Genomic DNA, 72,089 nt, shown 5'->3' on the forward strand with positions numbered 1-72,089 from the left:
CAATAATACCACATCTCCTTACTTATATATTGATTGTCTTTTTGGTCGACATGCAATTATTAATGTATTAAAGTATGGTGTAATTGTGAAGTAATTAAGAAAAAAAATCAAACTTAAAAGACAAAACAACTAATGAGTGGCAATAGTTTCTGCAATTTTGAATGTAAGCCATATCAGTTCCAATTTATGATGAATATTGCAGTTAGCATTCCAAATCGGACGGTACGGTTTGTGTATTTATACATTTGGTAACGTCAAAAGAGCCTGAAAGTCCCCTTCACATGTAGATTTCATGGTCTTAATTATTACACCAGCCCTCATTTGAAGCAAAACCACTAATTCATGAACCCGTTGCATTTAATGTTTAATTTTTCAATGTCAAGAAGTCATAAGTGTCAAAACAGGTACACCAAGTATCAGAAACAGGTAAAATATTTAAATTTCATACATCTATTTTATTATTCAAAATAATTAGTCAAAACATATCCTATAATGGTCCTTAATCTCCCAGCTTTCGTTTGGTACCAAAATAATCAATACATCATACATATTTCGAAATTTACATATATGCGTAGGCACCATTTTATATAAAAAAAACTGCTACTTTCTGGTATAGTCTTTCTCACCGGGATCGAATTGGTTGTATCGAAATAAACTCATTTTGCCTTCAAACTTTCATTTCTTAGCGTCCTCGGTATAAATTAATCAGGTAATACCCATGAACCTCCCTCTTAAAAACTGTCGTTTCATGTAGTAGAATTAGTTCTACTGGCTAGTCCAGTCCTAGTCCAGACTAGTACGTCCTGTGAGTTTTGTTCATTTGCACTTATTTTCATATACTTTTTATAAGCCCTTAATTCTATACGAATTAAAACGAAGGTTATACCTCCCTCAGTCAAAGTTGACCTTAGATGGATTTGATTATTATTTTAGGTCTCTTTTGGAAATATAGCTTTTCTGGTGTTTCGGTATTTAAACATTCCTGGCTTTGAACGTTCCTGGTGAAGGTAAATCCAGAAAATCGCTTCAGACGCATTATCATAAAGTGTAATTTTCATTTTATTTGCATCCCACTCAACAAAAATTTACCCTTGAATTCAGGCTCCAAATTTTCATATAAATAAATGATGTGGGATATATACGTCAATGAGACAATAACCCAACACAATAACCAACACGTCTTGTACATCTTTCCAAATTCTGGTACTGAACGTTCCTGATAAAGGTAATATTCAGAATTCAAATCGAACACAGTAAAACTATCATATTTTCTTTGAGAAACTACAGATATGAAAACATAAATATTTAATTTTAATTTACATGGTATGTACAATATGCAAATAAAAATATGTTTTGTAGTGTGATTTGTTTGGCAAGATAAGAAAATATCAAATGAATTGGATATGTTCATCCACTACATATAAAAGAAAACAAGGTGCAATCTTTTGTCTTGTAAAAAGACTAATAATATTTCAAACTAAGCTATTAAGATCCTGTGACTTATTTGTTTTTGAAATAACAAGAACAATTAAATTGAGAACGCGATGAATTGCCAGTCTCATGGTCATACAATAAATTTTACTTGAATCATTTCGACTTTCACGGTTCAAGCACCTTCTTTTATGTACATGTACCTCGACAAATGATGAGTAATGAATGCTTAGTAATGAAATAACGTAATATACGTATAAATGTACATATGATGAAACACATACACGGAATAATCTAATATATATACATGTATCACAGACAATAACAACAGTGATATGGATTATATCACATTTCACCACCAAATATCATAATTATGGTTCATAACTGTTATCAACAAACTTAAGTCACGAGGCTGAATGTCAGTTTCATACGTTCATGTATGTCGTTTTCTGTATCCAGTTGTACGTGAAGTGCGTACGCCGTCGATTTGTCATTTTCAGAAACATCTCATTCTTGTCATCAGAAACTTTCAAAATTGGACACAATGCAAAAATGATATGCTAGATCTCTATAAGCAATTACGCAAAGTAAGTAATCATATATTTTCAGTGCCACGTGTGAAATAACAAAATATCGTGCCATATTTGGCGTACTTCGAAACCTCAGATAGAAGTCATTTAATGATGTTGATTATTTGCAAGTGTACTCCTCCGTTCGTTCGCTGCACTTATTACAATTGACATAACAACACCAATGAAATTTACAATTACACGTCCACGTTTTTGTGTATTGGTGTGTATTGTAGCCACGCCCACAACACATTAAGTCACAACCGTCAGTTTCGGTAGAAGTCCGATTGCATGTTCTCCCGACAGTTCCCAATGATCCTTTCAGTGGATCATGATCACAATAGTTAGGAGATTTCTCTAAATAAACAACGTCTGATCTCCTAGGCTTCGTATGTTTATTTTTTAATCTTTTTATTATTAGATGTGATGGAACTTTATTACGTTTTGCTTTTAGTGTAGTCACTAGTTTAGCTCTTCCATATTTTTTCATTATATAGTTTCCTATTTTTCTAAACGTTGGTAGTGTTGTCCAGCATGTTTTCGTTGTACAAGATCCAGACACACCATGGCACTTGCACCCTGTTTCCATATTTTCTTTTACTGCCTAAAACGAAAGAAAAGGTTATCAAAAACTTTATTAATCTGGGTTACGATATGCAGTGTACATAATGATTACAATAATTGATTTTACGAAAAAATTTTATTGAATGTTCTTATCTGTCTTTGAGCAATCATGCATTTGACTGTCCTTTTCTGGTTACTGCTTGTGAATCATATTACATTCGATGGATTGTAGATATATGATTTTTATCGTTTCTTTATTCGGAAATGGTACAAAATATTATATACATAATTTTTCGTATTTTTGATGTTCTTAAACCCTGCTGACTGCCATTGACGATTGCCAAATAAATTGATCACGAGATGTAACATGGATCTGAATTATCAATTTAATATCAAACAGAAAACAATAAACTTGAGGAGAAGATGGTATACCGCAAACATGAGGTGAAAAAATTTGTACACCATATCCGGATTTCAACAATTAATGTCTCTTCAGTGATGTAAGGGATATTCATATTTATATATATGCCCCGATATATACCGGGTATTGTTAAGTATTGTAAGGGAATAAGCAGACGACTATGGATTAAAACAGTGCATAGAAGATTTTCTGTCTGAGTTCGCTTGTCTTTTGAAAATAGTTGTTTTCATTATGTTAAAATAACCATAATTAATTACTTAATTGATAAGATACTACTTTAACAAAAAATTAAATAAATTCAACTTTGAACTTATGATAAACCAGTACACAATACCTTGATTAAGATATTCGGATGAGATGAATATCTTGGTAGAGATTACCTCGTATCATTTGACATCAAACGAGACAGCCTGCTATTGGATAGCATGCTGTCGTCGTTAACTATACAAGCCCTATGATTAAAGGGACCATCTTATTCATGTTGTCTATTACTATCTAAAAAAATATATATATCCACTTTGAGATGCTTTATGATGCAAGGACAGTTAAACCTTCAGGGTTATTAAACTTTTAAAGATAATGCTAAACGGAACTGTATACCTATCATTGTTATGTATTTTATTAAGCCATTGTTCATACTTCAATCGATGGATATTTATGACTCAAAAGTCGCCACAAAAACGGAAAATTAACCAAACACAATCATCCAACTTTATTATTAAAATATTTCCTTTCCTTGGATCATCATTGTAAACTTCAGTTTGGACCAACAAATGAACAAGGATGTAGATTTTACTAAGTTTCTGTTAACTCGGATTGAATATATGTAACTATCAATATGTCTATGCACGTATCTAAGAAGCAAAAAAGTGTGCATATGTAGGTTTCCTGGTGAATAATGGTCTCTTCAAAATTCATCTACCCCATATACAGCACTTTGACACATATATTTCGATACACACATTTTGATTGAATTCTCCGTTGACAAAATTTTGATATATCTAGCTTTAAAATTCCTTCAGGCAAGGTTGGCGTCAGAGAGGTAAATTTACAATATAGTTTCCGAATGTTATATTAATACATGTTTCACTTTTCACATGCCCTGTGTCTTTTTTATTTCTTGTACCATATGCCTTCTTTAACTACAGTATTAACTAATTATTCTTTGATAAAAGAGATTGGTATGTGTCAAGAGGGAAAAAATACCAAAACTTTGATACTTTGCATAATTCAGTGACAGATTTTTATACTCAGAGCAATTGGGAGGTTGACATATGTTGACCCCTATATGTCTCTTGGTTATGTGTATCGTTGGATTGCTATCTGATTGACGTATACCCCACATGTCCTGTTATTGATATACAAGACAATACAAGATCCCTTGTTATGATGAAAATTCAATAACATTTTAACACGATTGTCTGTTCATTGTGTTAAAAGGTAGTACAATTAACATACCCAATGGATGTGTATGTCTTGATGGTGGTTGTTCTAATGTTGGAATAATTCAAATAAACAAACTACACCCACTATTCTAAGGTCAGAACATTTGAATCATTGTGGTTTTTTTTTTGTAAATCAAGTTTAAATCAGTTGTAAACTGAAGATAATTGTTTTATGAGATAGTATCTTTACTTGGTTAGACAAGATATTACGTATGCTAATTTATGTTCAGCAGATTTTCAGAGATTATTTTCAAAAGTATAATTGTATCTTGTCAAAGGACAGGTGTCATAAATTTGATTAAAGAATTCCATGACAATTTTGTCATAATTTAGGTCTCTTCAATAATTATATCTATGGCAATAGGACTTGCTTGGGTAAGAAAAAGAAAACTAATATATTTTTTCCAAAAGCAAATGGAATATAATACGTTTTACAAGACAAAAAAGAGTTTCTTAGTTCTATGTCGAGTATTACCATATTATTTAACGTTTTTACACCTCGGTAAATATACTTAATATCATAAGTCTTTTAAGAACCTTGATGGACACTCTTACTAAAACTATCTATTCTGGTTCACGCCGTCAAGATAAAAAGATTTAAAACTTTTTTGAAAGCTTAGAAACAATCACGAGTTAACGCTTTGTTTAATTACTAAAACGACCAGGAATTAAATATGTGCTAATTAAACACTGATTTGTAAGGTCAAAGATCACGTGTCAGAGATTAACAAAAGATCTGCAATTGTTTTTGAAGGTATCAAAAGGTTCTCCAAGTGAACGATATTAATATAAAACAATTTAAATATTCGTCTGAAGAATCATTTAATATTGCAAAACAACAAAGTTTTAACTTTGTGTTATGTTGGAAATGATTGAAATAATAGTTTTAGGTTTCTATTCGTATCTCGTATGTTTCTATTGTTCAAAATATTATCATTAAATATACACAACGTTTTTGTTCTTTATGTCACATATTTCATAAATCAGACATGTGTATATTGATTTTAACAACATATTGATTGACAATTGCCAGATATATCTCCTCTGACTTATAAGATAGACACAACGCGTGAAGGGAAGGTTCACTTTAAGCTCTCAAGTTTTAACTTCTGACAGTTATTAGCAGCAAGTGTCAAACTTGACAAGGGTTGAACACATATCTATCTACGACATGCAAAATTCTTTGCATATTGATATCTGCAGTTCATTAGTTTTAAATATCTATAAAACGTTAAAGAGAAATGAATGACGTAGGTGATTTGTTAGAGCTTCGTAACAGTTTATCAAAAGCCATCAACATTTATATGTAAATGAAGTTAACTCCCAATGCAAGGGATTCCACACAAATTAAGGTATACAGCATACTTAAAAATGTATCAGCTCTAAAGTATATATGACAAATTGCATTCCCACATTATTTCCCACTACTAGTATGCAAATGAGGATAAATACGGCCTTAACATTTTCTGTTATTGACAATTAGTTGCCGGCTACCTTTAAATTTGTTAACATATAAGGCATTATGTATATTTGTCACAACCGTCTTGGTTTTGAAGATTTCAGAACTCTTTTAATATAGGCAACAGTAGTATATCGTTGTTCAAATCTCATATATATCGATTAAGATGACAAATCAAGGTAACAAACAAAACCTGAGGGAATCCAATGAACTACAAAATGGTCTTAACTGGGTGAGTCGATAGGGTAAATAAAGGCAACAGTAGTATACCGATATTCAAAAGTCATAAATCGATTGAGAGAAAACAAATCCAGGTTACAAACCAAAACGGAGGGAAACACAACAACTATAAAGGAAAACAAAGGAACAACAGAAACACCGAAGTGCAACAAAAACAAACGCCAACACACCTAGAAACGAACTATTTGATAACAACTGCCATATTCCTGACTTGGTACAGGACATTTTAAGAAAAAATGGTGGGTAAGCGTCTCCTGTTGTGCATGCATCATCCGCAATGTGATTTAAAGTTTAGAGTCGTAATTGATTTTGTGTTTAAGATAATTTATTTGAACGCCAATGATGAGCCTTATGTAGACCAAACGCGCGTTTGGTGTACTTAATTCTAAGCATATGATCTTTGATGAATATTTACAACTATTGCATAAATAAAACTACTGGTGGGGGCAATGTCCGAGCTGAATTTACCAGCCCAGTAGTCAACACTCAAGTGCTGACAAGAAATACATATATGTGGCCATTTTTTGTAAATTTACTGTCCATTATACCCAAACACACATGGCGCATATGCAATATTTGACACTTTCTCGATATGAGCACCTATTAGTCTTATATTGACAAACGCGCGTCTCGCGTACTAAATTATAATCAGTGTAGCTTTGATGAAATTTCACAACGTTATGTATGTTTATTTAATCAAACAATAATTGAGCAGCTAAATACGTAACTGGTATTGACGATATTTACTGTTTATGTTTCGGAATCGAAATCGTTTTCTTGTTTTCGGTCGAATGGTTGGAAACGTTCTGAGTCCTTATAGATTGACAGACAAATAAAAGTCCTCAAAACATTACGCATAACATTAAAAGTGGGGCTTTTTGAACCCCATTAAAACAGGTTGTGGACTCAGATGTATATTACATGTATGTGGATATGCGCTAAAACCATCAGAAAATGTAAAATGAAACGCTTTTACCTTTCTACCTCGTATTTTATTGCATTAGAAAAAAACGTAGTAAATCTATGAACAAACTTCAAATGCAATTCTACTTGAACTGATAGTTTATTGAGTGTAATATTACTCGTTTTCTTGCCTTTGATTGTTGCATCCTTTTAATGAAATTGCGTCGTCATTTTCATATAATTAGTCTATTCGAAGATGTAAATCACATTTACAAATTTGAAAAAATGTGCAAATACATTGCGTGAAGTCAATTCAAATATACTTAGTCTACGTTCCAATTTTCTAAGCAAAGATATTTACCATTTAATAAATCAGCCGAAATACTAATGGAAAGTTTTAATAGTTAAAAACACATCATTTAAACAAGATTTGATTTATCGAGATTAAAATGTCTGAAAATAGATTCAAATCTAAATCAGACAGAATATGTTTGTTTTCGTTCACATAAGATCGTTTTAGACAAATAAAATCCTTGTACCGTCGTACAAAAAATTGAAGAAGCATCCATGTGTTCTCAAAAGATTTAACAGGGTATGGTTAAAAATATTTCCCATACTCAGTTTTGAAAAGTATGTAACATTTATAAAACAATCGCAAGTATTCGCTAAGCAAAGCAACAGTCAGTCTGTCGAAAAGGTAATTACACACGAATCAAGATAAAACAGGAATGCATATGTGAAAAAATGTAAAATTGAATTATTGAAATTTCAATAAAAGTACATCTTTTAAAAGATTTCAAATGATACATTATGTAATTGTATTAGAACTAACATTGCAGCAGCTTCCTCTGTCAAAGTTGGCTTTAGTTTTAGATTTTCTATAAACATCTAGTTTTGTGCTCTTTAAAAATTTAAATGTACGGTTTATGAAACTTGGTCTCGAGTGTAGCTGATTTTATTTTTTCTATAAAATCTTTTCGAGACCAAGAAAATCAGTATCCTATTTTTAACTACCTGCCTTGGTACATAAATCGGTCCCAAACGATTCCACCAGTCAGTGCTAGCATGCTGTTTTGTGTGCTTATTTTGTTTTATTTTACTAAACTTGTACTAAAAAGTTGCTCAAGGGTAAAACTGATCTTAGTTTCCTGTTCGTAAACAGTTGCCAATTTCTATACTCTTAAACGTTTTATATTTTCAGCTTTCCAAGCTTCTGGTGTCGAGAGTATCTTCTTATGTTTTTTCCCTATACAATAACGTGTACTGTCCATTGAAATAGCTAATATGCATTTCACAATGAAGTGACGTACTCAGGGCGCCAAAATGCAATTTTTTATTGTCATAACCTCAACATTACGAGAGCATGCTTGATGTCACGGCATTACTGGGTATTTCTAAGAGATTATCACAGTCTAAATATCAATGGTGTAAACTTGCTTAAGAACGTACTTGGACACTTTCACCTTTTAGACAGTGTTTCTTTTTTATTACAAACCAACACCGTCTGTGTGTATAATTGTGTTTAAAGCTACTAAAAACGATTCTGGCTTTAAATGATAAAATATCTTTAAATTCAATTTAAAATCGTATTAGAATCTATCATTGTTACATATTTTGGATGAAATGACCTTTAAATAACATTAATAAGAAATATCCATCCATTATGTTTTCCCTTTTTCCAAAGAAAGGATAGCGTTTCCAAAGTGTGCGGTATTAAGTTGAAGAGAGTCAACTACTCTTTGTAAACACTACAGGCAGAAATTGTAAAAGAACACCAAGAATTAAAATTCTTACAATACGATATCTTAATCAAATCATTATGCAACTTAAACTCTTATGACAGTACATTAATAAAAACTGATAATTCACTTATACATCAATTCTGACAGGAATTGAAATAAAATAATATGTAGTATGCAACAATATTAATGTACAAGGTAGAGATATTACTAATCTGAACTTAGTTGAGGTCGGTTCAAGACAAAAATACTTCTAATAGAACGTTCTTTTCAACTCGCATAAAGTCATCTGTTATAAACAGGTCATATTGTCATGCGATAGTACAATTTATTCTTCTTTTTTTTTCTATTGAATAGTTCTGACACCTCGGAAGATATGTTTTAAACAATTCAAATACATCGTAAATTGGTGTCGTTCCGTCAAAAATTAGTGTGCAACAAATACTTTACGTGTTATTTAATTTTTAATTCCTAACATCTATAGTTATTTGATACTTATTTTATCTATGTTGTATGTTATCTTGTATGTTTTGTATAATTCTTTAACTGCCATATTATCTGCACCAAAATTTCATAAAAAATTATATAGTGCCATGTTTTAATAAGTTCTGCCATGTATACTATCTCTAAAAAATCAGAGTAATTTATAAATGACATTTTGCAGTTATCTCGCACTACATAAAGTCTTGAATTTAAAGTGAATAAACTACTTTTTCATGTTTGGCAGAAGAAATAGGACAATTTGACATATCTACAAATACCCATAATATTCGAAAAATACAATAACAAGGTCAAAAACGACACGTTAGAAACTGAATTATGCTAAATATAAAATAACACACAAATAGGACGACAGGAGTTACAGAAAACTATTGATCACCACAGACCAACATAAACCCAACTCCACCAAAAAGGCAAAAACGTACACATTAAAAACTAACAACGAACAACACATTGTCCAGACATTCAGAAAATTACCAGTCTGGTGGGTTTAAACAGTATACTTGCGCATACACCAACCTTGACCGATCTAGACTATATGTACGAACTTAAACACATGTATAGTTTACTTAAAAAGGATGACCGCTTACTTGAACAATAATATTGAAATAGCACTAACGGTGCCATTTTTGTCCTGCACCAGATGCGATTTTAATTTAATAACACATAGAAACACTTTCTTATTAATGAATAAAACATATAGAAGACACTTAACGAATTGAAAATACTGGTCTTAATGTCACACTAAACAATGAACAGCTTACAAAACACGAAACTCGATGATTGCTTTAGTCCATATTAATAACTTACAAGAATTATTTCCCTTTAACGTGGATTGATGTTTCAAATGTCTACCCCTCTTTCATTGTAAGAAATATGTAGTAAAATCACATATGAAGGTCGCTTTAAAATTATTTTTTATTATGATAAAATGTATCATGGAAACATCTTTCTTTTTACATCATAGAAACAGTTATTAAAAAGAGAATTGTGTCTATAACATTAGATTAATATTTTATACTAAATTTTGTACAAGATAATAAGCTATGTATCTTTGACGGGTGTTTTGTATACTACCACTGTATATTCGAAAACTTTCTGATTGAAATGTTAGGATCGTTAACAAAATAGACAATGTTCTGTCGAATAGGTTCATATAATTAATCTCCCGCAGGACATTCAACATCTACCTGTCATAATTTTGTTTGAGATCTTCTGTGACTATTCTGTTTGGATTTCACCCCTACATGTTTAGTTGAACAATCATTGAATGAAAGACATATAAAGATATTTCTATGATTCAATAAACTATTTATCAATATTTCTCATATTTTAAACTATCGATAACATTTATTTGTAAATGATAACCTTTTCAAAATTGCTTCTTAAAATGCCTTGCATTCGCATTTTATTAATCGAAGGTGAATTAACTATACGTTATAACTTAAGAAGTAAATGGTCTCAACACTTATTAAAAAATTTGAAAACCTTCATATAACTAAAAATATAATCATTCATGTTCAAATATAAATTAATTTACAATTAAACGAAATTATTGGATTGTATACCACGCAGTACTATTAACAATATGATAAATTCTAAATACTGTATCAAAGTAATGATTCAATATCGTTCATAATACATTTAATTACATCATATGGTAACACAGACAACGATTAACAAAAATGGAATTGTAATAATTCCTTTAAAGAGTCCAAAGACCACCTTGAGTTTAAATAGAAACAATATTTACAGAGGACCAGAATACCTGTAATTTAAAATTAAATGTATATCGTCAATTTAATGACAACGTAATCAAATAGAAGATTGATAGTCAAAAATGTTGACCCAATCTTTGTTTAATATTTTCGTAAAGAGATGATACTCAAGAAAATATTTAACAATCGGAAAATAAAATCAATTAAGAATCGTCACACACGTATTTGATAAGTCCCTTACAGAGAATTGCTCAATGTTTCCACATTTTGTTCCGTACTCTTTTATTATATATTGTCCCCTTTGAAGTCGATGTGAATTGGAATGTGAATATTTGATGTTGGTTAAGTATGACATGGCGAGATTAAGCTAACATGTGGGTGACATTCATTTTTATAATGTGACAAAATTTACAAATATCAATAGATCTTCAACAATTAAGATTCTTTCATTACTTCAAAGATTTTTCTTCAACAAACATAACAAACTTCAACTTTTTTTACTAAAATACATAATAAAATTTTGTTAGGAATAGACCATTAATCTTTTATTTAGAATGCAAAATGAACCGTTTTATATAATATTGAATGTACGTTCCACTTTCAACATCGTAATTTTACTGATTTAAGTTTTTTTTATCTGTTATGTTTATTCTTAATAATAAACATTTCATTTCATTATTATTTGTTCTGTGTATTTGAAATTTAGTAATTAATTATTAATTTATAAAATTCTTGCAATTGTATGCTTTATGTTATAAGGCGATCACGAGAAAAGACTGTTTAATGACGGAAAAACCCACAAATTTCACAAGGACAACAAAATTTGCCTTTATAGTGGCTAAAAACAGAAGATAAACATTTAAAAATTATCAATTTTGTTTTACATACGATTCAAATAGGTGAGGCCTGCGTTCTAAATTGAAAATAACACTGAATGAGGTGACGGAATATCGCTTCTCATTCGATTCAGTTGTATAATTGATATTACATAATGTTTATGATAGACTTTTTTGTAAGGATATACTTCTTTATGTCAAGTGATCCTTTAAAACAACCGGATATCTTCGGTAAAGTGGTCTGTGTTGGCCGACGTGTACACAATAGATATGACGCAAGGATGCAGGTTGTCTTTGTAAGGTGATCACTTAAGAAAAAATAATTGTCGAAATGCGTTAATGGTGTAGTGAAATTGATAGCGTTTAATTGTGACTACTAGTGCAATCCAACCAAGTTAGATAAATCTACTTTATATCATAACTGTTGTTTTTAAATCGAAAAAGTAAGTGCTTCTGAAATTAACATAATCAGTTACTCCATAGTCCGAATGTGTTGAAAGTCAAACGTTTAAGAGCATACAAATCAGAATCCGTCTTACTTTTCCCGAAGAAGTTAAAACATAAACTCAATTAAATTACGTTTTAAACTGAAAATAATTAAAAGAAGATATGCATTTAAATCATGTGAATTGCAGAATATATTTGACATAGCTTCAGAATTGTAAACACGAACCAAAATGAGTTTCACTAAGGGGATACCAACGGTAAAGGTGGACAATATTGCTACATGCGGTGCACGTTATACGTACATTTCTGCATTCCTGAAAATTACTTCGGTTTTGATAAATAGGCTTTAGTTATCTATGCAAAATATAAAAATGTTGTATAAATTGAAAATGATTTTAATTCATATCACCTTATCTTAGTGTTGAATTTTATTTGTAAATAAACATTTTTGCTTCAGACTTGAGTTTTAGTATATTGAAGGACCTTTTCTGTGATTAAAAAAATACTTTAAATTGTTAAATGTTCGAATTAGCTCTCGCCGCGATACAGCCTTTTTTGCGCTTAGGCGGCGTAAAGCAAACACCAATCAATCAATCAATCAATCAATCAGTCTATGCATTTTTGATCGAATGAATTGATTATATAGTGAGCTTTAATACATTTATTATTTCGGATATGCCAACCAATAATACTATTTCAGTCGGAACATTTTACAAAGTTGTATATAAATACCCCCGTTAGACCATCGTCTTACAAAAGAATGAACAAAATTTTCTGACAGTAGTCCATATAACATTGTTTTGGCAGTATGCGGAAGACTCGAGATTTCAAAAGATCTTGATGCAAAATGTTTAATTTTGAATTTCGTAGGTGAAAGGTTGAATACATATTGTCTGTATAACTTTCTGCTGACAGAGTGAAAAGATAATTTGAGCAAAGACTGATTCCAAATATTTCAAACTAGCATTTTTAACATGGTCTAATGATTGCAAATGAACATAGATTACGTACAATCGAAAATTGGTTTAATTCGGAAAAATATATAAATTTAAGGTAATACAACTCAAAACCTTTATAAATGAAAACGAAGAGAAGATTAATTAAATTATCAAATATCAATCTTAGGTTACTGCGACGTAAGCATTGTCTTAATATGACAACAACTATAAAATTAATGGACGCCTCCCGTTAAGTTAAATGCATGGTTATTTAGTGAACCCTAAAATTTGTCAAACAGAGACAATAGAAATAAGCCTATAGTTTTACTAATTTCAATTATTTTCTGACCAATTTACAATAACAAATTAATGCATATCAATTTCTTGCAAGTGATCCTCACACAAATAACGAAAAACATTTTAAGACGTAATGTAAAACTGCATACAAAGCTTATAAATCATTTTACAAACAGACAATATGAAAATATTTCATTGTATGTAAAAACACATTAACCACACGTAACTATTCAAGGGTACATGCCCACAAACACCCTGTAACATCCATTTAGTATAAGGATCATTCCTTGTCAGTACTTACTTAATTCAACTGTTCAAAATAAAGTGACATTGCATGCAATGGACAAACATCACCTCGTATACATTGTTTTACTTTTTCCTTATTTATTTTCTCTCTCTCAAAATAGTTAAACTTTGATAATTAAATGTATTGAAGCGTAACAATTACATGTTAAAATAAAATTGAGCTTGCAACAAAAACTCTTTATATAGTCCGTTAGCAAATTAATACATGACATATTATGTGTTTATGTACTGTTAAACAATGTATCGTCTGTGATTTGAATTATTTTATAGCTAAAATAGATGTAAGAAAAAACTGTAAGAGAAGTTTATAGTAATAAAAGATGGATATTGTTTACGTTGTATCCTATAACTTAAGTGTACTTTAAATGATATTAAATGCATATCTTTGCAATGGTTACACGAATGATACGTTACGTTACCTTCATCAAAAAGAAGAAGAAAAAAATCTGACAAATGGTACATGCATCAGGTCAAACAATGCATGATATGAGAAATGAACCCTAGTAAGGGAAATGCAAAAAAGAAACATTTATGTAGATGAAACGCGCGTCTGGCATACCGAATTATAAGCCTCAGATCTTTGATGAGTGTAAAAACCCAGCAGATTAATACAATCAACAGTATATCGAAAGTAAACAGACATACTAAAACGGGAGTTCAATTTATGTTGAATTTAAAAGAACGAAATAATCTACATACTGACCCCTCAGTCAGAATGAATATCTAACTTTAAGGTGAAAAGAAAAAAGATGGTACCATGGGGGCATTTAAAATATCAGGAGTGGAAGAAAAATGGACAAATCATGGTAAAAAAAAGAAACGATAACTCCAAGTGCATAAAACTTTGAATAGCAAAATAGATTGAACATCACAACCCCACAACAACAGGGTGAACTCTATGCTACAAAATGATAACACGTCATAGTAAGTTTCATTATAAAGCATCATTTAAAGAGATTATATAAGGTTGTATATCGATGTTCAGCTTACATCTCAAAGACAAGATGTGTTACAAGCATGGATGGTAATGAAAATCAATTGAATTGGATCAAATTCGAAAGAATGAGACAGGTGCATTGATAGGCATCACATGTTATGAATCCATCAACCACACGGTTCTAAAGTCATATTCATGGATATATGGTAACTCTTGGAACATGATAAATATCGGCAAAAGTATCAGATTGACACGAGGTGACATATCATATCATATTGTTAAGTTAGTTAGTTAGTTAGTTAGTTAGTTAGTTGAGAATTAAGACAAAGTAATGAACAGCCAATTAATGATGGTGTGTGATAAACATAGTATTAATCATTATAGAGGTTCCTCATCAACTGGAATAAATCTAGTGTTTATAACTCTTTTGTGAAAATTGCCAAAATGGGAACATACCCTAGCACATATTATCAAATGAGGTAAGAAAACGCAATTTGTTTGTGGTTCTAGTATGTTAACCTATTATGCCTGTTTGGGCTACTCACCCAAGTTTATCAATGTAACGAAACTATTAACAACTGTCATACAAGTGGGAGGTTTAGTTAGCTATAAAACCAGGTATAACCAACCATTTTCTTCGGAAAAAGCCTGTTCAAAGCCAGGAGTATGACAGTTGTTTTCAACTAGTGTCGTTGGTTGAGAACATTTGATTTTATCAGTTTTTATTGACTTCCCCTATTTGAATGTACCTTGGAGTTTGTTATACTGTTTTATGTTACACAACAGGTTAAAACAGAAAACCCGAAGTCAGGAGCGTCTTCTGAAAGTCATTTGAAGTCATGGTTTAACAGTCGTCTTTTTATATTTTAACTTTTTGAGTGTTTCCTTGTGTTGCCGATTACCTTGAATCATCGATATTGACGCAAGTCGATTCAGTTGTTCTTGTTCTTTTCAAAAATAAAATGGTACGACAGTACAAGACCTCGCTAATATGATTTAATTATATATGAATACGCAAAGTATGATGTGCAGAGCTGCATCCACCGCACTCATTGCAAAACAATAATGTTGCTTGGACTATTATGAAAATACAGGATGTATTTTTTGTCTATTATTTTCAAATTTAATTATTTACATGCATGGATTACAATGAATGAATTATTACAATAAATTGTCACTGAATTTCACTCTAAAAATATCCATTATGTACATCTTAAGAAATTTTATATAGTTTGTCTTCCTTGTTCAATGACATCTGAAAAGAGTTAACCACGCTTATATTTTATGTAACTGCTATTAATATATGATCATTATAATCATCTTTAAACATGATGCCAGGTAAAACTATATGGCTAGAAATTTATTTTGTGTTTTGTAACTTCAAACCTGTGTAATTCATGTTCTTATATTCAGTTAAAAAATGCACCAACAATGTAACTATGATCTGAAGGCCAAACAATTTTCGGTAAGGATTGTTTAGATTCCCATTCACCAATTTAATGCAGAAAAAAGCAATAAATAAAAGTTAATGGAAGCTCTCCTCTTTGTGGCTTTAAATTTTGAAATGTATCTTGCACTTCTTAAATTTAAAAGCCAGCGAAAAATTTAATTCTTTACACGAAGATGGGAATATCAATGTGGCCAAACTAGCCGTGCTCTACATTTTTTAACTCATTGCCAAAATGATTTCATAAGTTTTAATTAACTTTCAAAGTAACAAGGAGGGGAGAAGCATAAATTAAAAAACTTACAAAAAGAAGCAAAACGCCGACTGACACTGATGGAACAGAAGAAACCGCTTGACCTTAGAGAGTACTTGAGGTCGTCCCCGGTTTTGGTGTGGATCAATTTTTGTTTACTGTGTAGTAGTTTGTGGAATGTTTGTCTGTTAGTTTGTTTTATTTTAACCAGAGCAGTGGCGGATCCAGAACTTTTTGTATTGGGGGGCCCGCTGACTGACCTAAAGGGGGGGGGGGGGGGGGGGGGGGGGGCTCCAGTCACGCTTCAGTGATTCCCTATATAATCAACCAAATTTTTCCAACAAAAGGGGGGCCCGGCCCCCCAGGGCCCCCCCTGGATCCGCCTATACAGAGTGTTGTCTTTCTCACTTCCACTTACGGTTTCTTTGGTATCTTCTCTCCTTTTATTCTTGCTTAAGCTTTAGGGATTCAAATCACACAGTCGTTTTCACTGTCAAACTATAAACCTAACTCGTGTGGCCTCAACCGAAGTAATAATAAACCCTGTGCAAAAATATATAATTTATGTTTCCTTTCCCAGGATTTAATAAGAATTGAAATAGGTCATTCGAGGACATTTTATCTATTAGAAATCACCTTACATAAACTACTATATTTATTACCTGTCTTTTATTTTGTCGAAATACATGTATATAAATCTATTGTATATCATATAAGTGCTGTATCCTCTTTATTGGTATGTTTGTTCCATTATCATGTTAATTTTAAGACAGACAGTGCAAAAATATTAAGTAGTAAAACCTGCCGAATACCAGAGTATATATCCGAACAAACCAGCATAAAGTTAATGTCATATAAAATGAACTAAACTTAACATTCCAACTTTTATAAACCTTCAAAATTGCCAATTAAAGTTTTCAAGTTTCAAATGAAGTTGTTGAATTTTAAAACGTAACTGTCTAAGCGACTGCAGAGAGAGTGAACATTTATAATTTTATTTGATGGTTTGTAACATTAAAGTCGAGAGGATTACTACCAAGACAGTCATTATCGTACGAGAAATCACAGCCAAGTGGAATGACATTGATCTTAGGATTACGCCTCACTTATCTAAGTTTTGATTTACAAGTAATATTCGTTGTTAATTCCTAATTGGAAATCATTGTATAGCAATGAATTGCTCAATTGTATGACCATGAAATTCTCACAATCTTCAAACTTTGTAAATCGTAGTATTATAAAGCATGATACTGAATTCTATATTTCTGCATTGCCATAACGAAGGAATCTCCTTTTTATGTTTTTATTGTAATTTGGAACTATTTCATCTTGAAGGTACACTATCAGTTCTTTGGATGAGCTGGTTTGCAAATTATTGAAGCAAAAGTTTTGAGCAATGGAATGACTGAAGGCGAACAACCTAAACTGTAATGCATCAAAAGGTGAATGGACAATCAGGCCATATTAATTCGAAAATCCAATATACTACTATGTCTATAAAAAATTGCTTTAGAAGATGACAATAACACTTTATAAAGTTAGTACATCCGAAGCGCCTGTCTTGGTTAACTACATAAGAAACGCTTAACCCCCAAAATAAGAAAGTCAAGGATGTTTAAGTGCATAAATAACTGAGGACCTACATTTATGTACATGACAAAAAAAACCACTAGTGTCTTTATTTTGTATGCCATTTTGCGTATTATTGCTAAAGCTAATTAACAATTTCTAATCTTAATGTCTAATTCACAAAAAAGGTAGCATAATTGGAATTGTGAGGTTGATTCCTGGTTCACGGTTGTGCTTAAAAACTCAAATTATATCTTTTATAATGAAATGTCCCGGATCAGTTTATACTCATTGTTGAACAAATTCCGGATGAAAGTAAGAAATTATAAAATTTAATCTGTTTTTAAGTTTTTGAAGGGAATTGTGGGCTAACTTTGGTCCTACTTATTAACAAAAAAGGCACGAGGGAGATATATAAGTATCTCATGCTTTGTATATATCACCCATCATACGATTCAAGTCCGGGACATGCCAAACTCGGTTATAATGTTAAAAGGGTAAAGGTTGACACGTGGGATTGAGTTCAATACCTCTAGTAAATCATGAAACTGAGACACTAACAGACATCTTAATTTCGGTCGTATTCTAACCTCACTCAAAGCTGTTCTCGTCACTTATCTGTGATCAATAATATAACATTCATTGTTTTATTTTTCATTTAAAACTACTTTTATGATGTCTTAAGTAATTTAGTATGTTTATTAACATATCAGATTCTCTGTCATTCAAATATAAATACTTAAGACAAATGCTGCTAGTCAGTTTTTGGTGAAATGTACATATCACTTTTGGTTTGTAAGGATATTTGTTTCACTGACGTTTATTCAACTTTACAATGGTTTAGTGTTATGCAATAGTCAATTAATTTTGAATCTTTACATGGATTTGTTACAAACTGACTATCAAGTATATCAAAAGTGACAGTTAGAAGCAAACTTCAGCAGATACATGTACAAATAAATGAATATTGTATTTTACTTCTTCAGAATGTGATGTTTTTAATAATTTGAACTTTACAATAGATACTTGTAACAATTTAATCATGTGCAGTGAATTTTGATTATTGCATCTTCCTCTTATGGCATTTCAATTTAGATAGTTCTTGTATAAAAAGATTCTTTTGGTAAAAAAATACAATACAGTACAGATTCGATTAAATCTAATTATCAATCTGTCAGACAAAGCGGATATAATAATAACTTTAATGTTATTTTCTTAATACTTTGACATGCCACTTTGTATAAAGATGATTGCTGAAATATAAAGCCTAATACAATTACGGAGAAATCATGTATAAGATCCAAATAAGTCAACCTGATCAAAAGTCTGTGTCATTGTATATGCTTAAAACAGTATATAATGACAATCAAACATAATTACTTGACAAATATACTAATTATTTATCATAAAATGTCAGTAAATCTGTCAAATAGTCTAAAGGAATGTAGTTTGTTATGTCCATTCTTTGACTAAATAAGCAAATCTTCTCAGGTAAATTTAATTTGGATTTTTACATATATCCCAAAGCAACAGACATTGAAAACAATCAATGAAAAAAACCAAACCTTAATAAAAAAAACTTTGAAGAATATTTACCGTAATCCAATACAGAAAATGTATAGTATTTTGGTCAGACTAAATTATTTTATTAGCTATGAAAACAATGTATGATTTAATAGGGAAAAGAAAAACACATATTATGGATCTCTTATGATATAATTCAAACACACATGCTAATTAAGTTAAATGCAAATGCTACATATCAATATTGAGATTTTTATATAGTGCCTCACGATGTATAATCAGGAATACTCAAACATAAGCATCATCGTTCATACAAGCGGAGTTCCGGAAATAAAAAGAAAAAATATCCACGTGATTTCATTACTAGTATGTAATTATAATATCAATAAACTGATGCATTCACCAATTACTAACATAAATCAGCCTTAACTGATATACCTCGATTCTCTACCAGGCCTTAGCGTTATAAAAGTTTCGAGTACCATTATCGAACTCAGACTCAGAAGTCAACCTATGAAAATACTGGATTTTGTGTTTTGAGCACAAATCTTGTACTCACAGTAACGGGTAAAGTTTTATGACCGACAGTACAGGTCTTATTTTCTAATACTAGTTCAAGCAAATATTAATCTCCTTGCGTAAAAAACGTATTTCTATAACTAATTAAGTAATAAAACCCATGAATTTCCGTATATTATAAACGTATGTTGCCAGATACATCTCAATTTATCTTTATAACACCCACCAGTTCAACAATTACTCACATTTGTATTTACTTTTAAAAAAACAAAACATTTTGCATGTCATATACAATTTAAATAAAGGAAACAGTAGTTTAACGCTATTCAATAGTCATATTTCGATTAAGCAAAAACAAATCCGGGTAACAAACTAATACCGAGGGAAACAAATAAACTATAAAAGGAACAAAAACGGAACAACAGAAACACTGAACTACAACAAAAGCAAACGCCAACATACATAGAAACGGGCTGTGTGATAACAACTGCCATATTCTTGACTTCGTACAGGACATTATAAGACAAATGGTGGGTTGAACCTGGTTTTATAAAAAGAAGCTGTCATTCGTTTCCGTGTTTTATTTTCAAAACAGATTTTTATGTCGAATTCATCTTGTTGACGTTGTCGAATCAGTTTGTATCTCGAATTCATAGGTGTGAATATTGTTCATTAAATCAATTCCAAATGTTCTTCGTGGAAGAATACATAGATAGATTGATTTTTAAAATCAATGGTTAACCTTAAGGTGTAATACCCCTATTTATCTTTGTTAAATTTGCAATTTTCCAAAAATTGTGCAGAATATATCTTTGTTTCTAATAAAGAAATACTTGGCATGAGTAAAGTTTTATCCTGTCCAGTACTACAGACACAATTTCACATAACATTCCATTACATATAAGAAAAAAGCCATCACTGGAAGTTAACCAATAAAATTTTCAATCTTTTTTCCCTGTGTACAAGTTTTAGTAACCATGTAACCTCAAGTTTCCAAAATATTTTATAGAAGCACCAAATAAAAAAAGAATCGTGCTTTGAAACACCCAAGATATATGTTTAGGACTCAGAATTTTTTTACTGCAATGAAATGTAGGATTAATTTCCTACAACGGTCAAATTCAAGGGAATATTTTTTTCCGACCCGTTTTCGTATGCAACCGGATGTGACGTACTATGATTTTGTGGTATTACACCTTAAAGTTTCTTTCACTGAAAAATGACAAATCTTTTTTGATAACTTGCTTCATATTTTAGCAGATTCATGGGTAATAATCATTTTGAATCAGTCTTATTTTATACATTTTTACATACATCTATTAGTACTTCCTGTATAAAATAACTGAGGGACTTCCACACGACGTTGAGAGCTCAACCTAGTTTTAGAATACAAAGAAATTGTACTGGCGATTAAAATGAAGACCATTGTTTGGTGTTATTCTATATTTAAGGTTGCTACTCCCTAAAAGATGAACTGTTTCGGTTATTCTCGTAAGGTTGTTTTTGTTTCTATCAACAGGCATAATGGACTTATCCCGATTTAGTCAATGCATGATGGCCCTTAATTCAATAACTTCTTTGTAAACAGCAAATCTTTACCAAGGTATCATGATTGGAAGAACAAGCTATGTTATATCGTATCAACTGTGAATTATATACTCCATTTGCAGGCGTTGTTGGAATGTTGGTACATAAAAATAACTGAAATTATTTTTATCGTCGTAACATTAAGTTCTGAACTGATCCTCAATGTCGATTCTATATGTTAGTCAAGATATGAAGCATAATAAACCGTAGCTGTGGTATACCATTCCAAGTTCGATGGGATATATGTGTTCAATATAGCCATCAAATGGAGTTATATGGTGAGGGGACATCATCTAATATGTATAACGGAAAAAGTCGCAAGTAGAGGAGTACATCTGTTTCCCTTAGGAATGCTGATTGTCTGTTAAAAAACACGTCCTCCAAACGTAAAAAATATGTTATCAATAACAGAAATCTTGATGATATGTGTTTCAGAGAAAACAAATTTGAATCAGAGTGTTATTTTTACAAATTATGATTTATCATTTCCTAAAACAAGGTATTTGTATTTATGATAATAATTCATTTTGAAAAGTTGAATTCATTTTTTTCAATATGTCGTCATCCTTATTATCCTAGTATATTTGATGACCCTGTGTCAACTTCAGTCATATGATATAGTACATTTATTTACGACCATAGAATTTCAGGGGGGGGGGGGGAATCGACGAATTGTGAGTGCCAAATGTAACCTCACCGAAACTATGTTGTAGTGTGGGGACAGTTTACAACTATTAATTTTAATATGTTTCGTCCTGTAATTTTATTTCAAAAACGATGTAAAATAATCATAAAAAGGTATGCTCTACATGTCCAAACAGTTGATATTGTCTTGTATACAAAACAATTGGGACATTTATCAAAACACTTGCAGTACAAATTAGTTTTTGATAACAAACTAATAATCAATTAATGATATATGTGGTATAAAGAATAAGACAAGTGTGGTCAGGCGATACTATAGGCGATAAAACATATTTGAATAGGTTAGATTTATATCAAATTTAAACAGAATTAGAAGTAGGTCAAACTTGTCACAAAGGTCACCAAGTCAACTTATATCATTCTTACTTATACTTAATCTAGTACAATTATCGCAAATTTTCATTGTAACTAAATCTCATAGAAAAAAAATTGCACATCACCAAATTTCAAAACGTTGGTGTAGTATTCTTACCGTCTATACTCCACAATAGTGAAGCCATTTTATGGGAATGCCACTTATTATACGATAACACTGAAAAGTCAGAATTTAGAAATCAGCCACAACAGAAGGCGTAAGCTAAGATCATCTTATTATAAGCCTATTATTTTATTAGTTTTTATATGTTCAAAATTTAAAATAATAATAATAAAGCACAAAAATTTAAGAAAAGCTAAACAAATGAAAAGAATTTGTAAAGCCGGTGAAGTGGCAATATTCTGGTTCATATACAGATATGCCAAACAAATATCTTTTCTTTGTTATTTTATCATCAAAACTAACCTTGACAAATCACTTCAACTTCTGGATACAATTATATCAGAAAATATAGAAGACAACGGACCAAGATATATATTACAAAAGATAAAAAAAAAAAAAATCAAACGTATCATTGATTTCCGCGCTTACAACATGTACATTTTGTTTCTTTATAGGAGAAACAACAATGATAAGTACAATTCTAATTTCAAACCATTTACATATAGCCATGAAACACAAGATTTTGTTGCAAATCTAGATTCTACATAAAGTAGAAGCAATTACTTTTTGATTTACTTTAACAGATGTAGACATCGCTTGCAGTCAATTCAATTCTGTGCAGTTACAGTTAATTTTAGGATGATGTTAAAGCGTACAGCAGCTACTGAGCAGTATGAAAATAGACTGAACAGATCTTAATTGAATGCAAGCGAATTGTATGAACAGTACTGCATTTACCGTAGTGGATAAGTCTGAAAATTGACTAGGTATGTCTTTTTGATTGAGTTAAGCCATTTCAATTGATATTTTATAGTGTGTCTTTCTATGTTGTAATGTTACACTACTATTTCAGGTTAGCGTGAAGGTTGGCGCCTGTTAAAACGTTTAAACCCGCTGCATTTGTTTGCACCTGTCCTAAGTCCTCAGTGGTTGTCGTTTGTTGATGTGGTTCTTAAGTGTTTCTCGTTTCTCGTTTTTTATATAGATTAGACTGTTGGTTTTCCTGTTTGAATTGTTTTACACTAGTCATTTTGGGACCCTTGTTGTTCGGTATGAGCCAAGTCTCCGTGTTGGAGGCCGTACTTTGACCTATAATTGCTTACTTTTTACACATTATGACTTGGATGGAGAGTTGTCTCATTGGCACTCAAACCACATCTTCTTATTTCTATGAAAACTGAAAATGACTCAATATTTTTTTTTCAAGTCATTTTAGAGCTGTTCAGATCAAAATGACCTTTTCAGATCCACATTGTTTAACTAGTGTTATGTTCATACGTTTTCATATATATGTTGATAGTGTAAAGAAAATTATTCTTGGCAATGACATTTATGATAAAAAAATTAATGTGTCACTCACCTTTCTACCCGCTCGATTGTTGTGTTTATTCATTAACGAACGTGCGTTTTCCTTTATTTCTCTTGCATCTAAAAATTTTCTAGAGAATTTTAGTCCATGTTTGATATCAGCACTACACCCTCCCCACTTCCAACCGTTCGCATCATAATGTCCAGTCTTTTTAGATCGATCACAACTACAACGTTTTAATCGTCCTAAACTACACGCTTGTGTCACTTCATATGTTACACCGGCAGAGTTTATAGCATAGGAAAAAGCAGCTTCTTTGCTTCCTGTAAAGATAAAAATTATTTATTCATTATATTCTGTGACTGTTGCTTATTTCTCTACAATATTGACTTGCATTTATTTATCTCTTTAACTTTAATCGCAAAGAAAATCATAATAATTTTATGTTTTTTGTTTTAGATTACTGTGAAAAAGTATAACAAAAATACCAAACTCAAAGGTAAATTAAAAAAGGGGGGAGTCCATAAAACTGACAATATCAAACTTTGTGAACCAACGGAAACGAATGAATAACAACTGTCTTATTCCTGACTTTGTAAATGCATTTGCGAAGAAAATGGTGTGTTAAACCTGGCTTTATAGCTAGCTAAACATCCCACCTGTATGACAGTTGTAAATAGTTCCATTATATTGACAAAATTGTGTGAGCAACCCAAACAGCCATAATAGGTTAATGTAACAATAATTAGGATTAAGCAGCCAAAACTGTGAGCCATGACATCTGAAGGATGAGAACTAATAAAATGGTTTTAAAGTTTATTTTAACATGTACATCATTTTAAATTAATTCTGTAATTCACTCAGACACTGTTCCTTTCGATGTAACTTTTTTTTTATCTCTACTTTTTGTAATTTCGGCTATTCAGGAAACATCGAAGTTATCTTTGCCAAATAAAAAGTATTTCTAGGTTACCCAATCACAAAATCTTAAGATGTATACAAAACGGCATTTTACAAATAAATTTAATTGCATCCTGTAAATACGTTAACAATATATTTTATATTCTTCCACTTCCTTTCATTAAGGTGCTGATATGGAGCGTTTGGTTTTCAACAATTACAACACAAGGCTGAGGTACTAAAAACTTTGCACATGATATCTAAAATAATTCTAATTTTAACATACATGTACTTTAAAATAAAAATATTCATTAAATAGCTGCAATTTTATACTAATAATTTCTTAGCTGCAGTTTTATTCTAATAATTTTTCGTATGTCTACATCTATATAAACAACTTATTGTTCTAATTTTAAAAGGACACTTAAAACCTACAATCACAAAGCAAAATGAGGTTACCGATATCTGTTTGTTTTCGCCTCGGTATACAATCATGAATACACTTTATACTCAAACTGGATTACGATGTTGATGCTATATGTAAGAATAAATAAAGGCAACGGTAGTATACCGCTGTTCAAAAGTCATTATTCGATTAAGCAAAAACAGATCCGGGTAACAATCTAAAACCGAGGGTAACACATCAACTATAAGAGGGAAACAACGGAACAACAGAAACACTGAACTTCAACAAAAGCAAACGCCAACACACATAGAAACGGACTGTCTGATAACAACTGCAAACAATAACACATGCAAATTAACCGAGTAATCGAACAAACAATAATTGCTTTCAATTCGGAGTTTTGATGGGCCCAATCTTCAGTTTTCTGTTTAGTATTTTGTTGATTTTTTTTCTTGGTTGTCTGCCCATGTTGCCAATTCATTACAGTTGGAACATTGGTTGATTCGTTTTGCTTTTATAACTGTAGCTCACTGAGCAATGTAGCCAACCAGTATTTCCCTGATGGAAGGAAGACTCTGCGGTTTGAGTAAATTCTAAGTTCGGGAAATATCAAAAAGAGCTAAAAAAATTAACTACGTATGCCCGGAATTTGACAGTAAGGTGGACAGCAAAGGTAAAAAGATTTTGTTTTTGAAGTTTATCATTATATGCATTTTTGACACGTCAATAAACAGATTTAAATCATTCTTTATTACCATATTACAATGTGTCTATATTTTTTGAATTCTGATCACGAAGCAGAGGAATAAACTATATCTGTGTGTATATTTGCCCTTTTAAGCAAACATTAAACACATTTCTCACTGTCATGAGATAAAACATTAGTTTTTGTACTTTATTCAGAATCCATTATGTAATAAATCGAGTATAAATATTATATAACAGTACAATTGAACTTGATAGATAATATGTTGACTACAGTACACAATTTTACAATGGTAACAACCGATAAAGTTAAATACAGTTCTAATTGGCAGTTATCCCCCGTGCTCCATACAGGAAGTTGACCTGCAACGACACCTTTTTACGTGCATGATCTGAGACCACAACACGTGGTAAGGTTGAGTAGTTATATGTCCTTTATTGTATTATATCTCAATTGTTCTTGTTATTTTATGTAGAAATAATTAATTATATTCTGTTAATTATCCAGTTATTGACAACGATGACACTAATTGAAAGATAAATATTGCGTATTTCATAGCGATTAATACTGATAAGTTCTTCTCTTAAATAATGCAAACTGTAGATTTTAATTTGAAGAGTAACGGGCGTAAAAAAAATAGTTTTGAACTTTTTTTGTAGGTTCTTATTGTTAGCAACAACGTTTAAAAGCAATCGTATAGAATCATGTCTAAAAGTCAAGCACGCTACAGCCTGAATTATATGCTAAGCGAAACAGATTTCAGGTAAGAAGGTAGATTGTTGTCGGTCTGCCTCTCGGTATATATTGTTTTTAAATAAAAAAGATAACAAATAGTGTTTTACTAGAAGTTACAATCATGCACGGTAGGTAGTGTGCTGTTTATTTTTAAATTCTGCCCTTATCCAGCATATGTTGCCTAAAATTTTCTCTCTTAATTTTAACTGTTTCACATTCAATTAATATTAACTTTCCTATCAACAACCTACTCTGTAATTCTGTAACTAGCATCGACACGTACCTTTAATTGACAACCTGATCTGACCTGACCTAACCGGACTGGACAATGGGACCTAGTTGGTGTCATTTCCGTGAATCACAATGGTTTGGGGTGAATATACTAATAATGCACTGTTTAGTCAATACGTAGGTGTTTCCGATAGTACTAAATAATAGGTGTCGATTCTTAATTCCATCCATGTACAACTAGTGAACTGTGGCATCTGCCATATTAAGGTTACGACTGGAGGAAACATAAAGTTTAGATCGGTGATAACCAATCAAATCTAAGCGAAAAGAATAATTTGTGTCCATCAGGAAAATTGATATTCTAGTCGTGTGCTACAATACCGCAGAAAACTGATAAATTGTTCAGAAAAACGCGGAAGTTGTTCATTATCGTGTACAGGTTTGTTTAACGATATGCTATATGAATCTAAATTTTAATTTGACACAAACATCTGCTTCGTATTGAACCTCATACAAATTATTATTGTCGATGCTTAATCAAGCGTTCAAAAGGTGCTGAATTAGCAGTGTCAAATTTTATAAACCCTGGAGCATCACTGATCTGGACAAACATGGCTGCCACACCGTAGGAAAGCTTATTAGAAACGCATCCCTTCAATTATGGTTTCAGATTTATTAGTATGAAGTCAGTTGTAGGTCGTTTGTATCCGTCTTTGTCGAACTATCAACAGTTATATCTTTAGTATAATTTAAATTTTATTTTGTTTGTTGCTGCTTTACAATGGTTAGTTCAGCTGGCCTCAGGACTAAGTCAATTTCATAAATTAGGAGCAATAATTATAAGTTTGGTTTAAGTGTTAAATGACACTTAAAAAACCACATCGTTTACAATTTGAATGAACTTATTGGGCTGTGACAAAATGGAAAAGTATGATATCGGCATATTATTTGATTTCACGTGTTAAGTTCAAAACCCATTATTTTTGGAATTTTTGCTGCATCATTTCTTTTAATATTTTAACTTTCCAAAATATAATCCATATGTATAATATAACATAATTATATGATAAGTTGCAATGCACACGAATTTTTACAGCTGAAGTGTTTCTATCTCGATGTAAGATACTGTAGGAATCTCATTGATGACATCACCAATCACTATTCATCCCCTGAAATTTTACTTGAAATGAGCATCACGACGTGTGTCTTCAGTGGAGCAGGATTTGCTTACCATTCAGTAGAACCTTGGTTTTCCTATTTTGATGTTCGTGTTGCTCAAGCTTTATGTTTCTAACCTTTTTGTTATAGTCTTTATTTCTTCCGGCCATGGCGTTGTCAGTTTTTCATTGACTTTTTAAGGTTATGATTGACAATTTGGTATCATCCTTTTTTTGTATAAAAGGACGGCTACCTAGTTCCCCAGTTATCAGTTGAAGCAATGATTATAATTATGAGAAATTGTGGTCATACAATGAAGGTTGACAATCAACAAACGATAAGGTAAAAAAAAAAAGAAGAAAAAGCTTTATACCCAAGCCTTGTGTAGAGGATCACACGATCTAAGCGTATAATTTGCATTGATATTTTAAATAATTCCAATAAATTGTGGTTTAACTGCTGTTGTCTTTCCATTGTTCCCGTTTCCCTCAGCAAACAAAATGTTTATTAGTATAGGAACATCTCATGTAAACTATATATCATTAACAATAATATGTACAGTATAATCAATCATAATTAAAGCCATCAGCTATTTGGTTTTAATTTCGCAATATATATTTATAAGAATAGAAACGAAAATTAACATATGTATCTCGAAACTCTCCGTTCAATTTAGCATAATAAGTGCCATTTTCGATAACGTCACAATTTGTTGAGAACTATTAACACTGTTCATTCATCAAGATTGCTACTTAATAGATATTCTTAGTTTATGTTAAAAGATGATCCTTTCAATGTCAAAAATGAAATATTAATTCGACATCAATATGATCACATCCCTGTATTTTCAATTCATTCTTTATATGCGGTAACATGAGATGAGATGATTAGTCATTAACGGTTATTATGTACATTTCTCACACTTGTGTATGTTAGTTTTGGTAATTGTATATTCCTAACAATGATATACCTATTACTTGGGATGAGATAAACGTACGGGGCTATTTTTTTTTATATTTTCTGAATTTGAATTTATCGAAGTTATGAAATTTTTTTTTTCTATGTTCTTCTAAATTGTATTTCTAAATTCTCTTTACGGGCAGACTATATTCGAATAGAACTTTAGGAATTTGTTGGTGTTTTGGTATATTTTATGTACTCCCGTTTGTAAAGACTTCGGGTGCAACACAACATTTTTGCGGTTTCATTATGTCACATACTTGATAAGTTCGTCGGTCAAAGACGGCCTTGTGAATGGATTTTCAAATCTGCCGTTGCCTTAAGTGTAGTTTTGTTCACAGGAATGAAACGTTGTCTTTCCAGCGTTTCCGTCTATAGAACAAGTGTTTCACAGAAAACGAAGTACTGACAAATTATCGTTCGGAAATGAGGTGAAACGTTTACGATGATGACTTGCTTATATACTATTTATGAATGACACGTTGAATAATTCGTATTATGTGAATCATAAATTTGTCAGGCACAAAAATAAACAAATCTCTTTATTTCGGACATAATCATTCTTATTTGGAAATAAAACAAAGCTTAAGGGCATATATAGGAATAGTGAGCAAAAAGAGATATTTTGTTGTGAACAGGAGGCTATTGAGTTACTGAAATTATAGAAAATGGGTTTGACATTTTGCAAATGTCACACAAAATGTCCGAAGACTGGTAAGAAATTTAGGTAACACCAAACAAAAAAATAGGAAACTTTCCACAATATTTATACCAAAAGAGGAGGACAAAATGACTGTCACAGTCCTGATTTTAAAACGACACTTTCTACGGGAATTGTGATTATCAGACACTTTAGAACATTATGAATATCAATTGATGACGCCATTCTTGTAAAAAGTACACTTAAGGGAAAATATGATGTTAAATATTTTGATTATGATGCATGTTTTAGTGTTCAGGAATGCTTCAGGCCAATATTTTTATGATATGTGGAAAAATGACAACCTAAAATCATACATAGAAAACCCGGAAACAGTCTAAGGTCACTTTTGCCTCAGGGAGATACATCTTACTTTTAGTAATATTGCATAATTCATTAATTGTATATTTCAACAAATTATAAATAAAAATCCGGGAATATGCCGACCTTGATATGATGCAAATTTCGGAAAGGCAGAAGCAGAGCTTGAAAACGACATATAAATGTGAAGAACATAGGGTCTTTAAAAATATATTATTCTAAATTGTACCTGATAACGATGTTTGTCGTTTTTTATATTAACCAAAATCCTGGATCAGTCCTGGGCCCTCGGTCATAAAACTTTACTCGGTTCTCGGAGTACACAATTTGTGCTCGAAACACCAAATCCAGTATTTTGATTGGTTGATTTCTGAGTCTGAATACGATAATCATGCTCGAAAGTTTTATGACCGCAAGGCCTGGTCTTTGATTAACCTTTTTCAAAGGGGGATTGAAATTTAATTATTGTCAAACTATCAAGAATGTAGCTTGAAATCGTATTCACTTAATATGTTAATTGAAAAGTATAGTATGAACCCTTTGTTAGTCAACTGGTAGTGATTAAAAAGGGGAGAGATTTATATCTTAGTTAACCCCACTGAAATTTACGTGCCGGTCTCCAGCTAGGAACGTCATCAGTAATCGCCTCATTCTATACATATATACCGTTGAACTTATTCCCAACTTAATGTCGTTTGGTTGTAAGTGTCGTTCGGTTGCTGTCCCATTGGCTTATACACGACACCTCCTTTTATCAAAATAAACATTTAATCCTATGTGAATGTTACATTATTAGTGACCAACAGTCCCCTAACAGCTGTATTAAGTTGATGAAGTGACTGTTGTGTAATGAAAACATTGTCGTTTGTAGCTGTATATCATATTTGTTTTGTAAAAAAATTAGGCCTTTAGTTTACTCGTTTGAATTGTTTAACATTTGCTAGTTTGAGGCCTCTTATATCCTGTTATGCGGTAAGGGCTTTGCTCATTGCTGAAGGCCTAACATAGTCCTATAGTTACTAACTTCTACGTCAATTGGAAACAAGTGCAGAGTTATCTCATTGTCAATCATACCACATCTTATTATTTTTATATAGGTCCTATTTATTGCATGTATATTTCTAAAATAAGGCATGATCAAGCTAGGTATGGGTCGAGAATCCTTTTTGCAAAGGGATATTAATTCTGTCACTGATAACTATACAGAAGAAACGGAACAATTGTATCTGTACTCTAGTTTAATTTTATAGAGGCTTTGGCTATACTTTTTGTTTTTTTTTTGGTTTTAGCATCTCTTCAAATTTTGAACTGTTTTCGGATATTCATATATTTGTAGCCTCTAGCATCACTGAAGAGACATCAAATGTCTAAATGAGCATCTGGTTCAGTTAAATACTAGAAGGTACCGTTACTGTTATTTCCTTGCAAAGTTAAGAAATATATTTTATACACCAATACGTCTTCAATATACTTGATATGGTATTAAGGAATTCTAATGATAAAATGTCATATTATTTTCCTGTCTTATTTACTTCGCTAATTGACCATGACATGTGATTAAAAGACAAAACTATAGGAGGTTACTTCCCTCGGTCTTAGGAAGTCTCCCCTAATTATTTCTTTAGTCTACTTTTAATGATAAATTTATATATATCATTGGTATAAAAACAAAACACATAATCATTACAATTGAATTGAGGGGAAGAAATAAATTTTAAACACACTGATATGTAAAATATCCAATAGTAAAGTTTATAGCCTGCAAATAAGAAGTTAGTAAAATTATTACTATATACATGTATTTCGTGTTGCTGTATGTACCTGGATATCATTTCTGGGGTTTTATAATAAATAAGAAAGGCATTTGAGCTTTAACGAAGCTTAAAATTCGAATTTCAAAGTTACTACCGGCAAGTCAGGTACTCTCGTCGAAAAGTAGTTCTCGCCGTTACTCATACTTGGCCTAAACTGTAAAAGAAACTTCATTGTATTTTTATAAAAAGCTGTTTACCAAACATGTATATAGTGTATGGCGCTTTTGTTATTACAAGAAGGGCTTGGGGTCGCTTTCTTATTGACCCATATATTTATATATATATATAACCTACATCTTATTGGTATTACACTTTTCTTACCGATAATGACGAGAATTACTTTTTTACGAGAACACAAACTTTCCAGTTTATATAAAAATAAACTCACCACTAAAATTTAAGTGAAACTCACCAACGGAATGTGTTATCCCAAACATTGTATTTTGTTGGTCTATATTTGTACAATTCCACCTCCTATTTCTGAACTGATAATGACACTCTCTCAATCCGAGTTTAACTCCGTCTCCGATAGTTACTATGGCGTCGGGACGTTTTCTACAAATTGATCTTTGTCTTGGAGTTAATCCAGGAATTTTATTACAAATAATGTTCGATGGTAAAGCTACTACTGATGAAACTGACCTGTAAAAGTTATAAATGTCATATAGTGATTAATTATATTAGGATTCCTACAAGTGTTTCGATTTAAGTGAAAAAATGAGGTTCCTTTCAGAACATTTTTTGGGTATCTGTGTTGAATACGGTTCACATCGATTAATGTTTGTCTTTTCTTCATTAAAATATAGTTTTGATTGTTATTTTCAATTAGATTTGTTGCCAGTAATAATTTTTTAGACAATTGCAATAGAAATACCTTAAAGAAGAAGATGCAGGGAATTATTATCACTTAAAGGTATCCGTCTTTTACTTCTTTTTTGTATCCCTAAAGTTTTCGAGGGTATAGAAATAATGATCATCTTGACTTTAACAGTTCGATAGTAAGATCAATACTGAAAAGGGAGGGGTTCGTTTGACAATGTGGGAAGTATAAATACTTATGAATTCCGACAAAACAGAGAATGTGATATCTGTGATCCGTGTTGGGAGAGTTTCACACTCTCCGCATGTAAAAGGATTTGTCCGGGCCTAATTTATCCGGGGCAAAATGCAAATTAAATGTTCCCTCCACTTAACCAGTTTACACTTTTATTTAAGACGGTTATAACTTTCTACCCATCATTCTGGTCAATTCATTTTGCAGGATAAATACTTAACTCAATAATTATTTAATCTTTTCTCGTTCAAAATATACATGACATATGTGCCGCTGACCGTTCAGCAAATAGCAATAAATGTAGTATTTAAAAAAAATCTTAAAGAGTACTTATTCATGAACGCGGTTTTGTCGCTTGTATTCAATACGAATTCGAAAGAGAAAATTGAAGACATTTCATTTTAAATACCATAGAGTACTAAAATCTCTTCACGTGAAGAAATATATTTCTTACTTATGCTCCTAGTGTACTCGACCCCAAGGGCGACTTGGGAATAAAAATATGGTCACTTAGGTCTTCTTTCGACTTGCCAAGGTGGGGCGTCCGTTTGCTTGTGCGGGATGTACAAGTACGCAGCCGCGTAGGGTCAGAATTAGGACGTTAAATCCGATGCCTGGTTTAGAGATAGTTCCACGCTGTCTGCACGTAAAGAACCCTTGCAACAACACTTTGAGGGGTCCATAGGTGGTCTGTTACAAGACAAAATTTATGTCCCTAACCAAAATACCCTCATTTATCAGTGGCAGATCAACTTTCCACGGCCTTCATCTCGAACGACCTCTATAACATGACCTACCGATAGTATGTATTGCTAATTTGTTCTCGTCCTGATCATGCATGAAATATTTGCTACTGGACGTTAAGCAAACAACAATTAATCAATCAATCCTAGTGTACTGTTTTAAATAAATAAGAAAGACTTATCATTTTTATATCACACAGTATGCTTTCTTGTACATGTACTAACCAGATATGTAGTTTTTGTGATTGAATGCAAACACCATGCGATATACAAGTATAATAATTGTGTATAATTCACGACAAAAAAATCCTTACATTTGACGATACCCAAAGCCATGGATAAGAGCTTTTTTTTTGCTGTGTTTCATCTCAAAAGTCACAATACGGAGCATTAATACAAATTATATCGAGTTCAAGACGACTTAAGCATGCGGTTTAGCGGCATTCTGTGTTACATGTAAAATAATACTACATTTGTTTATTGAGGAACCCGGATGCAGGACTAGACCAACATATTACAGACGATGCAGCTTTCCCATATATGTACATGTATTTCGTTCTTAAAAATTAAACATAAACTTGCTGAATGATATCACTAATGGCTTCACGTTAAAATGTCTCGAGTCATTTTTAAAGTCTGCTTGTGAAAGTACTCCGCTTTACTAACTTTTAATACTCTTGTAACAATTTAGAATAAAAAAGGCAAGATATAAACATTTATTACTAATAATATTCAAACATTATGAATATCATGCTTGTTAATTTCATTCTTCAATATATACTAAAGCATTACAAGACATTTAAAATGCATTGTAAGGCTATAATAAAATAAAAAGTATAAACAGAAGCCGAATAATTTATATTTTATTCTCTAAAAAAATTGTTTCCTTGACAAAACTAAGAGCAAAGTCATTGCAGTATATTGTTAATGCATCCTGTCCTTTTTAATTTTTTTTTTACATCATACACAAATCCTGATTAAAATTCAAATACCATAACCAAACCTTTTCAGAATGTATTGCGTTCACAAGAACCTTTGCAATAAAATGTAAAAAAAAAAAACAACAAATTTCTGTTAGGTAAGGAGACGTTAGGAATGCTTGACAAAATATGAAATCATCCTTGTGTGAACGATTCCTTTACATTACAATATATTTGCAGTGATTTATGTGTTATTTTATGCTGTGTATTCCAGTTTTAATTTATATATCATAGTTTATTAGACACCTATAAATGTTTGTAGATCTTTATCTTACAAATAACTCTGTTCACAAGACTCGTATCGTTTTATCTCATTTCCATCTTAAAACATCATAAAGGTGTACAGACACCGTGTTGTATAAGGCAATATTCAAAATGAAGTTGTAGAAACTTCTAACCGCATCATTAATGCTTGAAATTACAAAACGACACAAATTAAAAACATCAATTTAAAATGCATAATGTATAAATTTGTACATTTTGAATAATTTTTAACATAAAAGTAAATTGAGGGTGAAAATGTTTTTCAAAGAAAAATTCGAAAGTGATGTTTCTGCTAAAAAAGACTCTGAATGAACTAAACACATTAAAACAACGTAAGGGTGGCACTAATATGTACCCAAATATTCATTTTTTTTTTGTCATTATTACATCTTCTAATAATTTACACAAGATTCGTTAAAATGATAAAATATATCATCATAAATAAAATACTATACTTAGGCAATCTACATTAAAATAACAGGCACATGAATATATAAGTAATCTGGTTACATACATCCGAGTAGATTTATACGAAAAGCTTCATTGAACTCTGGGTAAACTATAATGTTACAGACTGATATAAATGTAGAACAAATAATTGAGTTTTAATGTCGGCGCAATCTTGCATAAGCGAAGTAAGTATATATGATGCTTTGGTTAACACCTTATAGACAGTTACCTTGAAGTTTGGAAGGCTGAGTTCATGTAACTGAACACAAGTTAAATATATAAACCATTATTAAAAATAATAACTTAGGTATTCATTTATCATACTTTTAAAGATATTTCATAATTATAATAGTAAAAACGTCGCCAAGTGTTGACGATTTGAACATTTTTTTATTTTTTTTAACATAATTAGATAAATGAGACAAGTATTTTAAATTGATATATGTATGAAACAGGTCTGACAATTTTTCTTATATTTCATTTTTGTATTGTTGTTCACGGCTAGAGCAAGTAATAGTAGAAGGGCAGTTATAGTAGTAAACTATCTCTTGAACAATAGGACGTACAAACTGCATAGTTATAACTGTGTAATGATTCTACACTTGAATGGTGTTTATTTCAACAACCAAAGCAAATATGTCAGCCCTTTATTTTTGCTCTTTAAAAGTGTAATTTACCAAAAAAGATTAGGTTTTTGAAGATTTGTTTGTGTTTAATGGGTAACTTTACGTTTTTGTGTGTGATGAGACCTGATTATTACTTGACCACCCTAGAGCCTAAAATAATAATTATAATCAAAGACAAAATAAAATATTTTAAACGTTTAAGTAAACAAACCCATAACGGATCACCACAGGAGAAAAATAAATCTGTAAGAAACACGTGCTTTAATACATTAACAAATAAGGATCATATTGTCCGTTTCACATTAATGATAAACTGTGAAATTAAAATTTTCAAACATTACCGTATAGATTTCGTAACAACTTGTACCGTTGAAATTGATGATTTATTTCATTTGGATAAATGTAGTGTTTTTATAAAAAAAAAAGTTTGTGAAATTAATGTCAAATTAAATATTCATAATCATAAATAATACTTTAAACGATTTATAATAATCAAATATCAGAAATATTTAGCTGATTCAATAGTATAATTACCCAAAAGAAAATTTCTAAAGGTTTACGAAATTTGCAAAGGTGATAGATATCATCTTCAATAAAATAGATTCTTTTAAAAATCAGTAAAAAATATGAACATAAGAATTGCATAAAATGGAACCATTACAATTTTATTTCAGCCAATCAATCTTAAGTGTTTACAACTGGTACATGAAATATTTATAAGTGATGATGTTACTACTCACAGAAAGTTCCCATAAACACAGTATGTGAAATAGAGAAGTCCCAGTAGAAATTTCGTATGACGACTAGCTCCCATTCTCTCTCTCAGTAGACATTCTCATGTCATTAGAGGGTTTCTCTATACCATGCTGTACCACATAATATTGCAACACTTCATAACTGTTAATCCAATTCTTAGCAAATAATTCTATGCCAATTTGTTTCAATAGCCTATGTATTGTGCTTCATTGCAGCATTTGTTTGATTGGTTCGAATATTTTTTTCGACAGCTGAAGTCTTTGTCAATTTTCACGTCTATGATTAATTGTCATTGGTCTAAACGCTTCAGTTCTCAAATCGCTCCACCCCTTTTTATAAACAGCATAAACTTATTGACAATATTATCGGGAAAAGGTATCATCTCCTTGTAAGAATATACTATGTATATATGTATGTACTTACCGTATATGATAGTTAGTAATTGTAACTATTCGAGCGTATCACCACTTAGGAACAGCCTCACAACGTCAAATTGTATATATAATATCATACTTAACAATACGATTTTAAAACAAGTCAAGCTTTTATACATACCATTCATAATAATTGTCAAATATCAATTATGGTTTTGTTTTCTTATTTTTCACGTCGATTGGCACGGCACTTGACATATCGGCCCTTGAGGAACATATCAGTACTTAGTGTTAAGTAAATTATTTCTGTTTATATAGTATAATCTAAATAGTAAAAATCCAATTCTTTAAAGAATTTACTGAGACCTATTTTTAAACTAGATTAGAGTGATTATACGGACTATCGTACGTATTGTCATGTTGTCTTTAAAAAGAAGTACTTTTCTTCTATATAACATATTTGTACTGATTGATTTGTAAGTCTATGATAATCAGATAGTGATTGTATACAGTTCTAATAATACATTCAAAAGATAACAGGAATGGTAAAAAATTTGGACAGCACAACGGACCACGCAAGCCACCAACACACAACTCATATTTCTTCATAATTCTCACAATTTTGTTGAAAATGATATTCTTTTATAGTTCGTAGACATGTAGAAACTTCAAATAACAATTTAATAAGATACAGAAAATGAATCAGTAATGAAAATACAATACTGCATATTTGTCAGTTTTACAAAATTGAAAATTCAGGAATTACAAAAAAAATGTATATCAATGGAATATAATAAGGCGTTTCTTCCGATTGCAAAATAGAAAAACCAACCAACTTATGAGTTATGTGTTTTATTTAGATCAGAAGCTATTTACATGAGACTAAAATTTGAATAAGAAAATTGCTTTATCCTTTAACAAAAGCTAGCATATACTATGTTTATTAGACACAGATTTCGGTAATAACAACACTAGTTCCTGGAATAACGGTGATCAATAATACCAAATTAAAATTAGGGTTCCCCAAAAACAAATTAGTACATGAAAAAGAAACAACCAGAAACACATTAGAGGCAGTTTTGCCTAAGGTAGTTGCAACCGCAGTTGTAGTACATTTACACGATAATGTAATTTAAACAAATTGAATTTATGAATGAAAATGTATCACTTACATTATCAAGAAGATTGCAAGATTGTCAAGATTTGATCATACAGCAACGCCTAGACACATATGTGTAACATGAGATAAATATATAATAATAAATATGACATATCTCAGTTTTTAACTTCTGACAGCTGAATGTATTATATGCGTGGGGACCAACAGCCCACCATCAGCAGTGCAAATTAATGATAGTAAAATACGTATTATTTGTATATCGACCAAAATTCGCAAGATACGAACTTATGGCACAAACTTCATTAAGTATGGTTATTACCAATAGTGTTGAAAGCCAAATACATTCAACGTTTGGGAGTCTAAGAACCTAAGAAAAGCCCAAAACAGTCTATGGACAATGTTGCAGTAGACTGTCGAATCTTTAGATCCAGTTTAGTAAATACGTTAAATTCTTTTTGCCATGGCGTTGTCAGGTTGTTTGAGTTTGATTGTTCCTTTGATATCTAACGCCTCTCTTTTAATACAACTAGCAACAAAATGAAAAGAACCTAACCAAAAATACACAAACAAGTCTGATGTCAACTGGTGTCCTATAGTTGCTAACATCAACGGACTCTGATAGATAGTTGTATCGTTGGTAATCATAACACATGATCTCCTTATTTTTATTTTGTCTGAGAAAGTTAACACTTCAGGTTAAGTACATAGTTTATAAACTGAATATTTAAATCAAAACGTATCTAGTAAAAATATATAACACACGGAATAATCTTAAATTGAGAAACATGTTTCGGGGGTGAAAATTTCATTATCCTCTATTTATAATTGAACTTTTTAGATAAACCATTCAATCAGAAACTAACAACATTAAAAGTATTCATTAAATGAGCTTTGAAAGGGATTTAAACGACATTTAACATTGTACAACCGGGGATATTTATAATGATCACACATTTCTTGAGAAATATCTATAGAAGCTTTTAACAAAAGCAACACACCAAAAATGGCTGTTTCTTCTGGTCCAGATACTCATAACAAAGATGAAAAGATGTCGTCAGATTTATTGAGTTAGATCAAAGAATTTTCACGCCTTAGATAGTATACATCGCAGTTCATTGCTTAAGACGTCGATAAAGTCATTCTTTCCTATAAAACGACAGGAAAATAAGCCACAAAATTTTAATTTACCATATTATATTTATATGTTTGTTTTTACAATAAAATTTGAAAAAATGAATCATATCCATATAAAGGAAGATGAAAGTCATATGTGGAACCGTCCATGCAATATAATGGATTTTATTATGCGGTAAGTATACGAAACTATCCTTGCCCTGTACAAAAATGTTCAATAAATCAGTTAGCCTGAATGAAAGTTTAAGTGAAATGGGGAAAAGACAAACTGAAACAAACTGAATAAGCTTGAGTTTAATTCATTCGAATTAGATTCATGAATTGGTGAATAAATTTCGAAGACATGAGACTACACTTTAATGTAATGAGAAGATCCATAAATAAGTCAGATTCCATCTCCAAGGGTAAATTGTAAATATATAATCATGCAGTCATCTGTCAGATTTTATGAATTGTATCAAGCAACTGAAACATCATCAGAATATAGAAATAAATACGCATTGAACTTGTATATTTCCGGAGATATAAATACATAACATTAATGAGTGAAATATGTAGAATGCACTTATAAAAGCATCGAGAGCCCGATTTCACTTTAATTCAAGGTTTCTCAAAAACCATTCCGACAAATTTTCTGTAACAATTACGTTTGGTTGCCAAAAAATCCCGTTTTGTTGATGTAAAATGTATTTGGTGAAAATGGATTCATTGTCCTTGTTTACATTATTTTAAAAGTACATGTACTCATGTTTTACGTGAAAAGGAAGAAACATAGAAATTATCACATGCTGCCCAAGTGGCATTACCTCATTTTCTTGTCCTTATTGGTAATTTTTTATTTATATTGTTATTGTAAAAGCTTCTCAAAAGACTACGATTCTGATACATCACTAATTGATTGGTTGACTGTTGGTTACTTAACGTCCAGTGGCAAATATTTCATTCATGTTCAGGACGAGATTACTAATTGAAATGTTCCAGCTAAGAATTTAACATCTCGAAAAAAGGTAACACATTAACCTAACTCCGAATCACCCAGTCTTTGATCTTCCTCTTGAATGCTGCGTGCTAAGCAGACTGCAGTAAATACTAATTTCACTGTCTATAGTTTTAACCTACAATGGATTGGACTCGTGACTTTCGTCTCTGGAGGCAAACACGCTGTCGCATGCTCTATAGATAGATACTTTTAAAATCTTTATAACAAAATTGACAAAGGTACAGAGATGGACTGATTTCACATACAAAGCATAAGGTGGTACACAAATGGAGTAAATTTATGAAAAATAGACAATAGAAAATACAAATAAAAAGATATGAATAATAAAATGTCCATTTACCAGGAAGACTGATATTTTCATTCATTACCCTTATATGCAGTCTTTTAACGTGGAAATTTTTTTTGCATTAAACATAGCAATTAAGCGGTATTTGGTCTCGTTAAAACAAATGATGGAATGAGTTTTTTCCTTTAATTTTCTATACAAGGGCATATCAGGATATGATGATATTCGTCGCCCTTTTTGACATATTACAGATATTACATTTTGGTCAAAAATATTACAACGTCCAATGAATTGGATTATAGTTTGAAATCTGCGGAAAGTTAATATGTCGAGATCACAAAGAATACTAAAAACTTCTTCAAAAATCCAAGTCTCCTTTAAAAATCCTATAGTTTTTTGGGAGTTCTGGAGGTCTGAATTACTGTTTACCAGATTTGATTAACTTGATCAATGAGTGTTTGAGTGTTTGTTTAATGCTTAATGTGAGCCATTTATGTTCATTATGTATTTGGAAATTATAAGTAAGTCCGCATTTGTTGAGTAATGAAAATGATTCTTTTTATACAAAACAAATATTAACGAAAATACCAAACTCCAAGGTAAATTCAAAAAGGGAAGTCCATAAAAAATGACAAAATCATACGTTAGACTTTATCAACCAACGTTCCGTTGAAACAACTGTCTTATTCCTGACTTAGTAGAGACATTTCCCGAAGAAATAGTGGGTTAAACCTGGTTTTATAGCTAGCTAAACCTCCCACTTGTATGGCAGTTGTTTACAGTTGTTTAAGACATTTTGGCGAGTTCTGAATTTTTGCATATCAAATTTGTTTAACTTGATCATTCATGTTTGTTTAACGCTTGATGTATTTGTAAATTATAGTCCGCATTCGTCGAGTAATAAAACTAATGTATTTTATCCAAGGCAAATTTCAACCGTTAATTGTATAATGCAAGAACGTACAATGTATTAATGAACATGATCATTAAAAATACTCTTTACCAAACTTAACTGGGAAATTACTATTCAACACATTTCTGTGGTAAACGCAAAACTATTTATGAAACAATGAAATAAAAACATAGAAAAAGGCCAATGTCCTATTAATCGTCAAAATGCAAGTCACTATCATTGTTCTTGTTCTAATCAGTTTAACTGCTCATTAAAATTATGAAAATGTTCAACTTACACTTTAATAAATGAATGATGTGTGTATCATTATGAAATTACATAAAACATGTTATACAATATATCTTGATTCTTAGTTTACTTGTATCGAAAATATTTTAAAATAAGACCAACCTTCATAAACTGAAACAAAACATACCGTGTTTAAAGTCTGTTTCTTGTTTAACTTCCAAACTAAAAAAGGGGGAGGTACGATAAGAGCCAGCCTTTCAAACTTGTATTAATTTTTAACGATGAATGAATAAGATGATATGATCTGGACACTTTAGTGCAAAATATGTCACTTTTTGTGTCATTAACATGTCAAAATTGACATACTTGACCTTAAATGGCTATTTTACATATTTTCTTTACATATGAGATATGAGCCAATGCCTTACCAAAAACATTTTACCAACAATAAAATCTTTAAATAAGACATATTGTAGCAACACATCATTTTGGGTAAGACAATGACTCATGCCTTAACATTAACGACGTGTTCTCAAAGTCGAGCTAATTAGACAGTTATTGCGGTTTTGCATGAAAAGAAGTTTGAAGCCATAATGCAAAAATTCAAGGCAAAATTTAAAAACATCAAACTGATATTTGACAGACGGTATATTTATTTTTTATTTTTTAAAGCTATTTTTCTCCGATTATACTCTAAATGATTTCAAGAAGGTTATCTATCATAACAGGACAGACGCACTGACTACATAGTTGGTGAATGACAGATCCTGGGACTAAGAGTCCATCGGAAGCTGTTTCGACCCAGTGGTAGGAAATGAAAATAACACTTTTTTAAGTTTAGTGCGTCCGAGGGGTTTGTTATGGATTTACCGTCATAAAAAAGCTCAACCCCAAATATTAAAATCCAAGGGTGAGGGGGTAGATCGGGATAAGGGAACAAGGAAATGAGGGCGATGGCTGCTGGCGTCAGGGAGAGGGAAGCGGGAGTCAGGGTGCAGGAACCGGGGGAAGAGGGAAGTAAAAATAGGAACATGCTGGACAGAATAACAAGTTCAGAAGCTCAGAATAATATGTTGATCAAAAGTTTTTTGCCCGATTCTGTCTTAATCCAAATTGACTCCAGAAACAAGTCCGTTCGTTTAATTACAGCACTGCAACCGTTAATTAGATATCTTAAAATTATACAAAACCTATATAAAACTTTCCAAGTGCATGCTGAGATTCTTGATCGTGAAACCCGCAGTAATTTGGACAAAGGAATAAAAAAGATTAGAATTCACACTTAAATGAAATGAATATCAAGGCAATAAGATTTCTTAATTGGAAGACCAACACCCTCTAGGGTCCTAAAGGTGTACCTGCTACAAAGACCTTCAGTCTTTGAGCCTCTTGCCATCTTAAAAAAATCTGTTAAGTTTAATCCAAAATAAGAACACAGTATAAACCCAAATCTTTATTAATCTTTGCTCAGTATTCTCAGACTTAAAACCTAGACACCGACAGTATTAGACTGTTCAAGGGATTTCACGAAAGGTGTAAATACAGCTATAAAAACAGACCATTTGTGGTTTCCACTATTTCACATCATCTAATGTATTAGCAACAATAATAGATCTATTTAAAATACAACGATCTCCTTAACATTCAGCAGGAGAAAGCTTGCAAACTGACGGAGAACGAAATCGAGCTGCTGAAATATACAGAGTCTTTTGGTAAGGGTCTCTAACAATGAATTATCGCACCGCGGGTAAATTATCACGTTGTGATTGGTTTAACGCCGTCACGTGGTGACCCCCTATGGATCCGTAGGCGGTTAGTAATTTTCATAGGGGTTCATGACGTCACGTCTACTGTTAATGGTGACGTCATCTATTAATGTTGTTGTGTTCCATTGTTTCTTTTTCTACAAAACGCAGCAGAAAAAGTCCCGCGTGCGATAAATTCGTTATACGGTTCACTACTGACCCCCTACGGACCATAGAGGGTGAGAAAATTCATAGGAGATCCGGCCTTCGGCCTCACCCCCTATGGATTTTGCTAACCCTCTATGGATCCGTAGGGGGTCAGTAGCAAACCATATAACTTGTATTATCGCACCGCGGGTAACTTATCACGTTGTGATTGGTTTAACGCCGTCACGTGGTGACCCCCTATGGATCCGTAGGGGGTTAGTAATTTTCATAGGGGATTCATGACGTCACGTCTACTGTTATTGGTGACGTCATCTATTTATGTTGTTGTGTTTCATTGTTTCTTTTTCTACAAAACGCAGCAGAAAAAGTCCCGCGTGCGATAAATTCGTTATACGGTTTACTACTGACCCCCTACGGACCATAGAGGGTGAGTAAACTCCATAGGAGATTCGGCCTTCGCCTCACCTATGGATTTTACTAACCCTCTATGGTCCGTAGGGGGTCAGTAGCAAACCATATAACTTATATTGGTTTGACTGTCATAGATTATCAGTGTCATTGATAACCATGGATGTGTTCCAAAAGTCGTAACCACAATTCCCCCCTCTTTTATTCGATTGTGACGTCCCCGAATGAGAGATATCACCGAGTTTGTTTTTACGATGAGCACCATGGCGAGTGTCTTATGTGAAGTAGGATCTGCTTACCCTTCCGGAGTACATGATTTAAGTTTTTAGTTTTCAGTGGGGTTCATGTCTTTAGTTTTTGATGTATTGTTTTGTCTTTTCATCGTTTTTCGTTTTTTGTTGCCATATCGTTGTTAAAGAAAAATGTCTGTCTTTATCCAACATATCGTCAATATCTAGATGCCGTCGAAATTCTCGATTTTCATCCTGGTTGACATACTTTACCGAACCTACCTTTTGAATTTATTGTTATTTGTTCTTGTTCTGGGCATGTATGAAATATTTGACACTGGACGTTAAGGAAATAATGAACAGTAGCTTTTCCAAAAAAAGTACGAACAGAATGTTTTTCGACTGCTTCCACGCAGTTCATCCATTTTGAAAATATTTGGCACTACATAAATTTAACAATAGGATACTAACCAGAAAGGCACTAAAATGGTCAACAGTTGCCCTTTATGAGATCTCTTTAGAGAGAAATAAGAAGAACAAAATTTTCGTTTGCATTCATCAAGGATGACTGTCCTGGCTTACATAAAAGCGTTTTTTGAGATAATGCTTACATTAAAATGCAAGTCATTATCATCATTCTTGTATGAATCAGATAGTCTTGTTTCGCTACCAAATTTATATTATGTTCTATTTAAAGTATGATACCATGATTAACTTTATTAAGTATGATTTATCTTAAATTTCAAAGTAACACCAAATGCGAAAACAATGGCAATGAATGTCATTTTTAAATTAGGGTAAATCAATCGCCTGTTCACATGTACTACGAAAAAGAATAAGTATGTGAAAAAAGGAATTTGTGGGGAAAACTATATACTAATACATTAAGATCACTATAGGTATTCAACACGGGACTATAGTCCTACGTATGACTAGACTTAAAGTTAGATTCCTTGTGATGTATACAAATTGTCTGTACATCTATTAGTGACAACTGTAACTAAATATCTTATGTACAGTTCCATGAAATCAAAATAAAATAAAATAAAATATACAGCAGTAAGACTCAAAATGTTGGGTGTTTACCCTAACGGGGTATAAATTTGAATCAGTATGGAACACTTTCAACATATCGTTAAGCAATTCGAAAAACCTTAAAACCGACCAAACGCAAAAAGCAGACCTCAACCCTCACCAAAGCAATCAATTAAAAAGCAACAATCCCTTCCCGTACGATCAATACCACACACACATCAAACAAACCCAAAACACATCCATTTACATTCTGTCACTGAAGGCAGAAATTTTAGTTAGTTGCCTCATTATAATCGAATCCACCAATACTTGCATAATAAATTGGTGAAATTACAACATGTATTGGTTTGAATTGGTTATTGACATAGTTGAAATGTTCAAAACGAATGGACCGTTTTCTAAAGAATAGAGAAAAATGGACCAAAAAAATAAAGAATAGAGAATAACGAGGTTCTAAAATATAAAGAATAGATAATAATGGGCAAAAAGTATAAAGAATAGAGAAAAGTGTTCTAAAAAATTTAAGAATACAGAAATGAAGGACCCCCATCCAGACCCTCGTCTATGTTCGTCGATATTTACTCTGTCAGTTTTTTTGTGTTCTACTGAAGATCGATTGGACTAGAGTGTTAAAGACAACTGTAACTTGAGGATTTTGACATCGTTGATTACTTGTGAGCGAATCTGTAGATGTTTGGTGGCATAATGTTAATGGTGACATTTCTTTATTTTCAATTATACCATAGGTTTCTGTGCAATACACCATATTGTGCAATTTAATTATGAACTGAATGTATATTCATACTATAATTAATGATTTAACATAAACTTTTAAAAGTTATGAAACCTGCTGTTGCCGTCATTTTAAATTCAATGGTAACAGATGTAACAAATGCATTTTAAATTTTTATGTAAACTATCAATGGAAAAGTGTATTTTTAAAACTATGCACTTAGGACTACTCCCGATTTACAAACAAATGACAAAATATGAATAATAAGATGTAGGTTGCCCTAATGTGCATATACTGTTTTTTCCAGGATATTGATACGGAAACATTAGTTCGTTTTATTTTTAGAAAGTTAAGTGATTTTGGTAGAATGTACCATGAACGTATCCGCCATGTCAAATGTTTGAATTTCTGGGCCGAATGCTACATTTGTAAAAAATATACTGAGAAACAACAAAGTAACATTCACGTTCATTTGGGTCGCGTATATGTAATGCAAGATTATGGTGAAATGTAAATCGGATCTTTATAGAAGATTTCATACATTTTGTGGTTTGTTCTTTTTATATATAAATGTTTGGTTTTAAATTGTTGAGCACTTTTTCCGAACCCCCTCCCAATAAAAAAAAAACAACAGAAGGCATATTATGTAAAGTTCAATATATCAATAATGATTCATGGCATGTAAAACAAATAAACAAGAGGAGAAGATACAATGGGGATAAAATATAACAAATGTGGAATACACGTGACTTCCGTTTCAAAAATTGTTTACTGAGGTTCAGAACTAGTAAATATGTTTGGAGTAGGAAAAAAATGAATCCCATAAACTCCGAACAGACCAATACCGGGCGCGTCCACTTGAAAAGTTTGAATCACACACCATTCACATCCAGATATAAAGTAACAAAATGTAACTATTGAGGATATGAGGATACAAACAGTAAATTAACTGGACAGAGGACTATATTTGTGTCGTAGGAACTTATACTGCGACAACAAGTTTTTTTTGTGGGAGTTGAGACACAGCCTTGTCGTATAGATCAACTAATTCAAAATGAAATCCGTAAAACATGTTTCAATTTCAGTTGTTATTCCTAATAATGCTGTAAGAGGGTCAGGGGTTTGATTGAGTAAGAAATACACCCTAATTATTAAAGTTCGTAAGTCTATAATATGGTAACTTATATAATTTACCAAAAATATATGAATTATAAATAATAACAAGAGTGTATTTAAACTTGATTAAAAGTGAACAAGTTGTATGTTAAAATAAAAGTAAAAGAGAGGTGGAAGATACCAACGGGATATTCAAACTCATAAGTAAAAAACAAACCGACAATGCCATGGCAAAATTTGATAAGATCAAAAGACAAACAGTCTACAAAACACGGCATAGAAGACTGAGCAACACGAACTCGGGGGTGATAGATGCTCCGGAAGTGTATAACGTATCCTGCTCTACATGTGGCACCCGTCGTGTTGCTCATGTAAGTACGCTTGAAACTCGGATGCAAGTCTAATTCGGTAGGTTACATTCAAGGAAAAGGAAAAAGGATTAAGGTTACGACATTTGGAACATATTCATTGTCATCTGTAAAACAGATGTTCCATAACGGTCAAACAACTCGTGATGGTGTCAAAATATACGAAGGGATGATTTCAACTTCACCACTTTTAACTCTAGAGTAAATATCTTCCTTGTAAGCAGTAACCCTCTATCAAGGAAATACTGATAGGAAATGCAACTATCAACTGGGAGATATATACTCCATATACAGACGCTGTTGGAATGTGGCTACATAGAAAAGGAAAGTTTACAATTTGGAAGCTGAAATCATCTCTTTTGTCGTAAAGTTTCTTTCTAAACCGACCCTCATTGTCAATTTCTAGATGTTAGTCAAGGTATGAGGCAGACTTAACTGTGTCTATTGTATCCTTTATTTCAAGTTCAATGGGATAAATGCGTTCAACGAAGTCACCAAATTTTGAACTATTAGTGAGAAGACATCATCTATATGGCGGAACGTGAAGTTAAAGGATAATGCTAAACTCTTTTCATTCTTCCTAAAAAAACTCCCGTATGAGGCCAGCCTAATGGTTAAAGGAACAAGTCGGCAAGATGAGGAACACAGTTTGTTTCCATGGGAATGCTACTGTTTGTTGAAACTTACGTCCTCCAAACGTTACAAACTGTTGATAAAAAATAAAATAAAATATCTTAATTATGTCAATTTCCGAGAACTTTTTGTTTGAATCAGAATAATTTTTTACAAAGTACGATTTGTCCCGCCATAAGACAAGATACTTGTATCTACTATGGCCATTCTTTTTTTATGAAGCAAAGCAGGATCAGTTCATTCAATTTGTCTTTTAGATGTTGCATTTCTATTGACAAGCAGTATATTCTGCTATTGTATTTTCCGGATACAACAGGTGGCAAAATCATTGTATAAGATATTATCTTAAAACTCTTCTCACTTTTAAAAAGGATGCACCGATAAGAAGTGTGAAATATTTAAAAGGAAAATATGTAATATAATAAGTTTTATTTCATTTACAGTAAAACTGGTCATTAAAAAGGTAAAGTAAGTACATTATGAAGTTGTTTAAATCAGCCGTAAAATTTACTATAGCCCCAAACGCAATCAATGAAATCTTGAGGAAAAGTAAATCATGAATGGATGAAATAGATACCGAAATAAGCAATGTTATTCCTATGTTATGTTTTACACAGATGATCAATACATACTGAAGAGCCCTAATGAAGCGCTTGTTCTCCTTACGTTTGATAATATGCAATACCGACTGGCTCACTCCATTGGCTATAGGCTTTATGCCTGGAAACTTCAGCAGATATTGGTATTCTACCGTCAAATTCTAATTACGACGACTTCTACTACTACTACTAATATTACTACAACAACAACAACTACTACTACTTCTTCTACTTCTACTAATATTATTACTATTACTATTACAATTACTACTTTACCACCATTACGGTTACAACTACCACTACTACTTCTACTACCAACAATGCCATTTATAGATATATATTTAAAGAATTTAAAGAAAGCAAAAATGTGCCCTTATATCTCTATTAAGAGTGACCTAAAAGTGTCGCCATTCGCAAGAAGATACCAAAGGCAAAGGGACAATATTTTTTAAACCAAAACGCATTCTGTCTCTCTTTTTTTTAAATTTTTTAATTGCTGTTTTTGGAAATTTTTCCATTAACGGTAAAATTACAAAAACTTGTTATATATGTTTCAAAAATAATAAAAACAAATATGAAGCAATTCAAGCAGTTTGATATCAGAAAATTAATTTGTTGCCTTTAAATCATACGATTTGCAAATATATTTTTCTGTTAAGAATGGATCATTGGCAGGTAAAATACAGTTTCACAATTTGTCTGCTTACAAACGAAAATAACACTTAAAAACATTTCGTGCGTCCGAAGCGCTTTTCTTGATTTACCTTTACCAGAAACGTTCAAACAAATACATTTAAAAGCCATGGATATGAAAAAAAAACACGTAGAAACGTTAGTATTATGATCATAAAAAATGATCACACTCCTTTACAATGTAAAAATTACGTAATAAAAATGTCAAAGGAATACCAACGATATCATATCGCTTAATCAGCACAAGAAATGACATTGCTATATTTTACAGCTTAAGTTCGATAATTTTCATTACACCTTTGTGCAAAAATGAAATTGATTTCATCAATTAACATTTATTATAACAGACAAATCATAGACTGACAAATTTATTATAAATGTATCTGATATTCCCATCAAAATATGAATGACGTTCAAAAAGCATAGGCCAATTGTTTGATACAATCAGCTAAAATATTCCTATTAAATTTCATGAATTCCATAGATATCTATAAATGACATTGTTAGAAAATTGACAAAAATGTCGGAACGGTCATGCGTGTAGCAGAAGAATACAAAGACGTAATTTTCATTCATCGAAAAGGTAGATAAAAATGTTATACAATGTCTATCTTACGATACTAATGAAAAAGGAACTTGAGAAAAGTGCAAGCAATTGTTGGTTGTAATCTAAAACTGTAAATTAACACCCAAGAAATAAAGCCAAGACAGAAAGGAGTGACATAAATGTAAATAAATATTCTTATAATTGAGACCATTGAAATTGCTTTAATTAACTTCATTAAGTATTCCTCCTTTCTGTCTTCCTAAATCTTTCTGTCTTCCTAAATCATTATCGGAGACTGTTCAATTGGAAAAGTTATTTAACAATACTACAAAAGGCTAGCTAATTGAGAATCTAGCTTGCAATTCTATGTCATCGGGTTTGAAATAGGGATTGTTTTGCGGGTTTGTAATTCAACATTCTTTCACTGCATGAACCTGCACGTAACTAATTATGTTACACTCACTGTGTCTGGAATGGAGAATTTGTACCCTCTTATATCACCATAGGTCTAATAGAGACCATAGTTAAAATACTTCTTATTCGTTTGAGGTCTATCTATCTATATATATATACATGAAATCCGAGTTAATTTTACTGAAGTATTTGTTTTCATAGAACATTGTTTAAGTGAATTTGGCCCATACGGACAAATACAGTCGTCAGTTAATTCAAAGCTTCCTGTAGTTTTAAGATATCAGATATGTCGGATATAAAACTCTCTGTTGACGTCTAGTAGTCCATTGCTAGTAAATGAAACGTTATTAATTAAACATTCGCGTAACAAGACACTATAATAGACGGAAAATGGTAAACCGGAAGTTGTTCCTTTCAGGAAAAAAAATGTCTGTCAAAGAGTTTGAGACAATCAGTCGGATATCATCTTGAATCATACTTTAATTAGTTTGATTCTCTGTAAAGGGCATCATTAAACGTAAAAACAGGAAATTAACTACTTCTTCTTCGTTTGTTCAAATGTTTATTTAGATAGACTTATTGTGTAGGATGAACAGTTATACGTGTACAAAAACATGTACATTACATTTAATTAAGAATAGGTATTTCTGTAATATTTAAAAACCCAACTGTAAACTGGTTACGATATATGATAAACATGTTACATTTCTATTAAAACAGGACACATATTTCAAAATAAACGTGACACATTCATCCTTATGGATTAATGCAAGATGCGGGTTGACCACCATGTGCATCCGTATTATGTCTTTGATGTTAAATTAAGTAGACACAGAGATCTCTGCAGCATATGCGTTTTAATGTAATACGTCAACTACTGTTTCAAAGAATCATTGTGATCTTTTGATTTCTTATTTGGTATGGTTTTCAAACGATTTGTTGAATTGTACAAGGGAAAGAAAACTTTATATCCAGAAATCTGGTATAGAGTGTGTGTCTTATATTTCAGAATTGTATACTGGGTTGGTTAAGCCTCTTCTACATACAGTACATCTGCAATTCTATCTTATTTTCAGTTTAGAGTTAAAAGTAAAGACACTATAAACAGATTTAACTAACGGAATTTGGGATGTTTTCACATCCAAAAAATGCCAAAAACAAACACATTAAAGTTTTATGTTGCTTTCACTCAATAATAATCCTTAATTTACCAAAATAAACTCTGTGTTGCTGTTTATCATATTTGTTTTTCATTCATTATTTTGTACATAAATCAGGCCTTAGTTTTTTCGTTTGAATTGTTTTACATTTGTCATTTCGGAACCTTTTATAGCTGACTATGCGGTATGGGTTTTACTCAATGTTGAAGGCCGTACGGTGACCTATAGTTGTTAAATTCTGTGTCATTTGGTCTCTCGTGGAGAGTTGTTTCGTTGGTAATCATACCACATCTTCTTATTTTTATATATACAAATGTACCTATTATATTGCCTGCCAAATATTTTTGTTGTGAGCTTTCCTGGTGAAAACTAATCCAGAAAAGCTTTGGGATAATAAAGGACCATCTATATCGTCTATAAAAAAGGTAAACGCCAATACCATTTTCTTGTTCTAGGTCGAGACAAATCACCACACACACGCCAATAACAAATATATATATATAAATATTTAAGTGGAAATTAACGAAAAACTGGACGATACTTTTCAAGTTTGGTGGGTTAATATTTCAACAAACAATTCTATACTAATATTCAGTAAAATACTCCCCCCCCAAAAAAAAAAAAACAAAAAAAAAACAACCAAAAACATCTTAAAAACAAGTAAAAGAAACCCCATTAAAATCCTTCAAATTCACTTTCAGATTTTATAATAAAAAATAATTATTTTTCAGTCAGAACTGTATCTCATATACATGTGTTCTTTGAAGTTGAAGATCCTTTTGAGACATGAAGGTATATACATCATATCTGCTGCTGATGAACAACTGAATGTATTTCAATTTTTAACAAATACGATGGTTTCAGTTTTCCTATCGTCTTATTGAGTAGTAAGGTATCACATGTTATTTAACGTACATGTATTTTAGTTATGACATATGTTATAGTTTGAGCTCAGTATGTCTAGATCACTAAATAGGTTATATTTTCACAAAACTCGATTTAGCAAGGTTACGAAAAAGGACGGCTAAAATCATCATTGTACTTTGCTCTTTTATACATAAATTTTCTACAAAAGAGACAATTTTCTCCTTTTGTTAATGACGTGCATGTAAGTAACTTTAGGTTACCGTAAGGACTTAGATAAGTGAGCAAAACCAATACCATAACGTATAATAAGCTATAGAATGTCTTGCCAAGATAAAATAGAAAACAATTTAAAAAAAAAAAAACCAAAAAAAACCAAAACCCAACGACTTGTTGAATGATAAAAAAAATAATAAACTAAAAACAAATATGGTAGACAGTAACCAACGACAACCACTGAATTACAGGGCATTGCCTTAATACACGCACATACATGTACAGAATGTGACGGGGTCAAACATGTTTGCGAGCGCAAAATCCTCCCCAAATCTGGGACAGTGATATCACAACACAGTGGCGGATCCAAAATTTTTTATAAGGGGGCCCACTGACTGACCTAAGGGGTAGGGGGCCGCTCTAGTCACCCTTTAGTGATTCCCTATTTAATCAACCAAATGTTTCCCACAAAAGGGGGGAGCGGGCCCCTCAGCCCCCCCCCCCCCCCCCCCCCCCCCCCCTTGATCCGCCTATGCAACACACAAGGACTGACTGTAAAAATCTGTTGGAAAAGGGTTTGACTCACCATGTCGATGTATGCCAATCTACCATAATTGACAATTATAACTGGACTGAATATGGTTTTGGAATCATGTGACGGTTAATGCATGCTTAGCACATGGTGTTTATCGTGTGGATCTCGCCCCATTTGAAATTCCGGGCATTTCAACGAGATTTGTCTGTTTTACATTTGGTCTAATCATGTAAATCGAATATCAACATACTGATTATCTATTCACAATTTGGCAAATATGTTAATCGCATCTATAAACCCACTAAACTATTAGAAGATGCCACAGATGCAACCAGGCCATCTTCACATTTTGACTTATTTCTAGAAATTGATCATTGGGGTCGTTTGACACTGTATATTAAGATATTAGGAAATGCCTGTTTTGAATTTTCCTTGGAGTTCAGTATTTTTGTTATTTTACTTTTTACTGCACAAAGTGTATACTTTCAAGTTTTACCAATATCATGGGTCATTTCTAAACATATCACATAATGATAAACGCCAAAACAATTATAGTCAAAAACAGCAAGTTTGGCAGATTTTGGCAAATTTTGAATATGTATCCAAAAAATATATATACAGGACATCGTTCAAACCCAAATTTCTGTTCAAAGTAAAGCCATGTATTGTCTTTGGAATACGCGTTGATTATATTAGCGATGTTCATCAATACAAAATTAGACAAAATATCAAGCAAAATATTCAACTTCGAAACAAATTGCCTTCAATAGCATCAAGAAGTCCTGAATAGGAGTTTGACTATTGCAGATGTGCAAAATTGTTGCGAAATATTAAAACATGCGATATCTTAATATTCTATTTTCAGTAGGGTTTGAATACCTTTAGATTTTGACCTTGTGATTGAAACAAATACAGTGGAAATAGACCTTACCTCTTTGATTAATTATAAAAGTACCCTTTGCTTGTTTTGGTATTATAATTGATATATTGGTTTTCAATATTAAATGCTTTCAGCTTTCACGAAACCTGCCGACGATAAGTCAATGTTTGAAATGCACATATGGTGCATCTAGTTTACTTGGGTATAATGTGTCGTAGGTAATGAGCGGTTAATGTTTTTTTATCAAGCAGCGTGTTACTAATGTATCGGAAATAGGGACGAAAATGTAGGATACAATTTTCACTACTGCAACATGTATTTGATAGATTGTTTGTAGATTGATTTATTCAAGTAGCCAATATTTCATACAAGTTCATGACAAGAACAAATTAACAATTAATGCAGTAGATTGGTTCTGCAAGGTAGGTGTCGACCGCGATAACGGGTTGGGATATTTGGACTACCACTAGAAAATGAGGTTATGCAGAGACATTTTGCCTTGCAGCTGACTACTAATGAACCTCTAAGGGTTCTTTAACTACAGAGAGCTCGACACTCTCTACGTGAGGCATCGGATTTAGCATCCACATTCCGACCGACCGGACGTGGCTGCGTGTTTATAAATTCCGCACAGCCAAACGGATGCATCACTTTATAAAATATTGTACTGCGGGAAAATGATAAGTCCAAGATATGACCGTATTTAGTTATATTGCAGTCATAGCCTTTGTATTATCATATGTGTTTGAAAACCATGGAAATAACACCAGGTATAAATAGTCGGATATGCTAGCTTTTGTGTTTGTTCATAGCCTCATTTTGGGGCCTCGGTTGTTGTGTGGTCTAAGTATTCAAACTACTGTATCACTAGCCTGTCAATACTGAGGTTGTGAGTTCAAACCCCGCATGTGGCAGGTACGCTCAACTCCAACTTTAATTGACCAGGATTGTTAGTTTTCCTACCGCAGGTCGTTGATTCTCACCGTGCACTCCGGCTTCCTCAACCAATAAAAACTGACCGCCACGAAATAGCACAATCGTGCCGAAAGTGACGTTTAACACCAATCAATCAATCATAGCCTCATTTTAAATGTTCAGTGAATATACTGTTATGTGATTAAAATACGATAGTTACTTATCAAACTATAAAAGTCATCAAAGAATGTGGAGAAATAAAATCTACATATCTAGCTTTTGTATACCATCATATTGATATCAGCTCAAGTTATAGTGCGGCACTCACAACTGAATTAAACTGTCTCGATAGTCTCGTGCTTGAAATATTTAAGTTCAATCCCGTTTCATGTTAAAAAAAGAGTTGAAATTGGAAAGTGTTGCTTGCCCGCTAAGCACGCTGCATTTAAGAGAAAGAAAATAGTCTGGTCGGCTTGGAGCCAGAACAATATGGCCGGGTAGGGTGACATATCCTCTTTCGAACTGTTACATTGTGAACTTGTATTTTAAATATCCGTGCAGGGTATCGGTCTAGTACATAACAGTGTTCACATTTATATCACTTTTACATGTTCTCTTTCTGATATGCATGTGATATTTGCCACTGGACGTTCAACGATAATTCATCAACTGCTTTATACAACATATTTCAACATAATTATAATTATCGAGTGAATTACAAGATAGGGAGATCAACAATTAGAAAGAGTTTATACAAAAGTCTTTGTATTCACAAATATAAATTCTTATAAAAAAAGGCGAGAGAGCTTACAAGAGTTGTTGTTCCGAGTCCGAGTAAGCTGTATCTATAAAATGTTGGATGTGTAAAAGGCAAGTCATCATATGCACACATATTGTATGCACTAATATACAAACTTGAAGAAATGTGTTTCTAAAGTGCATTGTCAAGCTTTAATTCGTAAGTAAACTATAATATAAGTTGTAAACATGGAAATTTATGGTAATATACAATGTTAAATAATTTGTAATTTTACATGAAATAGTAATAAAACTTTTATATCAAATTCGTGATTATTTTGTTATGAAAAGATTTATGAACATTCTGACACCATATATATTCAAGGAGGCGATAAATCATAAAACTGGTTACAGCATCTCTAAACAAGGTTACTCCAACAATGTTTAAATGATAAAAGATGGTCTGGATGGGGGTCCTTCATTTCTGTATTTTTTAGTTTTTTAGGCCATTTTTCTTTATTCTTTATACTTTCGCCCATTATTCTCTATTTTTATTTTTTGGTCCATTTTTCTCTATTTATATTTTTTGCCCATTATTCTCTATTATGTAAACCCCAGCCACACCCTCATAAAATCTAGTCAAGAGAACTAAATTAAGGGACAACAAAAGACACTAAGGTCTTCTGTGAGTCTTTATTGAATTCCTAATAATAATATATGGGTTTAATTTTGTTTGGTTTCTTAAATACAACACCATCTTATGAAATAACATTTAGCTACATATATAAAACTTAACAAATAAATCGGCTGGAAGACTCATAAAATATGGTTGACTTGAGGGTAAAAAATATGGTATTCCCTGGAAATCTTTTATCCGACAGAATAAACCCGTCCATACCCTCATTTTACAGAAATCCCCACCTATCATCCCATGCAGACCCTTATGGAGCCTCTAAGATGAACTTACTTTTACGTGGGGTTCGTGTGACTCGGTCTTTAGTTTTCTATGTAGTGTTCTGTGGACCTGTTTGTCTTTTCTTCGCCTTTCATTTGTTTCTTGCCATGGTGTTGCCAGTTTATTTTAGACTTAAGAGTTATAAATGTCCCAATGGTATCTTCCGCCCCTTTTTTTACAAGTGTTTTTGGGAATCGGTTGTGAGCTAGTCTCTTCTTATCGGGCTATCGCTGCCTTGCATTGTTACAATGTAGGTTGTGAATTTCCTGGCTACACGACACTTCGATACTTTTCTCGTATTTACTTGAAACAAATGATTATGTTGATTCTTATATAGTTACTTTGACACAAATGTGTCTATTTCATAAAGGATTAATCAACGTTAAAAGTACTGGTATACATTTATATTGAATAATAAAGTAATCAATGACTATTTAAAACGTCTAGTGACAATGCATATTAATGAGGAGTACTAGTTTTCAGTGCAACACGTCGCCCGTTTGAAATGGAGACTGCAACAGGAAATGAAGGACGTATGGATGTATTTTTCAGTTTTTACGAATAACTACATATATACTGCTACAGTGATTGCGGAAAGGGCAATTGGTCTACATTCCATGCATGGTCAGGGTGATCGAAATTCTCTTGGTGGATATTCTACGAATGTTAATAAAAATCCCAATTTCCTTTAGTTACTGCTTTAAGGTAATTTTAAACTGACGACAAATATATTAATTCATCTGTTCAAAGGGAACCCACTCTTGTATACAAAGAGAGAAAAGACAACTTGACAAGTACATTTTATTCAACCACAATAGTTAAGTTCATTAATTGTATTTCATTCAGATGACTTTTGGTTGATGTTTTTTGTTTGATTATTGTCTCTTTGACATATAAACAACCTCTCCATCTATTCATAATAGTACAGAAATTTTTATTATTTAAAAAAAAAGATTTTTTTCACATCCAATTACTATCGGGATCATGTTTACCAAACTAAAAACCTCATTTCAACGCCAATTTATGATGGTCTTTAATTTGTCCGAACGTAGTATAAATTATGAAAGACTAGATAAGATAAGAAAAGAACAATATCTTAGTTTTGTATTGTTTGATTGCTGGCGCGTTGACATATTCCACATCTCTCCAATAACGAGAGTTCATGGCCAATTAACGAAAAAATATATCTTCAGTTATAAGGAAAGATTCACTGTTTTAAAAACCTAAGAATTATACAAACAGGTTGTTTCTGCATTAGCACTGGTATTCATTCTCAATCAGTTGTATTCGGCTTAGTCCGTAATACAGCTAATCTCGAATCAACCAGCTACATGTACTATATATTAGTATATGTGCATGTAGATACGTTTCTCGTTTTTTATATAGATTAGACCGTTGGTTTTCCCGTTTGAATGGTTTTACACTAGTAATTTTTTGGGGCCCTTTATAGCTTACTGTTCGGTGTGAGCCAAGGCTCCGTGTTGAAGACCGTACTGTGACCTATAATGGTTTACTTTTATAAATTTTAAATCGGATGGAGAGTTGTCTCATTGGCACTCATACCACATCTTCTTATATCTATATACAATGACGGTACATAATGATTGTATTTTCGCGTGCATTATATGTTAGACCAACATTGATCCGAGTCAAGTTATCATGATGATTATTTTCCTCTAACCCCTTTCTAGTCAAACCCTGTCGAAATAAAAACAGAATATAAATAGTACCTCCGTCCTGAAACATAGAATACCCGGTGTTTTACTTTTAGTTGAATAAAACTGTGCCATGTACCAAAATCGGATATCAACAGAAAAAAAAAAAGAAAGCAAAACAAAATGTTTATATGTATATGTATACAAAAATAGGACAATAATTTGAAATTGTAGTTAGATTTTTAATGTTCATATTTAGATATGAGATAAAGAAGATTAGTTCACTAAACAAAACATACATGATCATTAAGGTATTTTAATACTGATTTATCGCCTGTTCCGAAGTAACCATTATCAGAACTAGGCATTTGGTATCCTAGTCTATAGAGGTGAGAGTTTAGTATGGTGGAATGTACACCACGTAACAAGTATAATCAATAAAAACAATTTGTCAATGTTTAGATTTTTATCTTCAATGGATGTACAGATATGTGTTTTTAAATTTTCTTAAAAAATGAGGTCCGTTTGGGGGTACCTGGTAATCTTTTAATCCCTTTTACCGAAGGAATAGTGAAATAAGAAATCCAATCCTGTGTTTACATATATCTTGAAAGATGTAAATCTTGTTAATCTTAAGGTGCCTAAATAGGGGATGTATAATCAAATAAGCGTTCAATAAATGTATATCTAAACATTTAATGTTTAATTAATAGTCTTAATAACATGTAATCAAACGCCCAATAAAGGGCCTCATAAATATATATCAGTTACATCAGGTGTCAGAATGCTTGATGTGATGACAGGTGAAATAAAGTCTCAGGGAGACACAGCTATCCCGGACAAAGAAAATAGCTCTATCTTTAACGTGAGCCTAAACTTGTCATCACGCCTTCGGTGTTGAACAAACCAAAGGGATTAAAACTAAGCATCTTCCCATACAAATGTAGCTAATATTTACTCAACACAATCAACACTTTTCTAAATTGTGAAAGTCATTTTAACAAATACTATGAGGTACTTAGAGGATTTCTAAAGTAACTTAAGCTTTATTTATTGTAGTTTCAACTTTTGCCTTGAATCACCCAAATGGCAATTGAATACAGCTAAAGCCGGTGACACAGTTTCACGATTTTTACAACCGGCCTTGACAGGACCATTCCCGATTAAAATTTGTCAAATGTCTAAACAAGATCCTGTGAATTGTGGATGGAAATTCAAACTTTAATTAAAATTTGTAAAAACAATTATTTAATCACGACAACAATCAGATATTGTTCAAGAAACGTCCTAATTCAGCCGTTTCAGCCGAATGTGTCCCGATTATCCCCTTTCTCAATCCGATTATAATCCGATTTGTAACTTTCGCATGGTTAAAACGACCAAATCTGTCCCGACAGCGTCCCGATTCAACCGAATGTGATCCGACAGAGATCAGACAGTGACCAGACAGTGAACCGACGCTGACGGAAGATATCTGTTAGAAAACCGTCGCCATATTCGGGATGATCAGGTACTATCGGAACGCAATCCTATCACAGTCTGCTGTACCGCTTTGCAAATGGCTTTGTCTGGACTCAATCGTATTATGGTCTGTAATTGTCGGGACTCTGACGTAGGTATCATTGCCGAATTTCGTATTAATAACGGGACTGTTCCGGAACGGTTTCGGCAAAAACGGTTCGCATTCGGCAAGATCTGGATGCAATCTGGACTCAATCGGCAAAAAACGGCAATGAAAAATTTCTCCAGATCATGTCCATTCTACAGGACACCGTCCAGAAAACACAGAACATTGTCACGATTTTGATCCGATACAGCAGGATCTGTCACGACATAGTCACGGTTGTAATCCGACTAGACAAAATCGGCTGAGTTTCCCCGAATGTTATGGGACGCACCTAACTGTCGGGGTGCTTGGCAAACCTCACCGGACCATTCCCGATCCGTAGGAATCTGTTACGAACGTATTCGACTGCGTTCAGACAATGATAGCACATTCCAGATCGTAATCCGACATTTTCCGTTTTCGTGTCTTAGCGCTTTCTGATCTCAAACGGGAGCCATAATCGGCACTGTGTGAACGCCGCATCAGCGATTAATGCGACGCTCAATCGTATGAAATCAGACGGCGCCACGACAAAAAAAGTGAAATAGTAGGACTACTATTCTCAATGATCTGTGATGTCCCATCATTGTCTGAGCGCAGTCATATACGTTCTTAACAGAGTCCTGTTGATCGGGAAATTTCCCGGAGATGTCGATCAAGCACTAAGAGGAGCAACCCGTACATTCGGGAAATTCAGCCCATTTTGTCTAGTCAGATTAAATCGTGAAATGGCGAGACAGATTCTGCTTTATGGGACCAAATTCATAACAAGGTACTGTGTTGTCTGGACAGTGTCCTGTGGAATGGGCATAATCTAGAGACATTTTTCATTGCCGTTTTTTGCCGATTGAGTCCAGATTTCGCCCAGATCTTGTCGTATGCATCGGTTCACTGTATGATCTATGTCGGATTGCATTGGGAGAATGGGGGCGCTGTCGAGACAGATTCGATCGTTCTTTTTTTCACTTTTAACAAATTTTCATCGGGTATGGTGAGCTATCAAGGACGGCAGTAAAAAATCTTGAATGTGTGACGGAGGCTTAACATCATGTTTTTAACCCTGGGTTATCTCTAGTTTAAATCTTGAATGATTTTACATCAATCAAAATCATATGGTTCATGTTGTTTTGGGAAAATGTCTTCAAACGATCTCAATAATGTACAATTGGCAATCGTTTGTCGAAGTCCTTAATGGGTACAGGCAACTTTTTGTAAGGAATAATAGCTGTTGATTTAGGTTTTACAGTGACCAGATCTTCTCCTTGTATGACACTCATTTCATTTCCATAAGTTGGATTTTTTTTCACAATTCTATTCTTCAATTTTAATACTTCTGTTTGGTTTTTTTGCTTTTAAAAATCGTATGGACATAATTCGAGTGTTGGTGGATAATTATAGGCAAGTAATTAAAATTCCTGTATATAGGTTTACGTTGTTTACGCTGCGCTAGAGTTACGTACGAGTGACACACCATGATGAGGTTACCAGCAAGATGCCAAGTGTATTAACTTTTAAGGAGAACTCTATAGCTAGCGGTAGGACCTTAATGCGCGCTTTATTAAGAGACGTCTGCTTGGCTGAAAGTGGTAAGTATAAATACACATGTCTGGTCGGAAAATCTGATTTATCATCTTGGGAGATTGTTGAGCTCTTAGCAAATTAAGGAACCGTTTGAAAAACTGTATGTACTAGCTTACTAGTCTAAATTTCTTTCTTTGCACAACATGTCTTATTTAACAATATCATTCCCGGATTTTCTTGTCGAGTTCACATAATTTGCACAGCCCACCTCATAAATACTGGGTTTACCATGTCTTAATCCTGAATATTAAAGAACTATTTGCAAATGGACATGCACCAAACAACGAGGTAATCAGTCAATCAAGCTTCGTAAGAATAATAAATATTCTTGCATAACATGTTAGTAACGTGTCACATACAAGTTATATTATATCCTTGTAGACGTTCTTGAGTTTCAAAATTTATGTTTAAGTTTGTTTCTATCGTCACCTTGAATGATATTATCCATTTAAAGTACCCTAAAATAAATATACTACTTGCATATCACAGTAACGGTGAATGGAGCTTATAAAACAAATTATCGTGCGCATGACATGTTTCTGGAAGGTTCGCTTGAGACCAAACTAATGTTTGGAAAAACAAAATATAATATATAACGTTTGAGAGCATAGAAACAAAATTGACCTAAACAAAACAGCCATAATCTTCTAAGATCAAAGTAGTCTGAGGGAGATTCAAACTAGTTTTATGCAATAACATACTTTCATAACACATCTCCTTATTTTATATTTATGAAGTTGAAACATTCCAATATATATTGATTGATTGTTGGTATTAAACGTCACGTTCAACACATTATCAGTTTTTATTTGATGGAGGAAGCCGGAGTACCCGGAGAGAACCACCGACCTTCGGCAGAGAAACTGGCATTCCCCGTCAATTAAGATGGGGGTCGACCGCATATCGATAAATGTTGATTAATTCTTTAGACCACTTGGCCACCTAGGCCTTTCCAACATTGAAAGCTCTTGCTACGGGGCGGGTGATATCCTCGAAGACCGATAGTACATTAACAGCGCCGAAAAGAGAAAACAAATCGTATAAAACAGATTTCTGTTCGCACAGCAGCACGTGCTTTTAGAGTGACTTTCATGATGAATATGATAATGTTCCGTTGTATATAGTTAGTTTAATCTGTCTGAAGACAATTTACGAAACAAGAACTAACAAGAACTATATACAGTTTGCAAAACTGTCTATCTTTCTTAATATTTGACTTAAATAGTACCATTATAATTATGCAAACTTAAACAATACATAACTTTAATTTAAGAGGGATCTATAAGAGCGAATTGAAATAAATTACGTCAGATCGTACGTTTAGTGCAAAGTAATTAGATCATATTATAAATGACTTAAATCCATAATACGTCACACGATGTATTTTGTGCAAACAAAATGACTTAACTTTTACAACACTGTCAAGTTATTTTGTAAATTAAACTGTATACCTTTCCAGTATTTACAAATGTTAATTTATTTAAATTGATGGGATTAAAAACAGACCATTATTATGACAGTTCACGGAAAGAGCAGATAAGTATCTAGAAACACAAAATCGAAACAAAACAAACTAAAATAACGATCAAAAGCCAACAGACACGAATAAAATGTGTAAAGTTTGAAATCTCCTGGCGTAAAAATTAGAGGATCATCGAAAAACGAAAGAATATTAGAAAAACAGAAACTTTACAAACAAAAGACAAGTATACAGTAGAATCAAAGATATGACCTTACACGTAGTTTTGACATTGAAAATATATAGGCATTATACGTAATAAATGTATAGCTGATTTTCACATACTAGTATAGCTTGTGGTGCAACACGAAGTTTAACCTTAATGAATGAACCAAACTCGAACTTCAAAAAGATTTTTCGTGAAGCAAATGTGTTTTAAAAACAAATTTTCAGGAATCGTCACTGTTCTTCATTAAATGTTATCACTGTTTGTAATTATCCAGTAGTCCTGTATTATGAAACGAATCACCAAAAGAGCTTACTTGTTTGAGAAAATCGAGAAAGCTAGATATATAAAGAAAAAAAAACGCATTGTTTGCATGAGAACAATTGGAAAACCAATATGACAGAGTCTAAGAGAAAGGGATTTGATATTTTCAATAATATTTCTTTACATTTCGCTCAATAAAAATGAAGATGTTGTTGCGTGAACTCATTTTGTTCGCAACGGCTTCGCATAGCATGGTAAACTTGTGCTTTCGTTCACATCAACACTAAGAAAACCAGACAAGGTCAAAAGTGTTTGTGGTTATACTACTGTAAAGTTTATATCAAATGGGAAGGTAAAAAAAATATACAAATTCATCTTAGGTCAACTTTACCTGAGAGAGTTAAAACCTCAGATTCCTTATAATTTCCAAATAAATAAACGGACAGTGACTTCTGAGCTGATGATATTATCGGGGACTGATAGTCCACCATCAGCGGTATCGACCTAGTGCTGTAAAAAATGAAAACAACCCTTTATATATTTCCTGCGTCCGAAGCGGTTTTCTAGATTTGCCTTCACCAGGAACGCTCAAAGCTTAAAGTAATATATCAATTTTGCTTTCATTAGCCACGTGATTTTAGAGGAAAAGATTTTTCAAAACGTTTACTGACGGACAATCCTTTTAATTTTGCTATTCTTTCAAGGTTTATGCATTTTCTCGGAACACTTTATGATCGAAATTTCCTCTACTCTAGTAACGTGAAAGGAAGTCTAAAAATATTATAGCAAGTAACTTGCAAAATACCATAAAGCTGCCTTGGAGAAAATGTACACACCTGTGTTAATATAGTCATTTTCTCATCATAAATTAAAAGTATGAACGTTTTACAACTTTGATAATTACCTTTCTAATATTCTAAATGTAAAAAGTGATAAATATTAGGTTTAAAATGTTTATAGTTTCACTTGAATTCCACCCATTTATGACGATAATGCATTTTATTCGGAACATCAATTTTTGTTTGGCACTTCGATAATTTACACTACTTTTAATTTTTATGCATGCGTATTTGTATAATCTTTATTGGCTTAAAATTGTCGAGATTTTATATTTGAATAAGCATGACGGACATAATTGGTAAATTTTATGGTATCCATAAATTTTCATTTGAAATGCAAAACCCTCGTAGATATAGAATAATTGAACATGTTATTGACAATTGTAAGAATTGTGAATCAACAACCCCATTACCTATTAAGTGTCATCACTAATAAAAAGGAACTTGAATGAGTTATGAATTTGAACTGAGATATACTTTGGACTTGTTAATCACTAATACTAATAAGTTTTTTTATGTTGCACCCTTATACAATCATGTGAAAGTCAATTCTGATGTTTATAAATGGTCCTCTATGCATTTTTTCAATGACATATACTTTGGTGGTCTAGGTCTGGTAAATTTGACAATTTATTTCATTAAGTATATATATTCAATTGATGTCATAAGCAGTGCAAATATAGGTTGACCTCTAAGTTATTTTTTATTTGACCTCTAATTGTTTTTGTTGTATCGTTCTGATGCGATCTCTTTGGCGTGTAACCCACATATTCTTTTATTTCATATACATGACATGTTTTCATACATTGCAAGAAATAAATAATGACGAGTTTAAAAATAAAAATAAAAAGGAAGGAATAGGATAGAGATATACATGAGACGGTCGCCGTGCGCATGTACACAATGCAGTTCTTATTTGAAATTTACAAATTATTTATAAGAGAGGGGAATGATATCATAGGAGCAAATAAAAGACCACAAGTCGAAGAAAAACTGACTGAACACTATGCAAATGGTCGAAAGACATATAACAGCCCATATAACACTACAGAGAGAGAAAATAAAGATTGAGCAATACGAAACACACTAAAAACACCTTGGACGAATGCAAGTACTTAATAAGAATAAGCGGTTCCAGTTTCACTAGTAGCACCCGTCGTCTTGCTCAAAGGCACTTAGAAATTAATAAATTTAGAGGCAATTTTGTAATTTTACAGCAGCGTCATCAAAAGCCTTATAAGTCTTATAAATTAAGCAAATTTTTCATATGTACTCAGAATATTAAATTTTTACAAGAATTCAAAATATTTCATTTAGGCAGCCAAATAAAGCCCTCATTGAACATTATCCTTTCAATGAAATAACGTTACGCCTATATATCGTGTGCTAACAAAGTTATCGCGTCTTTAATTTAAAATAACCTTCCAAATAAATTATACGTTATAACTTTTCACATACTAGTGCCAGAACTGTATGTCTGTCCATGTTATCAATGACCTACTGCTTTTAGTGACTCTTATGTGTATGTTATTTTGCATTTATATAATTTATTCTTATATTTATGTCAAATATCTTCGTTTCTATTGTCGCGAGGTTGAATTTTAACCGTAAATGCAATTTATCTATACCCATCCTGTGCAGTAATGTCAACTATAGTTTATATAAAACCAATAAATGTAATAACACAGTTTACTGCTAAGTAATAAATCTTTTTCTCTTTCGCTTATAACAACCTTACAGTATTTGGAGACTGCAGAATGTAAATTTTACGCCAATTCTTATGTTCATGTTATTTTTGATATTATTGGTGTTGTTATTATCATTATGATTGTGTTATTTTTTCACAGACGAAACTAGAAAGTTGTGTAACTAAAAATCACCTTTATCGTTACCATTGGAGATTGATTGCTAGAATGTTCGACTACAATACTTCTGGTTTGACGACAGTATCCGAAAGTAGTACACGAAATTGGTATATTAGTCAGTACAAAAGACACAGGTTTGACGACAGTATCCGAAAGTAGTACACGAAATTGGTATATTAGTCAGTACAAAACAAAAGACACAAGTTTGACGACAGTATCCGAAAGTAGTACACGAAATTGGTATATTAGTCAGTACAAAAGACACAAACGGTACTTTGTGTATTTTGTCTTTATGTTAGTTGTTTTTGTTTTCCCTGGTAATCAGCTGATGAGTCAAACAATTTCAAACTGATTTTTACAGTTTGGTCGTATATTGTGCTGTTACACCACTATCCTAGGTTAAGGGGAGCCTTGAGCGCTCACAAACATGTTACCCCGCCATATTCTTTGTGTGTCTCTCCTAAGTCTGGTGCCGGCAATTCTGTGGTCGTCGTCAGTTGCTGACTGTCATATTCGTTATTTGTTTATTGTTTTGTCTTTGGAAATAGGGGAAAGAATTTAGGTACTTGAAGAAACACAGGATGGTGTGATTTTGAGCAGTCCGTAGGAGAAAACGGACAGTGCCTTACAAGCATAAATGTAACTTTGTATAATTACACCTGACGTGTTTCCTGGATAATCATCATCAGGTATACTAAAATCCTTTTGGTATTGAACGCAAAATCCATAAGCTATTTCAGTTCATTCCAACCAAAATGGGACAATCATTATTGGTTGCTTAACGTAATGTAGTAAATATTTCATGCATGTTAAATACGAGTAGAAATTTACTATCAACGCAAAAAAATAGGTTCTGCAATATAGGCAGATAGGGATAAAAAGCATTTAGAGTTTTATTTGCCATACTAAAGATGACCTTTAGGATATTTCAACTGGTGTTTTTAAAAATTAGGTGAAATTAAAAAAATCTAGAATTTGAAATTTATACTATAAGTCAGAAGAGCATTAGTTAAAGACAAAATAAGATAAAATTATTGGTAGGTTATGGAGCTCCTTTTCGAGATATTTATTTTTTTTAAAAATGGTGGGAAAAGGCTGACTCGGACTTTTACCTTATATTTGCATTGGTATTATTTGGGTCTCAAATCGAAAGAAAAGAAATGTAGAATCTGCTTAAAATTTAGTAAATGACCTTTTATCCTTTTATGAGCTATTGAATTCTTATATGAAAAGAAAAATGGGTGTTATGGGGCAAAATATTTTACCCTGTATCATAGGAAAAAAACTAAAGAGTCCGAATATCTAACCAAAATTCCTAAACCTGACCTAAGTACATCCTTTAGGTAAAGAGAGAGTTTCATCTCCCTAAAAGAGAGATCGGCTTTACAGTTCAATTCTAGCTGTCATAGTATTTATAATACATCACGCGAACAGCTTTTTAGAAACCCCTTTTTTGCAGAGGTTTTGTTGCTAGATAGCAGAAGTCCAGGTGGTTATATTTCTTTAGCTCCAACAAACATATGGATGGACCTTAAACGAGCAACACCGCTACTTATTCTAAGGCCAACTTTGCCAAAGTGAGTTGCATCAAATTAGTTTTATAAATGTAGTTTTTAGTAAATTTAATAAACCGATCACGGCAAAAATAAACAAACATCCAAATAACAACCCAATAGCACGACGTTTTATTTATCAAAAGTCAACCTTTAGAACTGTCAAAATAGAAAAATAAAATTCAAAAGTCGACAAACGTATGCAAAATTGTATAAAAAGTAACACAACTAAACTGCAAAAGCGCTTTTCTTGATTTACCTTAATCAGGAACGTTCAAACTCGAGAATTTTGAAAGACTATAAACGATGAATAAGTAGGAGATATACATCTGATCAAAAGTGAACTAAAAGAATAGCCAAATCCATATAACATGCATTTAAGATCAACTTTGCCCGAGGAGTGGCAAAACTCATTTCGTAATAATCTCTAAACTCATAAATAGAAAGGTATGTAATAAATCATGTCAGTACCAAAGTACTGACTACTAAGCTGATGATAACAATATGGCAAGGAAAGATTCGTCTATACATTTTAATTAATGCGCATTTATGCATTCAATTAAGCTTCGCCAACTTGTTATTACATGTATAGTATAGTACCACTATAATGATACAAGAACTAGTAGTACACTTCAACACAAAACACAATACTTGGTGATTAGCACTACGGACGAAAAATAAATTTTTCAAAATGCCCATTTAGTGCATTAATTTAGCTTCGGTCGCAAGTTTGTATCACATATGTAACATTATGCATTGGTCTCCAAAAGAACCTAGAATCACATAAAAATGTTTAGCTTCAAACTCGTTGTTCGAATGCCCATTGAAATGCCACTGGTAGTGGTCTGACGGATTCTAATGATACCATTCACCACGTGTTCCGTGTTTCCACTGGTAGTGGACTGACGGATTCTAATAACACCATCCACCACGTGTTCAGTGTTTCCACTGGTCGTGGACTGACGGATTTTAAGGGCAACATCAACCACGTGTTCAGTGTTTCCACTGGTATTATACTGACAGATTCTAATGACACTATCCACCACGTGTTCAGTGTTTCCACTGGTAGTGGACAGACGGATTCTAAGGACACCATCCACCACGTGTTCAATGTTTCAGTATTGATATGATTGGTATAACCCATTTGATTTTGATTTAAGAAATTGTGTATTTGTAAAAATAAGGCTGCAATTTATTTTCAAACCTTGCGACAGTTTGTTGACGGCGACAAACGTTTTTCTTTCTTCAGAATTTGAATGTGGGGTGGGGAGGGAAGATTGCCAATGAGACAAGTTGAGCCTTCCACAAGAGACCAAAGGACGAGGGTGAAAACAACTATAAGTCATGATTACCATACAAATTCAACACTGACCAAGCACCATATCGTATGGAAGCTATAAAAGGCCGCGGCATGACAAAATGTTTATCAATAAAATTGAGAAAACAAATATGGAAGACAGCAATCATCAGCAACCACTAAACTATAGGCTCCTCACTTGATTTAAGTGTAATTTAAAGAATGATTGGTGTTTTGATCCTGTTAAATATATTAATGCATATTCAGAACGAGGTAAAAAAAAATTCTTATATAAAACATAAAAAGAGTCAGTTGACCATTATTGGGGCGAGAAATATGTACTGCAAAGTATTGTTGATTGATTTGTTGGTTGCTTAACGCCCAGTGGCAAATATTTCATACACGTTTAGAATGAGTGAATCCAAAGTAATAAATGATGTCACTTTGGAGAGGGGCATTTGCAACAGACCACCTACTCAACCTTAAAAGGGTTGTTACGTGTAGATAGCGAGGGACTCCCCAAACACCAGGCAAAGGATTTAACGCCCCTAATTCAATTGGACGTGACTGTCAATTTATGCACCCTGCACTGCTACACATGCGCCCTACTTTATCATGACTTATAGTGCTGGATAGGAGAAGTCCATATGACCATATTTCTATACACAAATGACAAAAATTTAGAGGGCACCACACGGTCTTCGAGAAATGATGATGATGATGATGATGATGATGATGATGATGGATGACTGCATAATGTCCAGCGGCAAAACAAATTCATATTCAGGACGAGAATATGTTAATGTAATATAAATATTAACCCTGCTTTGCACTTGACCGACACGCTGAATCGGATTGTTTACGTGCTAGATAGCATTGTCAAGGTAAAAGTCCGCAGGAAGACATGTCAGCCTTTCCGAATCATCAAATGAAAAACATTCTACTATAAAACAAGGGTAGAACAGTATTTTACACACATTGTACCATACATGTTTAATAGGTGCGCATGGTATTGGAGGCTAGCTCTTAACCTGCTAATATAAATTAATGCATTCCTACACTTTATTACCTAGTGGAAGACACGGTATTTTGTATAGTCCACAATAAAATGAATTAACAGACCTTAATCGCCAAAAAACAAAAAAAAACAAAAAACAAAAAAAAAAAAAACAAAGAAACATCAATTGACTTTCAAAGGAAATTTCCCCAAATTGTACAATTACTAGTACCATCTTTAGTAAAGAGATATATAATTTTAAAAAAAAGAAACAGATTTAAAATTTCATACCGATGTTTTTGTTAAGAAAAATGTACCATAAAGTAGTTATTTGAACTTGCCAAAATGTACCAGTCATATTTGATGGTAAATGAAATATGATTAGTATCAGTGAATATAGCTTTAGTCATATATTTAGTTAGTTTACTCATTATATTTCATACAGCTATGATTTTCAGTTTTTAGTATTCAGTTTATAATGGGCATATGTTTATTGTGTTATATATGAACATAGGATGACAGTTTGTGGTATAAATGCGCTCACAGAGCATCCAATTGTACTATGATACCCATTTATAGAATTGCCCCTTTTACATTTTTGAGAATTTTAAATCAAAATATAATGATCAAAGGATAGACACAAGTGTCTTTAATAGATATCCTATAAGATCTCTTCAGAAATCACTTAAATGCAGATGATACATTTAACAGAGATCGGGTGTTGTTTTATCAGTTGTCAAAAGTCTTTAAATTAAATCAAAGTCTTTGTAATGACAACACATCATAATCCTATGTATAAAGATCAATCACATTATACAGACCTCAAGTATACAATCATGTTTACATATCATTGTGTGGAGAGGGACTACTCAGGAGGTTTAACGCTGCCCATTTATAACTATTATTTATTGCAACGTTGGTGCGTTCGCAGAATCATCCCGGGTAAACAAACAACGGACGGACCGAAGTGGGGGGTTGTTTATTATTCTTCTTATTTGCACTTGTTAAATGTACTTGAAAAACTGCAGGAGATTCCGCGAGCAAAATTTAGAGTCTCGAATGTGTTGTAACATTGTTGCAATTTGACACTTCTGTCAGTTAAATGACGTTAAATAGGCAGTTTAAACAATCTTGACGTACTGCGCAAGCACTATTCAACAAAAATGCATATATGAAACGATAGATAATAGAGAATAGAAATATGGTTCTGTATAACGCTTTACAGTGTTGATCATATTGGTATCACTATAGGAGAACGACAAAAAGCTGCGAGGTACTTTCCAAGTATGCAGACCAAATCCCGTTGTTTTGTAATTTTTTCCCACTTCATATATTACCCCTATATCCAATATTCCAACTTTTTTTGCCTCGACATCCCACATCCCAAAAGCATGTCAACACCTTCATATATGAGGGTCAAGAATCCTACATCGTAGCTAACTAAGTATAAAATTGTTGTTTGTTCATACGTATTGCCTGTGAATTGATTAGACGTCATACTTTTATCCATCCTAGGCAAAAGGATGACTTTTTATAAGGATTTTAGCACAGAACTAGGGTTCCAAATCTCTCGTGCATAATTGACCTTACCCGAATTTGTCTATTCTTTTAAGGTCCCTTTGATCATAAATAGCTCATAACGTATCTTCGTATGCTTACATCACTGGCTTTCTTTTTGGACAAGGTACGATAAGCCCCCTTTTTGGCCCCCTATTTTCTTATTTTTCAAATTTTGTTTTGGAAAGCTACTTATCATGTTAAAATATTCCCTGAGGTTTGAAGTTTATTTGGATG

General features: G+C 32.4%; 1 protein-coding gene across 2 annotated transcripts; it reads right to left on the reverse strand.

Moving 5' to 3' along the window:
- Positions 1–1,290: 1,290 nt before the first annotated feature.
- On the reverse strand, positions 1,291–37,174 carry LOC127700763 (protein Wnt-7b-like). Of its 2 annotated transcripts, none has more exons than XM_052204423.1 (4): positions 36,931–37,174; positions 32,486–32,715; positions 24,194–24,465; positions 1,291–2,604 (listed from the first exon to the last, which is right to left on the reverse strand). In XM_052204423.1, the coding sequence occupies exons 1-4, from the start codon at positions 37,002–37,004 to the stop codon at positions 2,122–2,124; spliced, it is 1,059 nt and encodes a 352-aa protein (XP_052060383.1). In that variant the 5' UTR covers positions 37,005–37,174; the 3' UTR covers positions 1,291–2,121. The 2 variants fall into 2 exon arrangements, with proteins under 2 accessions (XP_052060383.1, XP_052060381.1); XM_052204421.1 differs by having other exon boundaries at positions 32,462–32,715; positions 36,931–37,173.
- Between the last annotated feature and the right edge of the window lie 34,915 nt (positions 37,175–72,089).

The sequence above is a fragment of the Mytilus californianus genome, unplaced genomic scaffold, assembly GCF_021869535.1.
Source record: "Mytilus californianus isolate M0D057914Y unplaced genomic scaffold, xbMytCali1.0.p SCAF_1, whole genome shotgun sequence".
NCBI lineage: Eukaryota > Metazoa > Mollusca > Bivalvia > Mytilida > Mytilidae > Mytilus > Mytilus californianus.

Excerpts from the sequence above, each read along its gene's own strand:
- LOC127700763 (XM_052204421.1), bottom strand. The coding sequence starts at position 37,004 with ATGGGAGCTAGTCGTCATACGAAATTTCTACTGGGACTTCTCTATTTC. Across the intron at positions 32,716-36,930 it reads TGTGTTTATGGGAACTTTCT|GTCAGTTTCATCAGTAGTAG; the intron begins GTGAGTAGTAAC and ends TAACTTTTACAG. Across the intron at positions 2,605-24,193 it reads ACAATCGAGCGGGTAGAAAG|GCAGTAAAAGAAAATATGGA; the intron begins GTGAGTGACACA and ends CTTTCGTTTTAG.